The sequence below is a fragment of the Carya illinoinensis genome, chromosome 6, assembly GCF_018687715.1.
Source record: "Carya illinoinensis cultivar Pawnee chromosome 6, C.illinoinensisPawnee_v1, whole genome shotgun sequence".
Lineage (NCBI taxonomy): Eukaryota > Viridiplantae > Streptophyta > Magnoliopsida > Fagales > Juglandaceae > Carya > Carya illinoinensis.
Window position 1 is genome coordinate 30,061,178 of NC_056757.1, and position 69,797 is coordinate 30,130,974.

At 35.6% G+C, this 69,797-nt stretch overlaps 7 protein-coding genes across 14 annotated transcripts; 5 read left to right on the forward strand and 2 right to left on the reverse strand.

The window, feature by feature from the left end:
- Positions 1 to 2,347: 2,347 nt before the first annotated feature.
- On the reverse strand, positions 2,348 to 3,887 carry LOC122312935. Of its 4 annotated transcripts, none has more exons than XM_043127609.1 (3): positions 3,775 to 3,887; positions 2,914 to 3,593; positions 2,348 to 2,827 (listed from the first exon to the last, which is right to left on the reverse strand). In XM_043127609.1, exons 2-3 carry the CDS (start codon positions 3,544 to 3,546, stop codon positions 2,615 to 2,617), a joined length of 846 nt encoding a protein of 281 aa, XP_042983543.1. In that variant the 5' UTR covers positions 3,547 to 3,593; positions 3,775 to 3,887; the 3' UTR covers positions 2,348 to 2,614. The 4 variants fall into 4 exon arrangements, with proteins under 4 accessions (XP_042983543.1, XP_042983544.1, XP_042983545.1 ...); XM_043127610.1 differs by having other exon boundaries at positions 2,914 to 3,616; positions 3,775 to 3,841; XM_043127611.1 differs by having other exon boundaries at positions 2,914 to 3,613; positions 3,775 to 3,832.
- Positions 3,888 to 4,596: 709 nt separating this feature from the next.
- Positions 4,597 to 10,341, forward strand: LOC122312748. The gene is made up of 7 exons (XM_043127408.1): positions 4,597 to 4,704; positions 4,884 to 4,965; positions 5,084 to 5,272; positions 8,220 to 8,398; positions 8,534 to 8,621; positions 8,701 to 8,850; positions 10,256 to 10,341. The coding sequence occupies exons 1-7, from the start codon at positions 4,597 to 4,599 to the stop codon at positions 10,339 to 10,341; spliced, it is 882 nt and encodes a 293-aa protein (XP_042983342.1).
- A 40-nt stretch (positions 10,342 to 10,381) lies between these two features.
- On the forward strand, positions 10,382 to 14,047 carry LOC122313920. 3 transcript variants are annotated; one of them, XM_043129224.1, is made up of 4 exons: positions 10,384 to 11,163; positions 11,466 to 11,706; positions 12,976 to 13,093; positions 13,567 to 14,047. In XM_043129224.1, exons 1-4 carry the CDS (start codon positions 10,562 to 10,564, stop codon positions 13,656 to 13,658), a joined length of 1,053 nt encoding a protein of 350 aa, XP_042985158.1. In that variant the 5' UTR covers positions 10,384 to 10,561; the 3' UTR covers positions 13,659 to 14,047. The 3 variants fall into 3 exon arrangements, with proteins under 3 accessions (XP_042985159.1, XP_042985160.1, XP_042985158.1); XM_043129225.1 differs by lacking the exons at positions 12,976 to 13,093; positions 13,567 to 14,047 and adding an exon at positions 12,540 to 12,896 and having other exon boundaries at positions 10,382 to 11,163; XM_043129226.1 differs by lacking the exon at positions 12,976 to 13,093 and having other exon boundaries at positions 10,383 to 11,163.
- An 8,004-nt stretch (positions 14,048 to 22,051) lies between these two features.
- Positions 22,052 to 27,542, forward strand: LOC122313648 (glucose-6-phosphate 1-dehydrogenase, chloroplastic-like). Of its 3 annotated transcripts, XM_043128823.1 has the most exons (11): positions 22,052 to 22,207; positions 22,336 to 22,559; positions 22,995 to 23,227; positions 23,354 to 23,448; positions 23,622 to 23,736; positions 25,360 to 25,565; positions 25,650 to 25,799; positions 25,898 to 26,018; positions 26,127 to 26,356; positions 26,441 to 26,641; positions 26,949 to 27,542. In XM_043128823.1, the coding sequence occupies exons 2-11, from the start codon at positions 22,361 to 22,363 to the stop codon at positions 27,193 to 27,195; spliced, it is 1,797 nt and encodes a 598-aa protein (XP_042984757.1). In that variant the 5' UTR covers positions 22,052 to 22,207; positions 22,336 to 22,360; the 3' UTR covers positions 27,196 to 27,542. The 3 variants fall into 3 exon arrangements, with proteins under 3 accessions (XP_042984757.1, XP_042984756.1, XP_042984759.1); XM_043128822.1 differs by lacking the exon at positions 22,052 to 22,207 and having other exon boundaries at positions 22,214 to 22,559; XM_043128825.1 differs by lacking the exon at positions 22,052 to 22,207 and having other exon boundaries at positions 22,214 to 22,559; positions 23,070 to 23,227.
- Positions 27,543 to 31,880: 4,338 nt separating this feature from the next.
- Positions 31,881 to 33,161, forward strand: LOC122312421 (transcription factor TCP20-like). Its single transcript, XM_043127019.1, has one exon. It carries the CDS (start codon positions 32,121 to 32,123, stop codon positions 32,919 to 32,921), a length of 801 nt encoding a protein of 266 aa, XP_042982953.1. The 5' UTR covers positions 31,881 to 32,120; the 3' UTR covers positions 32,922 to 33,161.
- Positions 33,162 to 46,956: 13,795 nt separating this feature from the next.
- Positions 46,957 to 50,094, forward strand: LOC122314173 (ACT domain-containing protein ACR4-like). Its single transcript, XM_043129587.1, has 7 exons — positions 46,957 to 47,335; positions 47,549 to 47,594; positions 47,685 to 47,799; positions 47,885 to 47,952; positions 48,569 to 49,168; positions 49,272 to 49,376; positions 49,503 to 50,094. The coding sequence occupies exons 1-7, from the start codon at positions 47,262 to 47,264 to the stop codon at positions 49,848 to 49,850; spliced, it is 1,356 nt and encodes a 451-aa protein (XP_042985521.1). The 5' UTR covers positions 46,957 to 47,261; the 3' UTR covers positions 49,851 to 50,094.
- Positions 50,095 to 54,423: 4,329 nt separating this feature from the next.
- On the reverse strand, positions 54,424 to 58,199 carry LOC122314387 (photosynthetic NDH subunit of lumenal location 5, chloroplastic-like). The gene is made up of 7 exons (XM_043129927.1): positions 58,048 to 58,199; positions 57,714 to 57,926; positions 57,166 to 57,316; positions 56,944 to 57,032; positions 55,698 to 55,752; positions 55,437 to 55,522; positions 54,424 to 54,825 (listed from the first exon to the last, which is right to left on the reverse strand). Exons 1-7 carry the CDS (start codon positions 58,060 to 58,062, stop codon positions 54,673 to 54,675), a joined length of 762 nt encoding a protein of 253 aa, XP_042985861.1. The 5' UTR covers positions 58,063 to 58,199; the 3' UTR covers positions 54,424 to 54,672.
- Positions 58,200 to 69,797: the final 11,598 nt, after the last annotated feature.

Genomic DNA, 69,797 nt, shown 5'->3' on the forward strand with positions numbered 1-69,797 from the left:
ATGCTTTTTGTTGTAGGGATAAATTAATCATTTTACTAAGGTGTGCACCAGATGCTGCGGAATAAATGGCTGCCCCTCAGATTTTTCTTCTCTTTGGATCTACTCTGCTCCACCACCAACACTATATTCTCATCTACTTGTGCTACCCACGTGCTAATGTGTTTTAAATTTAGCTAATGCAATATACAGTTATGGAGTGTGTGTGCCATCACACTCTCTTTTAAAAAATACAAGACAATATTAAAAATTAATTTTTTTAAAATGAGTTTTATATTTATCCATTTTTTTAAAGAGATTAAGGCTCAGTTTGGGTTGAGAGGGGCTTTCAACCCATCTCATCTCATCTCATTTTATTATTATAATTTTTACATAAAATACAACAAAAAAATTGAACTTTTTCAAATCTCAAAATAATAATAATATTATAAAATAATATTTTATTTAATTTTCAATTTTTATCTCAACTCACTATCCAAATCTTAATATAAAGAAAATATACGAAAAGTATACATTTGGCGATTGTAAATATATAATTATTTAAAAAATCTTGCACTTTTCAATCAAAAACATGGAAGAAGAATCCCTACAATTTAAATATTTAAATTATAAATTATGAGATCGATAGCACTTAGGTAACTCCCCTCCATTTTACGTTTTTGTTTTCTTTTTATTAGTTATTATGTACCATTCTAATTCGTTTGAGATGATTGTAAAGGCTCTCAACTCCATCGTTTTTTTTTTTCTCCAAAATAACAATAAGAAAAACTAGACAACAACCAAGCTTTAGGGGTGTACAGGAATCGATGGGATCGACTGTTGCTGATAGGAACCGGTCGAAATAGATAGGGAACCGGTTGGTTGGTGGTAGGAAATACAAAAAACTGACATCAGCCAATTCAGTCCTGGTCTAAACTTAGTCTGAACCAAATTCAAATCGCCAATCTAGCCGATATAATATTATATATATTATATCTTAGGTAAAACGACAATGTTTCACTTAAGTGATTTAAACGGCTTCTTTTTACATGAAATGTATGGAAAAAGAAAAAAGATATAAGTGACAAGACACCGTTTGGTATAATACACCAAACAAAGTTACTTAGATATAGGGTTTAATATCCCCTACACTCCCCCTTCTTCATCCTGATCCTTTTTCTCTCTTCACTCTCCTCTCTTATCTCGTAGCGCAACCCTCCCATCCTCTCTTTTTTCATGCCGCTCAACCCTCAACCTGTCCCTCATCTCTCCAAGGTCTCTCATCATCGGCTTGTCCCTCACCTCTCCGAACTCTCTCCTCTCTAAAACATTTCTTCGAGCTCTATGTTGGCCAAGCTCTCTCAAACGTCTCTCGCCTGTCTTATTCTCTCTCATCTCTCCCGTTCACCACTCCTTTTGAAATTTTGTTATTAATTTGTGATTTTGTTGTGAATTTCAAGTTGATTTGTTATGAAATTTTGAATTTATTGTGAATTTTGGTTGATTTATGTAAATTTAGGGATGAGTTAGGAATCGAATGACCGTTGAACCGATCAGTACCAACTATAAGGTTTCGGCTGGTTCTCTCTCTCTCTCTGCTGACCAATCTCGGTCGACACCACCCTCTTAAAATACTATCGATGCGGTTTTGGTTTTGGATCGAAACTTCTCAATAGGATCAATTTTCGGCCCTACCAAGCTCTTAAGACTTAGGAAAGGTTGATAGGCGATCAAAGAGACATATATGAGAAGCCCACGTGAAAGAAGTTTAGGATGATTGAAACTAAATAAAACACGCCGTTTGGCGAAACCTCGTGATGACACTTAGGAAGTTCACGCAGATTGGAATTGTTTGGTGAGAAATTCACGCTGATTGAAAAGGTCTGGCAGAGACACCGTCCCCAACGGAACACCCCGTTATGATTCCTCTATATGTATGTTGTGCACCTCAAACAGGCATTGTAATATCTATCTAGGTTTATATAGACTCTTAACTTCTCTTTCTGATTTAACTATTGGAAGCATTCTCATTGGAATCATATGCATTGCCGGCACTCTTTTCTAATTATCTCAAACAATTGGCATGCATACTTCATTTTGAAGAGAGAGCACGTACATCGTCGGCTCAAGCAATCTTTTGGGTATACCTTGCCATTTGGAATTGGCAAAGATTGAGTGTCCTTGTATATCGTTGTAATTTGTTGCTAAAGTTTGCCGTTTTCTAGCTAGTTGTAAATTTGTAATCATGGTCAAGAAATTGATGACTGTGCTAATAAGCTCTGTAATCATCACGAGTCTTTACTGTCGTAGTCGACGTACAAAACTCGTGACCAGAACATAATCATCCAAATTTGGAAAATAAGTGGAAAGATTCCTATAAAAGCTAGGAGACGGAAATCTCGATCTTATTTTTGAAACTTCAACGCTGTTACAGAAAAGATGGCCCGGATTTTTTGCATTGTCTAGATGATTAAGAGATCGAAGATATTAAAAGAAACTACATATGGCAAGCAGATCGATCGAATGCTTAGATGCACTGGAAAAGGAATTAGCTGGCTAGCGTCTCTTGATCTTTCCCTTTCCAAAACAAAATTATGGTACCAAAACTATGGCACCAATTAACTAAGTACGTACAGAACTAATCAGACTTCTTATCTGTTGTTTGGGATTTGTTGATGGCTGCAGATCGCTTCTCCTCCACAGTCTTTGCATGAACCTCGTCTCTCTCCCTGAAATACTTCTCGAAAGCACCCGGAAGGAATTTAGGAATCAAGAATCCGAACATATTGGTGGAGAAATACACCAGATTTGCAACTGCAAGGCTCCTCCCAAACCAAAACCAAGCAATGTCCTATGCCACGGACACAACAAAATCAATCAGATTATCAACACAAACAACATGAAGCTATGAAAACTACTCCGGTTGAGAGAATTTACCTTAACTTGTGCATTTAGAGGCAGTGTTTGGTTGGTCCAGACGTCCTTTACCCAATCAGTGATCACAAAGATCCTCCGGGCTGTATAGAGAAAAGGAACTAATGCCCTCACCGGTGGGGAGAATAAAGATAATCCACAAACAATGTTCTCAGTCAGTATCTGAAAAGAGAGCAAGAACAGGTGCGGCGTGGCTGATCGGACTGCACGGTCATCTCCCCTCGCAAACCCACCCAAGACGTACGCCAGTGGCAAGAACAGCCCTATTGTGGTTCCCAAAACCTCGTAGAACCTAAACAATTTGCTTCCCATGAAAATCTCAGGCGACCCGGAGCTGGTACTGCCACGGGAAGGGAAGACCCAGCGTGAGAGTAGTAGAAGATAGGCTGAGGTGAATGCGGGGAAGACGAGATCGAGGAGTGGGACAAGACCACTAACTGAGAAAACAATGATGAATGCTACGAGTTGGAGTTCTATTACACGCAGTGATCCCAATATACCTCCCACCAACGACTGGTTCTGCTTCTTCTGGTTGTAGGGGAAGGGCTGTTTTTGGGGTGGTTTTGTGGCTGCAGGACTTATGCTGGTTCCGTCAGCGTCTGTCCGAGGAGTCACTGCTAGAGATACACCCGACATTTCCTCCTTTGCTAATTGTGTTAGTGTTTCTTGCTTGATTGGGTTGGCTGTTTTTTGAGATTCAGATCTTCTTCGTGTTAGTGAAACCAGAAAAGGAAAAAAGTAGCTAGCTTCAATAGTGATTAGTGACTCGTGATTTTTCAACTCACTCATTCAGAATAACACACAATAAAACCAAATGAAGAGTAAATAGAAAGAAAAAGAAATTAAAAGACAAACAGATCTTACTGATAATAGGAGCGAGAGCACAAGTGATTCACTCAAAAACCGAGTCCTCCGAACCAAAAGACGAGAAGAAAGGGTCATGGAGGATTTGTGTAACCAAGAAGAGCGGGTGTCTACAACGCCGTGAAGACACGTGGGTGAGAATTCCACGTACGTGGAGAAATCCCTGTCCAACATGTGCCAACGCTGTGGCACGTGCATGTTGCTAGTAATTTTGGGTTTATCACACTCTCTTAATTCCAATAATGAAACGAATCACGCATGCAGCAGCTTGGAGTGGATTTGATCTGAAAATCATATTCAACCCCTATCATTTTTTCCTTCTTTGACATGGATTAACGACTGTAACTCCTGGATAAGATTATTTGCGCATGCTTCACTAATAAATTGAATTTATGGGCCATGCTTTAACAATACATATATAAGCGTGATATTAATTGATTCTTCTCAGCCCAAATTGAGTTATTGCTCTGCAGTAAATGCCGTAAATAGAGGTATTAACTTTGGCTCAACAGATCATGATCAATGCGCGCGCATGATCTTGCCATCATATCGATCGCATGCATGCACTTGCATGTTTCTCAATTTTAATGCTATATCAAGGGTACGTACTTAGTTGTACCTTGTAATTTTCCTTTTCTTTTGATCTCTCCCTTATTTTTCCGAGAGAATTAAACTACATATATATATATATATATGTATGTATGTATGTATGCATATATATTCCCCAACCAGAAATAGAAAGGACGAAAGATCCAAGTGAAATACGCACAAAAGTAGGTCTTGTAGATTACGCCAAGTGATCAAGTGAAGGTCAATTGAAGTATGGAATCCCTAAAGAAGCTTGGAACAAAATGTAGTGGCGCATTTGTATCCGGCCTGGAGTTCTCCAAGAAAGCCAAGCGCCCCTCGCAAGAAGCATTAGAACAAAATGTATGTTGAATGACAAGGTTAAAGTACTGCATGCTGCATTGCTACCGTGCGCATGCAGGCAGGAGATTTTATGATATATTTTCAACTTGCATGCAAACATTTGGTGTTTGCTTTTGGTACATTCATCGCTTTAGAATTAATTTTCAACATCAGCGCACTTCATGATCATCTTGTTTCAGGGAATCAGAGTGGAGATATTGTTCAATGTTCATTGCAGCAAGTGCGAGAAAGAATTCAGGAAATGCTGCGAGTCTATGCCAGGTATATTGAGTTTCGATCCTAAAAACCAACCTTTTTTTATTTGATCTATATAAAATCCATTCCGAGAGAATATAGAGATTTCGATGTTTCTCATAATTTGCTTGCCATGAATTCCTAGGAGTTTCTGAAGTAAATATTGATGATCATTACGTGCATGGAAGCACAAAATTAGCAACTGTGACTGGTGTGTTTGACTCGGAAAAACTCGTCCGCCGGATATGGAAAAAATGTTCAAAAAAGGTTGAAATTTTTAAGCAAGCAAAGATTGGAGCAGGAGGAGGTAATGGATCAGGTGCAGATGGAGAAGGTAATGAACAAGAAGAAGAGGAGGGGCAGGAGCTGGAGATCAAGGAGGATCATGATCACTAGCTAGTAAGTGGTTGGATAGAGAGTCGAGCAAGCAATAAAAAATGTGAATAATCAATGTGCCTTGTGATTTCTATTTTTCGTCGCAATTGTGCAATATTATAACCTGTTGTAATCAACTTTTTCAGTTGTATATATAATTATGTATTTTTCTACCATAAGTATTGTATATATTACATATTTTTCTATCATAAAATAATAAATAGTATTGAAGTGTTTTCACTAAACGGAGCCTTAATTAACAATAATTATTATAAGCTATATGAATATACATCATTTCAATAAAAGGATAATATTAATTTAGTATAAAATATAGGATATTTGAATTATTTCGCTTTTCAATCTAATCTAGCTTTATTAGAAATGCAATGGCTAAAGTATCATGTGATCCGGACTAAATGAATAATCTATATATTTTAAGCGAGATGCACACAATATCGTTTTGCATAATTCAATTCAAATTTGTATTCGTTCAAGGAGAAATTCAAAAGCTCGTCTGAGTAGTTAAATGAGATAAGATAATCTATAAATAGTAATAAAATGGTTTATGAATAATAGTGAAATAGTTTGAATTAAAATGTTTTATAAAGTTTTGAGATCAAATGAAAGAGAAAAAATTGAATAAAAATATTATAGAGTTAAAATATCGTTATAATATAATTTTTTAATATTAATTTTGTTTTAAAATTGAAAATGTTAAATTATTTTTTGTGTTTTGTTTGAAAGTTTGGGAAAGTAATGATTAAATGAAAATGTCAAAAATTTAAAATTGAAAAGTGTTTGTATTTGTGGTATTTGGATGTTGACATACAATAAGGTGAGATGATGTTGCATCCAAACATGGCCTAAAATATCTGAATCATTTAATTCAATTTTGATGATCAAGTCAATTGAATCCATTAATCAGGTTCAATGAGCCAATTGGATTTTCATCTATTTTCAACTAAAAAAATATTTGATTTATAAAAAGATCTCATAAAAATGAAATTCATAAATTAATATGACTTGTTGTGGTACATCAGATTATAAATATTAGTTTACTGTAAAAAAGATCTAACATGTCGCATCTAAGAAACATAATTAGTTTATAAAGTAGTACTTTGTCTTGTGAGATATATTTGTAAACCTATCATTTCTCTTTTCAAATAGCTATTTACTTCTTTTCTCATCCCTATAAAGTGGATTAACAGTAACTCCCATATAAACTGATAAATATTAATAATAGAAATCCATTTGAAATTTGGGAAATCATTTGTGACATTCACTCAATGCAAATTAAACTGTCAAAATTCACATATATTTAGTCAACATTAATTTACAATGTGTACCCCTAGCTGTCCAATCCTACTAACTCATTAATATTTATGATCTCTAAATAAGGAAATTTATTTATCATAAAAATTTTGTAATTTAAGAGGGTTATAAATATATACCGATAATTAACCCAACCATTAAATATTAATTAGTAGTATTCAGGAGAGGACTAACAAGATGGAAACCGCCATGCATGGTTGATAAAGACATAATGAAAAAAAAAATGGGAGTTTGACCCTTAATTAAATTTGGTATCTCATTTACAAGCGCATGCAATTACTAAATGGTAGCATTAATATAAGAGAAATAAGGATTATACAAAAATAATCTAACAAGCTGATCATGTGGCTTAATGCGATTTGTCAATTTATAAAGTATATCTAACAGATTAAATAAAATCATATATATATTGCCAAACATGTATGTGACTGTAACCAAACATACATGCTATTTCTTTTTCCAGTAAATTTATAGACAACGTTTTGTAAATAGCAATGCTTTAAATTCCTTCTAAAGTCTTTGATCTCAAGATCAAGAAATAATAGAGACAGACTGATCATTGGCTTCAAGGACATGAGTTTTGGGATGTTATAAATTAATTAATGTCCCATGAACTAGTTTGGGATTTAGCTGCATGATTGGGAATACGTTGATTTATAAAAGATAAAGAATTTATACCTTTAGCATATGGTTAGCTATATAATAATACAGATAGGCTAGGTCAAGATGTCGGCCAACTTAATCACACAATCCATGCGTTATGAGAGATAAGACATATAAAGTAATATGTATGGATGGATTTATAATATCATATATATACAAGTATGTATGGATTTAGATTCCCAATTAAAATATGAGAGATAGATGTACGTATGTATAAAGTAATTTCCCTAAATTTATTAAGCATTTAATGTTATCTAAATATAACTATAAATATTGTTACGAAGTTTATCTTTTGTGCCTCTATTTCTTCCGCTTTGGGTCCTAGAAATGAACTCCTGGGGATAAGCTAATTGAGTACTATATCTGATAATATATAAACACCATTGATTGAGCCCTATTTATGCATGATTTCATTCCTCTTCCACATAGATTGGGAATCTGTCATCAGTTAGAGAGAGAGAGAGAGAGAGAGAGAGAGAGAGAGAGTCTTATTTAAATGTCGTTTTGAGGTCCTCCCGGTAAACTTGGCTATTGTCATCAGCCCAACCTGACCTAGAAGACAAGCAATGGACAACGTAGTACTACTGAATTCACCACAAACAATTGTTTCCGTTCTGGTCAATTTATGTCGTCCTTGCAACAGATACTCTTAACCCGATATTATTGTATGGTGTTTGAATCTTTGTTTCTTTTTGGCTAGGGTACTCACTGCGACAATATTGTATTGAAAGCATACATGCATTGCGACGGATGCTGTAGAAAAGTCTTCAAGTGCTTGAAATGTCTTGAAGGTAACGAAGTATCTATAGTTTGTCATTTTTCCGGCCTATATATATATATATATAGATATATCTTGGTTGATTTATATTGTTGAGAGCAAAAGGATGCAGTACATGTGATTGATTAATTAGGTGTAGAGGATGTGGTGATCGATAGTGCAAATCACCGGGTGATAGTGAAAGGCAAGAAAGCCGATCCTTTGAAAGCTTTAAAAAGACTTCAGAAGAACTATAGCAGAAATGCCGAGCTGATTTCTCCAGAACCAATGTTTCATACTGAAGTTGGAAAAGAACCGGAAAGGAAAAAACAGGTGGGTCGATTACAATTATATATGGCACCAAATTAAGGCGGGCAGCTTTCTCTTGTACGTACGTTAATCAGGATCAGTACTTTATATATAATTACTAAGTAATTAGTGTCCTTTTTCTTGCTTTTCTTTCTGCAGGTTGAAGTTAAGATTGTGGTGCTCAAAATTTTCATGCATTGCGAAGGTTGTGTCAATGATGTCAAGAAGAATATAGAGAGAATGACAGGCACGTAAAAATCTATCTATTTTATTTCACAAAGAGAAGTTTTTATGGATGGGATTTTAATTTACACGTTAATAATTAGGGATTCTAACTGTGGAACCCAATATGGAAGCCTCACAAGTAACAGTGAGGGGAGCATTCGAAGTACCAAAACTTGTTGAAGACATCAGGAAGCGACTAGGGAAGCATGTAGAGATAGTGGAGCAAGGAGAAGATCAAGCGCAAGCCGAGGGTTGCCACCAAGAGGGCATAGTAGAAGGGGAATATATTTTCCAATATCCTCCCCAATGCTCAATGCATTGTGCTCATCTGACTCAAATGTTTAATGATGAAAATGTTTTTTCATGCTCGATAATGTAAGATCGATGTGGCCAAGAGTACTACAGGTTTGAGTCAATCGAAAAAAATGATAAACTTACTCCACCATTTTGTTATTATGACTAGTTTTGGGCAAAATTAAAGAGAAGGAATGTGTTTTTATGCTTTGTTTTATATTACTTTACTGTTAATCATTATTTTAATTATTATTATTTATCTATATTTTATTACTATTCATTATTATTTAATATTTTATCATTATTTTTTTATTATTATTCATAGAATATCTTAAATCGCCTCATTATGAAAACTCAATATTGATCATATATATGTTGAAAAAGGAAAAACTAGGAAAGAATTATATTACTTTTGTAATAACAAATTATAATTTTGTTATATCCCAAAAATAAATCATAATTAAGGAAGAAAAATAAATGAAAATTAAAACGTCTAAATTAATTACCGTAACCTCCGATCCATGGGTTTGTAATCTTTACAATTATTACAGACTGAAATTTTTGAGGCAGTACGACGTCGTGTCTATGATGAGACCAGCGCCAGCCGTTTTTCGGAGGTAAATTACCCGTGCCGCAAGGTGGGGGTCTTGGGCCTGATATGTCTTGATAAGCTGACATTTCATAATTGGTTATGTTGAGACTGGTCAACCCGTAACGTTTAACAACACATAAATATTAGTATTTATTGATTTATAAACTGAAGTTTAGATATAAAGTTTAAAATACTAAAATTAAAAATAATAATAAAAAAAATTAAAAAAGAAAATTAATTGACTTTATACTAATTGAAATTATATTTTGAATAGTTATATCGTTTTATTACTGGTTTAATAAATAAATTCATCTAAAGTTAAATTTAATCAAATCAATTTCAAACGAATTTGCAGAATAATTTTGTAGAGATATTATATATATATATGGAAATTTTATATATAATATTTTCATTTATCATATTATAATAATGTGTAATTGTCCATCCATTTTTAAATTCTTTAAATAAAAAAATAATTCAATGAAATAAAAGTGACATACTTTATACATAAAAATGAAGATATAATATATAAAATTAACTTAGGTTACATCTTTAATTTTATTGAATTTTGTTATATATAAATACAGTCGTGTATTAATCTGTATATTAATATTGATTTATTTATACTTAAAATTTAAATTAATATTATTTTCAATAAAATCTACTTTTTAATCATTCACATCTTATTAATTTATAAATTAATACATAATTATACTTATAATTATATTTTTTCAATTTTATTTTTATTGAATTTGGTTGTTCTGGCTCAGATTTGCTGCTAAAGCTCCACAGGCTCCACAGGGTCAGAGTAGACCCTCCTAGTCCTAGAGAAGCTAAACGCTCCACGGGATATTGACACGTGTCTATAGTCTCCCTCTTCGCACATCTATCCGTTAACCCTTTTTCTCTCTCTCTCTTCTGTAACTTCTCCTCTCTCTCTCTTCCCGTAGTTTCTCTCTCCCTGTCGAACAAGAGAGTAGAAACAAGAAATTAAAAAAAAAAAGAGAGAGAAAAGATTTAGAGAAAGAAAAAGAAAAAAGGGATTAAAAAAAAAAAAAAGACGGAAGAAGTGAGCAATGGGGGGAAAACTGCTGTGTGATTCGACGACCGTTGCGGAGACATTTCAAACCTCTTCACCGACCGTTCCTTGGAGGGACCCTCAGTCAGCGGCAGCTGCTCGAGATGCAATTGAGGCCGTAGATCTCGTTGACCAAACCACCACCACCGCTTGGGATGACGTTCATGGGCTGGAGGAACAGCAGAGGCGCCACCTACAACGGCTGCACTCGAAGGGGATCCTTTGGAAGCACCCAGCTGATGACTCGGCGTCCTCGGTTTCCGTGGTCTTCCGGCTTTCGCACGGCGGGGAGGTCTCGGCCGACGGTAACTGTCTTTTCACGGCGTCGCAGAAGGCCATGGGCGGGTCAGGAACTGCGCGTGTGTTCGACGCGCGGGAGCTGCGGAGGAGGACGGTTAGGCGTTTCCTGGAGGACTTTGGATCGGTGGGAGCGGAGGAGAGAGAGGCCATCGAAGAGGCGATCAAGCACATGTACGCGCCCGATCTGAAGAACGGGTGGGGGATCCACGTGGTGCAGGAGCTTAAGTTATTGGCCAAGAAATCGGATCGCCTGGCTTTGGATTCGGCCATCGACGAGCTCCTTCAGCTCGGCGTGCAAAGGTGTTTTTTCCTCCTTAGATCTAATTGGTTCCGTAATACATTGTTAGATCTGATCGTTTCTGCCGAGGTAGATGTTGGTTCAGAACGTTTTAGCCATTTAATGGTTCTTAGGCTTAGATCTCTTTCTTTCTTTCTTTTTTGAGATCTAATTGGTCTCTTTTTCAATGCAATTAAAAGAACGATATTTGTGGTGTAGTTTTTAGTATATCAGTTGAAGTGAGGATGTTCCTGCGGATTTTTATGGCGTGTATGTTACTTAGTTTTATTTTTTTGTGAATGGGTTTTACTTTTTCTTATTGAAGAGAAATGGCGGCGGAGTCTATTTACAAAGAGAGATGTATTCCGGTGAATGATGGTCCGAGTTGGGCCAAATACATGTCGATCTCTGGTTCATCTGATGATGAATATGATATCATCACATTGCAGTATACTGAGGAGGGTTTATTATCTGTAGATGAGAATAGGGAAGGTCATGCTGCAGCTTTTGGAGATGATGTAGCGATAGGGTGCCTTGCAACGGAGTTCAAGCGGGAGATATATGTGGTAAGGAAGAAACATTTGGTTCTTACATTGATTCTGTCTTGCTTTGTTGTATTTCATTGCAATTTGAGCGTTTGATTGTTATTTAGACATACATACTCAAATTTGATTATTGCTGTGCTTAATAATACTATGATTTCATATGATATCTCACAGTTGTAAATGTTGTAAATGTTTCTTTTGTAGGAATAAATAATATATATGATTGGAACTCTGGTTCTTGTAATGAATGTGTAAATTCTGGTAGTTATGAATACCCGATTGCCTTTAGAAGTTGATAGTCTTGTGATATGTTCCGTTATGGTTTTTTCTTGAAATAATTAGATGTTTAGGTAGCAGTTTTCATAATCTCATTGGGTTGAAAATTTGAGTGCTTGATGTGAAAAAAAGTGCAATGTGTACTTGCCTTCAGATGGACAGACAGCCTTTGTCAATAAGAATCTCACTATCCAAACAACCTCTTAGCGTTATGTTTGGATGAGGGATTTTTAGGTAGGACTTACTATCTGTGACTTGGGGGGCCATTATCTGGGTAAAAAAGAAATTACTTCGAAAATTTCAAGGAATTTTGAACTTAGGATTGAAAATTAAAATTTCAAATTCTGTATAGAACGTATAATTGTACAGATAGTACTAACATTACCTTTCTCAGAGTATATGCAATTACGCCACACTACCTCCACTACCGTTATAGCAATCCCCGCGACCACCTTTGCCACAATTATCATATCACTAGCAAGTCATTGCCAGTAGCTAGTATAATTTAATTTGTTAATCTAGCGTGGTCATCTCTGAGAAGTTATCAAAATTTTTAAAGTGGGGTGTGTTTTGTTCAGCTTGTCTTATTGAAGTCTCTTTTGAAGTGCCTTACGGAAGGAATGAAATGATCGGAATTTTGAAGATAGGGAGCACTCACTGGAGAAGATTAGATTGTTCTTTGTTAGTACTTTATTCCTATGGGCTAAAGCTGTTGATTTCAGTGGCCCGATTTTTATGATTTTCTTGTTTCTATTTCTTCCTCTTAAATAGGTGTTACCTCTTGTATACTCCCTCTGTACTTGGGCATAGCCCATTCTTATTAATATAACCCTTTTACTTGTAAAAAAATGTCTGGTACTGGTCATATTATTTTTATATGGGTACAATTAATTCTCAATTAATAAAGGTGATCAAGCAAAATGTATCTTCTTTTACTGTGTACGCGAATAATATTAGATGTACCATAAGAATCATCAATCATTAAGTTTCCTTGTATTAATTCATTTCTTACAGGTGCAAGCACATGGATCTGACGCAATGGTTGAGGAGGAAAATTGTGTTTTCTTCCTCCCACATCGTCCAAGGGGTCAGATTTGTGAACCTCCCTTATTCCTTTTCATGAAAGGAACAGGTAAGGGAGCTATCATTGTGATATATTCCCTTGCTGTTTGTATAAATGCATTTGGATGGTGATTGTAAATGCATTTGGATGGTGATTGGTTTTCATTCAGTCATGAATCCTAGAAAATCCTAATTGCTATAAACCCTTTGGGAACGGATTTAGATCCCCCTAGGATTCCTATCCAAACTCTAGGGTTTAAGAGTGGAAGAAAGATAGACATATAAAGTGGGCCCTACAACATTTATTGAGCATATAGTGCTGCCCAAATAATGCAAGCTATAAATACTTTAGGGTCCCCTTCATGAATCTGTCTCTCTCCAGCTCTCAATCGGGATCCAAATTCAACCAACACGATATAAAGTTATTATTCTGTTATGAGTGTACCATTTCTTTTTTTCTTTTGGTTTCGCTATTTCTTCCACAGCATCTGTTTAATCCCAAGTTAGCCATTTAGTTGCACTTCTAAGCATTTTGATTTACAGGTTGGTGTGGTGCTGGAGCTGATCACTATGAGCCCCTGATTGCCCATCCTTCTACATATGCTTCCCAGGAGAAGGTTGCACTGGTACTTTGAGGATATTAGTTCTACAATTTTGTGGCCTAGAGGTTGAATAGAACTAGGAGTTCCATTGATTTTTTCAGTTAATGTTTTACATGCAATCTGGTTCCCCCGATCCCTTTCTGGGTGGCAAGGAGAAAATCATTGCATAGAATTCATTCTTTTGTTGGCAGTTGCTAGAATCAGCTGTCTTTGACTCTAACTAGCAGGTCTTATGGCTGCAATTGAGCAAACCAAAGTAATGTTTTTTCGCCGGCTTTTTTGTAGTTGTGGTCAAGTTGTCTGATTGCTTGTATGGTCTAGGTTCTATTTTGTCCAAGATGGAATGGTGCCTTTGTGTTGTATCTTATGGCTTATGCTGGGTTTTATCGTTTCAATGATAGAAGTGACTTCTGTTCTTGTCATCTCTTCAATTGCATTGATTGACCGACGAAGAACCGATCCATTTATAGCAAATTCTGACTGGTTGAATCACTTTGCAGTTAGAACGCCGGCTTATATTTTTTATTTTGCAGGCCTGGAAACCGATAGGCACGATGCATTAACCTTAAAAATTGAATGCGAAGTCCTATTTTAGCTGTTGATGAGAATTTTAGGATTAACCAAGTCATATAAGGTTGAACAACTGCCTCATTTGTAGTTGAAATGGAATGCAGCCCCAATATCGCATCACATGATTCCTGACCTACCCAGCAACTTTCCCTCATCTTGGCCAGATTCACTTACTTTGAATCTGACTCATATTAATAAACCCTAACTTAGGGTTGTTCTGTGTATGGGAGTTTCCATTGCTTGTATTTTGTGCTTTTTTTTAATAATTTAAGTCTTCATATTGCCAAGAAAAGGAAGACAAAAGGACTACTGAGAGTCAAAAGCCAATCGATCTGATGACCAAAACCCCATGAATAAGTAGAAAGATATCAAACATGAACCATATGGAAAACTAAATATATAATTTAAATTGCCGTGCATCTCTTTTTAGTAGCACGCAGAAAGAAGGCGCATGCCACCTTACCCACCACCACCACACTCTCTCCCCAAAATGCCTAAAATGTGTTCTTTCTTCTCGGATAAGCAAATAAAGGAACCATACAACGAAACATACACTTGGCGAAGAAACTATCGCTTTCTCATGTCAGTTTCAGTCATATTCATCAACACACGTCTATATTGTGGGATCACTCTTTTGGAGAGGAATCTAAATAAACCGCCAATCTACCTTAAGCATATTCCGATTCTTTAAACCTTTGTGTTTTATCCAATGAGAATCCATTTTTGGTACACATTTGGCATGTTGTGATTGGACAATGCTAAAGTTGAAAATCGGAGGATCCTTAACATGCTTTTAGTTTCAAGTCTGCTTCCATCGTTATTAACATTAACTTTTATTTTTTGGGTAATGAATGCAATATCATATTATAACGGTAAAATAGGACTAGAATGAGAGCTATCATATAGTATTTTTCAAAACAAAACCCATCACACTAACTGAAAATCTCGTTTTTTCACTATTGAAGATTTAAATATCCGATTTTTTGGTTGGTTTCAACAATATTGGGTTATTTTTTATTCCTTAAATACTTTTTCTTGTTTTATATATGAGTACTGCTATGTATAAGTAGGTCTGGCTCTTCCATTAGACGACTTAGGCAATTGCCTAAGGCACCCTAAAAATATTTCAAGTAGAATTTCCTTGGAGAAAAAAAGTCAGAATTAGAAACAATTAAATTTATCAATGACAAAGTATCAAAAGTATCAAATAGATCTTATGTAATTGGTTCTCTCTGGATTATCATATTTTTCTTTTCTTTTAAAAACTCAATTTTTATTGAATTTTTCTTAGTTAATAGTTTTCTTTTTTAGAATCTTTCAACTAACTAGCGAAATTTTTATTTTTATATTAAGTAATTAATAAAGATGTTAGTAATGCTCATAATTACCAAAAATATACTCGTTGGCTTGAGTTTTTTTTCTTGATTATTCTGTAATTTTTATAATTATATTTCTAAATATATATGTTAATATTGTAATTCTTTTTTTAGAGTTTTATTATGTTTGAGTTCACTTCATGATGACAAAACTTTTTCTCTTATTCATCTTCTTTTCAATTCTAGTATTGGTATTAAGATATACAGTGATCTAAATTCTCATCTTATCTCCACATAGAAAAAATCTATTTATCATCTATTTTCTCATCATTCTCTCATAATTTCATGATGTTGTATTAGATGATAGGTTCACAAGTGAAATATAATAAACAGTTTCCAATCATCTAATGACAAATCATAGGATGATGAGACTTGGGATGATAAGTAGCATTACTCATTCACACAATCTCATTTTAGGAATACACTTTCCTTTTGTCATTATTAGTTTAATATATAGTATGGAAATTATAAAGAGTAAAATCTACTTTTTAGTGTTGATAAAAAGTTTTAGTATAATCATTTGAAGAGATAAAAGCTCATTTTTTTTTCTCCAAATGTGTGGATTTATAGAATTTTATTTACAATAATAGATATAATTGATTTTGACAATCTAAAGCATGAGTTATAAAACTAATTTTGATAAAATTCTTTCTAAACCGATAATCTTTTAATAAAGATTAAGTTGATTATGAAGATGGTATAAAATCTTAAATAAAAATAAATATGAGTGATTTTTAAATAAAAATGTAACACAAAAATAAAAATAAAAATAAAAATAAATTGATTTTGCCTTTGTAATGAAAAACGCCTCACTTAAGATCTCGCCTTAGATACTACAACTTATTCAACTGAGCCTGTGAACTTGTTTCAAATAGATAAGTTTCATCCAACTTTTTTGTAAAAAAAAAAGTCCAACTAATAAATAGCAGTTCTACTATATACAATCATTTTTATATACTTTTTGTGTATTTTAGTGATATGATTAGTTAAAATAGTTATTTTATATTAAAAAAAGTGACGCAGTCAATCACATTAATAGAGTGCGTAAGGAATACGTAAAAATGATTGCATAAAAGTGTTTTGAAAAGATGATAAATTTTTTTACATTTTTTAAAGTAGGGTCTACTTTTTTATAGAATGTGTTAAATGGAGGGGGCGCCCTCACGGGCAGACCCCCCTTTTTATTGCATGCGTTACACAACCGGTAAACGCATGGCTTTAAGCCATGCGTTTCCAGCGTATTGAAGACTGGCCTTTAAAGGCCAGCCGTGTAGGGGGGCTATATATAGCCCCCCTCCTTTTGATTCTGGTGCATCAATCACAATAGTAAAAATCTCTCTCACTTGTTCTCTCTTGAAATAGTTTATAGGCTGTGGATTTGTTAAGTGTTACTCTAGTTTTATAACTACGTAGTACACTTTACCACTAAGAGAAAACGCTTGATTTTGTCGCGTTGAAAAAACTTGTGGAGCATTTCTTTAAGTTAAGCCTGAGATATTTTTCGCTGTACATTCTTACATAATGATTATGCGAAGTTTATTTATTTAAGACTTATAAAAATCATAATTATTTATATATATACACCAAGCCAATTATTAATTCATGTTGGACAATGGCGTCATGTCATTTCTAAACTAACTAATAGAAAATGATTTTGATGTATTTGTTCTCGTTGTTTCCATCTTTTTTTAACTGAACGGGCAATTGGGCATCTCCTTTACTGGATGCCCACGTCTCTCTTCAATTATTTTGACGAAAAAAAGTAAAACAAATCAGAGGAAAAAAAAAAAAATCATGGACATTTGGTCTATATTTAATTACTACGATCCCTTTTCTCTTCCAATGCGGGCCCACCAAATTAAAGTAGGAAGCGTAGTAGTTTATAGTCCTAATCAACTCATATCATATTATCTTATCTAATTATTATAATTTTTTTAAATCTACACACAAAATAAAATTAACAATTCAATTTTTTCAAATATCAAAATAAAAATAATATTAAAAATAAATATTCTAACAATATTTCATTCAACTTTCAACTTTAATATCAACTCAACTTAACTCATCTCATCTCATTTATGAAAATAAGCGATAATTCTATATATCACACTACCATCTCACTTTCGTTCTATTAGGTAAGAAGTGATACATTTATTACAATTGAATGATAATTTATTGTATACTTCTTTATCATTCAATGGTGATGAATGTGTCACGTCTTACTTAGTAGAATAAAAGTAAGATAAAAGTGTGATGTATAATATTACTTTTTATACAAATTTTAAATAGGAGAAATGATATTTGCAGTCGTAGTTATGCAAGCATCGCACAGTCTCTTTAAAAAAGTGAATTAATACGGGACCCAAATGAAAAAAAAAAACTAACTTTTTAATCGTGGACTTCACTTTTTTTCAAAGCGATTATGTGACATTTACATACTTTACGACTGTATGTAACATTACTCTTTTAAATAAATAAGTTACAAGTAATTTTTTTGTAAAAATGTAGACCCTATTATAAAAACGTGTAAAAAAAATCTCATTTTTGTACACAAGGTCTGCATAGAACTTGTCTATATGTGACTTATACTACTTATAAGCATTACTCTTTTGCTTACTAAACTAATACTTTGGAGTCACAAACGGGATATTGTATCGTCCGACTCGAACCATATATATATCAAGATGACTTTTATATATGAAAAATGTTGTTCTTCGTTCTGAAATTTGTTATATATCTACATCAAACAAATCGATTTATAATGTTTTAATTAGTTTATTATTATTTATATTTGAGATGATCAGTCGATGCACAAATCATTTCTCTTATTATATATTGCTGACCCAAATGAATGTTTCCTTGATACATATAATATATTTTAAGGTGGAAGGATTCAAAACCATCAACAGTACCAGAAGCACTTAACCTACCTTCGGCTTTCCGAAAAGCAGCCTTCTCGTGCATGCATTACAATAATGTTGTAAAGTAGCCTGCCTAGCCGACAAAATATCTTCCCCTAATTTCCCTCCGGCCTCTATATAATTCATTGTTTCCACTGCTCTATTTTCAGCCAGATGTGAACCCAATTCATCAACTTTAGGTATTCACAAGTGTTCCATCTCTAGATCCCTAGCTAGTTCCTTGAATATCCATTCTAAACTCTTACTGACAGAGTCCTTGTAAACCTACTATCTTACAACCTCTCTACTGTATTGGTAGTCATATTTCTCCTTTCATCGATGGATTCAACTAAGGGAGAAAAGCTTAGAGCCATGAACAATTACGAAAAGAGTCAGTTTCTTTACAGTTTCATTCTTCATGCTCTTATAGTACTAACATGCAGTTTACTATTTCCTTACTGTTACTGGTTTCCTTCTCTATGCTGTGCAATGAAACATTTTCTGTTCACCACTCTCCCAAATATTTCTGCTTTCTTCGTTAAACCCAAGTGTTTGTTCATCGTCGTCAATGTCATAGTTGTCTTTCTTGTGGGGGAATCGAAGCTTTTCGACGCGAACTCGTCGCCGGCGAGTGACCTTTACGATGAATATGTGGAGAGGAGTCACAGTCTCAGGGGACAGTACTCCACTTCTCCAGAGAGGAAAGTGGAGAGTAGTTCTGAAACTCACGATGGGTATATTAAGCACAGTCTCAGTACTCATGATCAAGACTACTACTCCAATCTTCCAGAGGAAAAAGAAGAGAGGAAATTGGAGATGATCTTGATCGAGAACAGTATGAATATGATTGAAGGAAAAGTAGTGATAAAGGATCAAGAGGAAGGAGAAGATCAAAAAGATCAAGTAAAAGCAGAAGTTGAGGGCGACGATGAAGAAGAGATGGGATTGCCCGCTGAAGAGCTTAATAAAAGAGCTGACGAGTTTATTGCCCGATTCAATAAACAAATGCGGCTTGAAGCCAACTCAATGGTTTGTGCAAAAGCCTGAGTAATTAGTATATTGATCAGGGACTCTACCAAAAAGAAAGAGAGAGTTTGGGAAAATAAACCATGGAATTATAATTCTCTCCTGTAACTAGCTAACTAGGGATCATACTGCATGCATAGGAATTAATCTTGATTAATTAGTACAGATGATCATGTTCAACTTCTTGTGTACTTTGAACAGCTTGTTCATGATGTACGACATAACATTTTCAAACTATCGTGGAAAATAAATATTTACATCCTTGTAAAAATAGACAAAATACAAAGAAAGAGAGCATGTACATTATATCTATACTTTAAATTGCATGCATTGGATTGGATTGCACCATTAATTAATGACCGACCATCTGTTGATCATGAATATGTTACGTGGACGTCATGTTTTTTCCTCCACTAATATACATGCTACTTAAAGGTTATCTTTTTATGCAAAATAATATACTTATAATTCCTTTTATAATCTTTATACAATCATGTATTAAATGAGAGATATTTTTTTAAAACAACTTATAAAATAACATCACTTTATATAAATACTTTTAATTTATTACATGATTCTATAGAAATTATAGGAAAAAAAAAAAAGTTGTAAGTGAATCATTACTGTTGGAAAAGTTTGGGACCAACAGCTAGCTTAGGCATTGAGGTGAGATGAGGTGAGATAAGTTCTTTATGAATAGTAGTGAGATGAGTAGGTGGAGTGAGTTATGTGGTGCTTATCTAAAATAACTTTAGATGTGTTTGGATGTTAATATGAGTTTAGTACTAATATGAAAAATTAAAAAAAATTCTAAGTTCCACGTATTAAAATGTGTTGAGTTGCAAAAGTTGTGGGTCTCATGTGTAAGGAGATTTTGAGTTGAGATAAATTTAATAATTTAATAATTGAGTGTTTAGATGTTATATTTAACTTAAAATTAAACTGAATTAATTTGATCTTAAATGATTCTTATAATCAAATAGGGCCTTAATATCTGTTAAAAATAAGTCCCATTACAAAAAGATGGCTTTTCTTCGAAAAGTTTGGATCCATCAGTTGCTATGATTAGGAATTCGAGGAAGGAGTTATTTATTCTTTCATTTTATGTATTGGAAAATGATATACACGTAATATTTTTCATAACAATTTTATACAATTATATTTTAAATGAATATTATTTTTGTAAAACACTTTATAAAAATAAAATAAAATAAAATAAAATAAAATAAAATAAATGCATTTTATGAAAATACCCTCAACTTATAATATTGTTGTGAGTTATATTGAAAAAATGTGTTGTGGATGTATTATTACTCGAATGTATTTTGTATGGAAGATTTTACATCTTATGTTTATTAATTATGTACATTTATATGGTATCCATTAAAGAAAAGTAATATTATCTTAATGTATGGGGCCCTTTGCGTGGTGGGTGGGTAGGCTAGCCTGAATATTATTATTCCCTCAGATTCGGAAGCATGAACTCAGATGGGCCGTGTGTATATTGATGATCTTGACATCAATCATTATTGAAATTCCTTACTTAGCTCCGAAGAGATGAGAAAAATAATAATAACATAACAAAAATATAAAGTTACTACTGTTACACACAATTATTACATGCTTTTATAATAAAATAATATTTTTCTGAATTAAGAATTATAAAACATTAATATAATTTGATATAATATGATTGAGTAATACTAATTACAATTTTAAGATGTATAAATTTTACATATTTTATTTAAAAAGTAAAGTCTATCATTAAAAAAATAATTTTTTAATTATAAATTTCATATTTATTTAATGGGTTGGCGACAGAATGCTGTTCTTTTGGAGCTTTTCATTAGCCCATCAAAACGACGTAGGTGTAGGAACACCACAGACCATGAGAGTCCTCTCCAGTTTCCAGATCCACAAAGCCCAAATGCCTGTGTATATGCTTGTCGACTCTGGTAATATCTTAACCCTAGCCCATCTGTAATTGGACGTCCCATTAAAAACCACTGCCAATTTTAAGCAAAAACTAGATTTAAGATGATACCTCATTGAATTTACTATTATTATGGTTAGATAGAAAAATCTAGATTTAGATTTATTTTTATTTTTGAAAATTTAAATCAATAATGATTATTCAAAATCTTATTTGACTTTTATGTAAATAAAAATCTAAACTTTAATATAGATCAAAAGTAGGGATTTAGATTTTAAAGACCTAAACTCAAACACTCATCTTCAGATGCATCCACCCAAATTCCAAACACACTAAAATGCATATTGTCCCACCCATTTATCAAGTTTCTCCAGCAAAGAAAGGCAATTAAGTATACAAAAACTCTATATACAATTAATTTTACGTACTTTTTATATATTTTAGTAATATGATTAGTTGAGTACTTTTTTTTAAATATACAATAATTATTTTGACTAATTATTTCAATAAAATGTGCAAAAAACATGGCACAAGTGACTGAACTCGTATATTAATCAGTGTATTCATCACCTTCACTGAAAAATACAGAGTCATGTTAATTATTAGAATAAAGAAGGCCTGGCCTAACGTAAAGAAGCCAATCATCATCGACTAACAAGTAAACACTATTGTTCTTTTACATAATTGACTTGATAATAGAAGGAATCTATATTCCAATTTTCTCTCCATACTTGTTCGCAGGACAATACTCCCTTTCGGAGATCTCAAGGGCCCCTTGTAAGTTGTGACCCTTCGATGTTTTCTAAGTTGTCATTACCCTCTCTTCCTTTTTGCACCCTCTGAAACGGCATCGGACTCGACTCTCCCGATCCCATTCTTATTGAAAGTCTCTTTCTTTCTTTCAGTAGCAAGCATTGGAGAGAGAGAGAGATGGCGACCCTTTCCTCAACCCATTGCCGTTCGTATTCACCATTACCATCATCGTCTTATGCGCCGTCTTCTTCTTCTTATTTATGCTTTAAGCTCGGTCATCGTCAGAGGGTATCGGTCTCTTCGGGTTCTAAACGTTTTCTCCAGGCTAAGGTCTCCATACAATCCCATACAAATTCTGGGGGCCGCACGCATGATGGTTGGTTTCTTCCGTTCTTCTTCTTCTTTTTCCCTAATTAGATTATTTCCGTTCATGAATATATCTCAGTATTTCAGTTTCCGGTATTATTTTTTATTCCTGAAATCATCAATGCTCTGCCCAAATACGTAATGAGAATTGGAGGAGGACATTGGAAAGTGGAAGTTTGAATTTAGGTCTGTTTTCTTAATCACTCGATCCTGATTGATATGGCATGTTTAACCCAGTAAGCCAGAGTCATCAAATTCATTTCTTTATAATCTATATCTTAGTTTTTTGATTAATAAGAATGGAAATTGTTAAATTTATTTGGTTGATTTTGATACATGATTAAGCATGTTCCCAGTAATTGTCTATTTCGATGATGAAATCTCGCTCCTCTTATTTATTTGGTTTTCTGATTTAATTTGTCACTTGGATGACAACTGGGTGTAGGAGCGGTGACAACTACAGTTGCACCGATTGAAAATGACATTCCTTTTAAGAAACTGAAGGATGGGTTGTTGTCAGTTTCATCTTCAGACGAATGTAAAGATGCAATGACATTCGATATCAATGAAAATGAGCCTACTGTCAGTATTACTGTGGTTGGGGCCTCTGGGGATCTTGCCAAGAAGAAGATATTCCCTGCACTTTTTGCACTCTATTATGAGGATTGTCTCCCTCAGGTTTCTACCTTTTTTGTTTTTCAATTCCTCTTGGGATATTCTCTTTTTTTGTGGGTCGGCATACTATGAGTGTATTAATCGTTGCGGTATTGTTTATTTTTAAAGTATCAATTCATTTCATCGCAGCAATTTACTATTTATGGTTATGCTCGGAGTAAGATGACTGATGCTGACCTTAGAAACATGGTTAGCAAGACCCTTACTTGCAGAATTGATAAGAGGTAAACAGATCTTCCTTGACTTGAAGCTTAATAGGTATACATTTAATTTACCTTCAGGAATTTGGCTGTAAGGTATTGCATATTACTCCTGGTGTGGTCATTGGGCTTTTTGTTGCTTATTAAATATTTTGAGGTGTTTGGGTTGTCATATATTCTTTCTGCTGAATTATCAGGGAGAACTGCACTGAAAAGATGGAGCAATTTCTTAAAAAATGTTTCTACCATTCTGGGCAGTATGATTCGCCAGAAAATTTTGCAGAGCTAGACCAGAAGCTGAAGGAACATGAGGTAATTTGTGTGTGGCTGCACGTGATAAGAAAGTAGAAAGTTGCATATTCATCTAACTTGGAAGTGGCTCATAACTGCCACGTGATAAGATAGTAGAAAGTTACAGGGTCATCTTAGGGCTTGTTTGGACACTGGGAGTATCTCAGAATCCTGTCCATAGTAGTGAAATAATCCCTAGGGGTTGGCTTAAGTGGTAAAGGCCTTGGCCTTGGGGGTATGCTCCCCCCAGGTCTAAGGTTCAAATCTCCTTAAGTGCAAACAATCTCTAGGAGCCATTAGACTGGGAGATTTTCTCCTTGAATTACCCGAAGTGCACTTGTGGGAAACTCATTGCCGAGGGCTTGTGCATCCATGGGATTAGTTGGGATGCTGTTTTTGAACACTTGGTGGCAATAAAAAATAGTAGTGAAATGGTTTGAGTTAAGATTTTTATTAGGTTTTGGAAAATGAGATAGAAATATTGACTAAAAATATTATAAAGTTAAAAAGTTGTTTGAATATTATTTTTGTGAAATTTGTAAAAGTTGTATTATTTTTTTGTTTTGTTTTGAAGTTCGTAAAAGTTGTATAATTTTTGTCTTTGGATAATGATTAGGTACTGATTAGACTGATCAGATCAAAAAGTTGAAGATTTGAAATTGAGAAGTAGTTTGTATTTGAGTGATGTTTGAGAATGAAATTATGAGAAGTTTTGAGAGTTTTGAGAATTCTGTCTCATCTCTATGCCCAAACGTCCCCTTACGTTGGGAGCAGCTCTTACAGTGGTGATGTTTATTGGCTTAACTTTAATCAATTGGGGTGTCTTTCTTGGTTACCCCATTCTAGCAAAAGCTGCCAACACTCTTTGCACATCTATACGTATCTATTTCTTTTGTCATGTTTGTCTACTCTAACTTCAATGAATTTTGGTATTTATATTGATTTGAAAACGGTTAATGCACACTATATTGTACTGTAAGAAAATGGCATTGCATCTGTCAAGTACTTATTCTAGGCCTTTTGAAAATGCACACTAAAAGCTTGTAATAAAAAAGGCAAAATTTCGTACAATTTGGAGTTGTTGAATGATGCCTTTCTGGAGCCACTGTCTTGCTGATTGCAGTACTTTTTGCTCTTTAAATCCATTTATCAAGTGCCTCTTGGAGCACAAGCTCAGTTATAGGAAGAAGCAGGACTTTGGCACACTTGAGTTGGTGTTACACAATTAGTTGGTTGATTGCTGGGGCATACAATCTGTGAATATGATTTACGACATGGTAGATCTTGGCATTATTTGTGATATGAATTTCCTAGAATTGGCATTCGGGTGGATAGGAAATGATTCATAACTTCACATGTTATATAATCTCACAAGGTGTTATGTTGAAATGCCATTGTTATATCCCCAGATGCACCTGTAAATTTTTCTTCTTTTTCTTTGTTTAAAGATTTGATGATCTAGTAATGGAACTGCAAACTATTTCTTCTTCAAGGTCAAGATATGATGAGGGAGCTTTTTTCTTCTTCTTTTCCTTTTTTTTTTTTTTCCCCCTCTGTTCCAATGAAATTCAATTATCTGATCTTCCCACAACCTGCATATGAATTTATGCACAATTATTTGACAATGAGGAGGTGGTTCTGTAGGGTGGAAGGGTTTCTAATCGCCTCTTCTATCTATCAATACCTCCAAACATATTCATAGATTCTGTTAGATGTGCAAGCTTGTCAGCTTCATCTGGTAATGGCTGGACTAGGGTCATTGTCGAGAAGCCCTTTGGTCGAGATTCAGAATCCTCGGCTGCTTTGACGAAAGCTCTCAAACAGTATCTTGAGGAGGATCAAATATTCAGGTGGGTTTTTTGTAATTAAGGTTGGTTTTTATTATGAATAGAATACTGACTAAAATCTGATTGTATGGTCGGTTTCTTTTACAGGATAGACCACTATCTGGGGAAGGAGCTTGTGGAAAACCTATCTGTTCTCCGATTCTCTAACCTCATTTTTGAGCCACTATGGTCAAGGCAGTATATAAGGAATGTGCAGTTGATATTCTCTGAGGATTTTGGCACTGAAGGACGTGGAGGGTACTTTTCTATCTCAGTAGACATTCGTCTATTCTTGTTTGTGAGAACTTATTGTCTTTTTTTTTTTTCTTTTTCTTTTTTCGCTGGATTGAATCTAGGTACTTTGACAATTATGGAATTATAAGAGACATAATGCAGAATCATCTGCTTCAGATACTAGCCCTTTTCGCTATGGAAACACCAGTTAGTTTGGATGCAGAAGATATCAGAAATGAAAAGGTTCCCCCAAACCCCCGCTCAAGAAAGAACCTGAAATCTGCTTATTTCTGATATGCTTTTCTTTGTTGTTTTTTGTTATGAAAATCTAAATATTTCCCTGGTTGGTAGGTCAAGGTTTTACGTTCGATGAGGCCATTACAACTAGAAAATATGGTGGTAGGGCAATACAAGAGTCACACGAAAGGAGGTGTTACTTACCCAGCTTACACTGATGACAAGACTGTACCCGATGACAGCTTAACTCCAACATTTGCAGCAGCTGCCCTCTTCATAGATAATGCAAGATGGGATGGGGTGCCTTTTCTAATGAAAGCTGGGAAAGCATTACATAATAAGAGGTGTGTTGTTAGGCAGGAGCTTCTGCGTCATATTTGTTTGTCTTGGACTGGATCATTTTATTTTATGTATTTCTTTCTACCCAGGGCTGAGATAAGGGTACAGTTTAGGCATGTGCCTGGCAATTTATATAACCAGAACTTTGGGACAGATCTAGATCGCGCTACAAATGAGCTTGTTATCCGAGTGCAGCCTGATGAAGCTATTTATTTAAAGATCAATAACAAGGTCCCTGGTTTGGGGATGAGATTGGACCGAAGTAACCTGAATCTTCATTATGCAGCAAGGTAATTCCTATTTTTATTTTAATTATTATCTTATACATGCCAAAACTGCTGTATTAAAGTCTCAACCTGAAGTGCCTAACCTTTGTGTTAAGGTATCACTTCTGTTTTGAATGTTTTGCTTTGTTGATATTGAGCAGACGCATTAATTGAAACCTTGAAACATAATATAATTATCTTCGACTTTTATGTTATTTGTTGTTGATTTGACAAAAGTCTTGAAAAGTTAGCTGCTTATAGCGTTGGATTATGGTGCCATCATAAGTGATCTTTAAAAGTCCAACCAAACTCCTTGGCATTTTATTTGTAGATATTCAAAGGAGATTCCAGATGCTTATGAGAGGCTTCTCCTGGATGCTGTTGAAGGGGAAAGAAGGCTGTTTATCAGGAGCGATGAACTGGATGCTGCTTGGGCACTCTTCACACCTCTGTTAAAGGAGCTCGAAGAGAAGAAGATTATACCAGAATACTATCCTTACGGTAGTCGGGGACCTGTTGGGGCCCACTATCTTGCCGCAAAATACAATGTACGGTGGGGTGATGGCGTAGATCAATGACTTTCAGAATGATGCCATTGTGATCAAGCATAAAAGCTTCAAGGTTCTTATTTGTTCATGAGGGTGCACCAAATTGAAATTACCCGGGTGATCATATGGAGAAAGCTTGATTTACATGGTCCAAGGGACGTGGGCAGTGTGAAATTAGCGACATGAGCAAATATGATCCAGCTACTGAAGCGAAGCCTGAAATCCTCTTGTTTGTCACGGAATCAGCATTTCATGAACGTGTAAATCGCCATGAACGTATTTTCCCCATTTTTCTTAACTTATTATTAGGCACTCATTGAAGTTACTTGTCAAGGCCCAAAAAATAAAATAAAATAAAAGCTTACAACTTTTTGAAATGGATAGTTCTGCGATCTTCCATTGCCAAAAATAAATATATGAAATAAATATTTGGTTGCACATGTTGCTTCTATATGGCTCCTACTACCTTTTTTTTTTTTTGAAAATGTGCTTCATAGCATTCATTAATAGACGAAGTTACAACTGTGACTTATCAATGACCCTAAGTCAACTAACGCAACTGCTCAGGAGCTTCCCCGTCAACAAATTTCTTTATGACGGACATTGTCTAAACTTCTACACCTTCTCTCCTGACAGCAGTCAAGAGAGAAAGCGCTCTGTCAAAACCAGAGTTGAAACAACCTTCCTTCCGAAGAAGAGAGGTACACATACGCTCCATCCTCCCAAGGAGGAGGAGTACAACCACACTCTCTCCTCCCAAGGAGGAAGAGTACTCACACCTACTCTCCTCCACAAGAGGAGTAGGACTACCACCCACATTCCTCCAAAAGAGGAATGGGACACTAACCTATTTTTATTATTATATAAAAACTAAAACCAAATTAACTACAAAACAAAATAAAGGGCTCAAAACACAAAACACAAATGGGCCCCGCCTGATCTAAAAGGCCCTGCCCAAGCCAGAGGTCCAGCCCGTAGGAACATGGGGGCCCAACCCGATTAGGGTTTCATCGCGTCCCCAAGCCGCCGCCGCCTGTCTTCACCTCTACATCCTTCCCCCGTTCGGCTCCTACTCTGCCCTTCATCCCTACAGGTTTGTGACAACAGAAAGTTCTTAGGCCGCGGCGTGAAGGACTCATCCCCGTCACCATCGCCAGCCCACAAACACCAAACCATACTCCACTTCAGCCAGACTAAACGGAAACAGAGACAAAACCACCACCAAAACAGAGACGAAACCGATGCTTATTCCAGACGCCCAACCAAAAAACCAGATCTAAACAACCAAAACAAAAACAAAGAAAAAACTAAAACACCATCTAAAAATTGCAACTCCCGATTTCCGGCCACCAACCATGGAATGTCCACCGTAAGTTGTGACCAGACTCCTTTCCAGAAACCGCTTCAACCCCTCCATGCAGCTCAGCATACCACCCGAATCAAAACCTCTGTTTTCCATAGATAAAACAGAGCTCCTTTACCTCGCGGGAAGCACCCCAAACCATCATGCAAAACCATCATCTCTGGAGCAGGATACCCTACCCACACTCACATCGGAATCCTCTTAGATGTCCCCCCAGGAGACTATACCAAAGTAGTCAGGAGCATCGGCCAAAACGAATAACCGAGAACCTCCACCCCTACAAGAAATGCAACTCCGCCCAGTTGGGTGAAATAAACAGGTAGAGGCCTCGGGACGAAACAGGCAAACCGAGAACCTCTGGTGGTGGCCTTTCAACCACCAAATCGCAGCCAAAACGGATCTTATTGACTCTAACCCAAACAGAAGAGAAACAGCCACATAATAGACCAAGACGAAAATGAAAATGAAAGCTGTAAAAAGTTGGGGGAGGGAGGGAGGAGCCAAAGCTCCACCTCCCTCGGACGCTTCTGTATTTTTTTAACCTAGAGAGAAGGGAGAGCTTCCATCTTATTTTAACTCACTATCCAAATCTCACCTAATAGTTATGGCTCCTACTACCTTAAGTTCACATTATCACCCCCTAATAGTGATCCGTTCAATGCACTGCGATGTCTGTCTGTGTTGAGTAATATAAATGTATACTTTGTTGCCTACACATCATTAAGCGCATCAAATTGTTTACTTCAGCGTAGATACTTGGGAGGGAGGGCGTCTTTTGGCTGAGAGTGTTTTGAGAATGGAGAGAGTAAAAAGAAAATCAAGCCATTGCCATTTTTGTTAGGGCTTGAGACATCAAAGGGTACAGCGATTGAAGGTTCTGCACCTTTGTGTCACATTCATTTCATGATTATAAGCACAATTTAAGGCTCTCTTTCTTTGTTTTTGGTCCTCATCATTGAAGTGTCCATAGATCATCCTCAACTACTAGATATCTGCAGCCAAAAGCAGCACGAAAGTATATATACTTTAAATACGTGTAGACGCCTTCCAAACTTTGTTTTTCTGCTGCCAATAGAAGATTTCAAATGATGAGCCTTTTCACTTGGGATTCCGCAATCAAACACTTTCACTATTTTTTTTTCTCTTCCCCTAATTCAAATCCATGGTTAACTGTCACGTGTGAAAATTGATCAATTAACTCGCGCTGCATGCATGTAAACTCCCATCACAAAAGCGTAAGGAAAGTCAAAAAAAAAAACAAGGAAAAAGCTGCTACAATTACAAATGAAGCAAAACTTGAAAGTCTTCAAAGGGACCACAGATTTCTAAGAGAAAGCAATGTGAAAGTACTAATATATTCAAACATGTCTCGTGGATGAATATGCTACCCAAGAAAATTCAGACACTGAATATGAACGCAGACTTTGATTTGACTTTTGGGTGTATTAATTATTAACTCTCTGACTGTCGAAGACACACAGAGATCTGGAATATCCCCCACGGTTTTGGTTTCTGCAGGTAACTTAAGAATTTCATCAAGCAATCTCATTTTCTAGTCAATTAGGGTGAATAAATAGGCTTTTGGAAAGGCAGATCATATTGGAGTTCTTTCTTTCTTTCTTTCTTTCTTTTTGTCAAATAATACTCCAGAAACCTATTGAAGTAAGATTCTTTAAAAAAGAATCAAGAAAGCTATATATGTGTTTAAGAGAAGTTGGGTAATATGTCAAATTTTCAATGGTAAACTTTTGAAGGGACCTCTTTTGTCACCTTGGTGGGCAACACACGTGAGAAACAATTCGAGAAAATAATACAACTTGGGTAATAAATCTAACCTACCTACTATTATCAGCACGATTAATTCTCTGATCTCCTCCAAAAAAAGCAGTGAGAAAGGAAGAAAAGTCATCCCCATGCTCTTATGAAGCTTGTATCTGCAGCTTCCGATATATTTTCTCTGCAAAATAATGCACCTTTTATAATAGAAGGATCCTTTAAAGAATTCACTATTAAATTGTCTTATCGTTTGTTTGAATAATTTGGGTCAATGTTTAAAAAGAAAAAAAAAATTCTAGTTTGTTGGATCATATTTTTTTCTCAGTCAATTGGTCGTAAGAATGTGAAAGCATTTTCAGCTTTTATTGAACGTAGTTGCTTATTATATGCTGAAAAAGTGGACTACGGCTCTCATTCTAGCCTTAGAAATGTCAGTCCTTGTAACGTGATACCATCGCAAGATTACATTCTTCTGTATTGATTCACCCATCAAGAAACAGTGACTCTCTGTCCCTATCTCTTATCTGCATCGATTTTTAAGTTAAAATTGTCAATCATATTTGCTTATCAAAATCTGGCTCATGTCTTTTCAAAAAAAAAAAAAAAAAAAATCTGGCTCATGTTTCAGTATTGGCCCCACAATTCCAATAAAATAAAAATAAAACTTATCTGCAAGACTGCATGGCCCATGGCGTTGAACTATAATAGACTACCTACTAACTCTCGGCTAATATGATTTGCATGTTTGATACAGAGTTGTTATCCGATTATCAGATGCAAAGGTGAGAGAGAGATAGACTGTGAACCCCACAATATATATTAAGCATAATTGTTTGAGAAAATTTCTCTTAACATTATTAAATCATAGCTCATTGTCATATTAAGAAAGTCTAATTATTATATGCCTAAAGGCCAAAATCCTTTAGCCATCACATCATTTTATGTCCATAGAACCTGTTGTTTTCATATTTATACGGGACAGTTGGAACCCCAATGCCTTGCTCATGCAGACCGGACATAAATCAAATCTATTAGCCAATCACGTAACCATTTGTGGCACAATGGGCGCATGATTGCTTTGGTTTTCAGTGACATTGTAATAGCGCTCATAAGGAAAACAGAGAGAGGCAACCAGTTTTTGGATCGAAGGAAATAGTGTTTATTGCTGTCCAAGACTAGGAGATGGAGAAATTGACAATTGAGTGGGACTGCTTTCTTTCCTGTTTTCCTTTTTGGTGGGTCTTTAAGACATAAGAGTTGGATCCATGATGGCCGGAAATTTTTCACCTTATACCTATTGTTCTATTGCCACTGGACATTGAAATCGGAAACTATTTTGTTTATGCATCTAATCATATGATGTTTTGGCGTGGTTTATTGGGTACGTCATGTTTGTGTGAAGACAATAGAAAGAGAACATAAGCATATTGTTTTCATTGAGCTGCATATCAAGTAGCACTACCCTCATATAAATCTTGTCTTAAAAAATAAGGATTTGGTAAATTACACCCACTGTGGTCTAATTCTTTAGTTGATCTTAGCCGTTGAGGCAGGCAGATGGTTAAAAAAGTACTATCTTATCAATTAAAATTATTATGGTTTGAATTTTTGAACACGAAAGCCAAATCCCATTGATAAATGACATTGAAAGGTCATCCAAGCCTTCTGAGGTCACCTTCCTCAATCATAGAGGACCCATCTCAGCCCTGCTCTGTTGGAACACCCAAGGCCTGCAATCAACATCGACAAGAGGAGCCACGGAGCCACCCCCCTCCTCCTCCTTTCCCTTTCTCTCGATTTATCCCATTAAGCAGACATGGCGGAGAACAAGCCTGCAGAGATCACAGACTTACAAATCATGATCTCAAACAAGGATGATAGCAAGAAGCAGTTAGCTCCCAAGAGAAGCTCCACCAAGGACAGACATAAAAAAGTGGATGGTCGAGGGAGAAGAATAAGGATGCCAGCTCTATGCGCAGCAAGGGTTTTCCAGTTGACCAGAGAGTTGGGTCACAAGTCTGATGGTGAAACAATTCAGTGGCTTTTACAGCAAGCAGAGCCATCGATCATGGCTGCAACTGGTAGTGGGACTATTCCAGCTTCGGCTCTTGCAGCTGCAGGGGCCTCTTTTTCTGAAGAGGGGAACCCCGTTTCAGCAGGTTTGGATAGAGTGGTGGAAATGCTAGGGCCAGCTATGGGGTCAGGAGGTCGGGCCAATTGGACAATGATGAGTGGGAGTTTGGGTAGGGCACATGTCTCAAGTGGGATGTGGCCCTCCGTTAGTGGAATTGGGTCAGGGTTTGTTCATAACTCTGGTCAGCCATCGTTGAACTTTGGCAGTGAAAACTGGAATTTCTATCCTAAATTTGGGTTCCCTGGGTTTGAAATTCCTGATATGAATTTGGGTCCAATGAGCTTTTCCAAAATTGTCAGTGGAACAAACCGGCAAGTACCTGGTTTGGAGCTTGGTCTTTCACAGGATGGTCATATTGGGATGTTGAATTCTCAAGCTTTGAGCCAGTTTTACCAACAGATGGGGCAGAGCCGAGGTGATGCAGGTTCTTTGAAACAGCAACCGGAACCTTCAGATAAGGATGATTCTGAAGGGTCAAGGTAGTAGAAGAACTAGGGTTCTAAGAGAGAGTGATCATGACAAGTAGCATAAGACTAAGAAGCTGAGTAGACTGTTATGGTTTCTCACCATTCAGGATAAGTTCAGTTTAGAGCTGGGAGAGTTTGGAATTTACTTAACTTTTCTTAATATGTTTGGTGGTTAAAAACCTCATTTGATTTGCAGGCTTATTCTTCTTTATAAATGCAAAAGCTTTCAACCTGGTCTAACATCAGGTTTTCACCATATCTGTCTTAAGCTCTTCCAATGAGATTTCTTACTTTTGAGCAGCTATCTGAAGTACCTTCCTCTTCATTCTGGCTTTTCAAGGCAGGATGACTACGAATAGAACAACAATGCATTTAACTGTTTTGAGGTATATAACTTCTTTTCAAGATCTTGAGCTGCTAGGAACTCTCTGTCATTTCTCTTACATATATAAATTCAGACATGATCTGCTTTTAAAAATAAAACCTGACCATACTTGAGGTCTAGAACAGTGCGATCTAGATGTTTTTGCAAATTTGCACTGAGGCAGCAATTTCCCATATAACTGTTCAACTAAAAAGTAGATCTGCAATTCGATATCATTATTTTTTGGTTCTCAAAAAGGCATATTTTCTTGGATACCTTTTTTTTTTTTTTTTTACTTCTAATGGGAACAACATAAATCACTTCTATTCCCAACCCCCACGGTTTCCTATTTCATTTCTGGACGATTACCTCCTAAGTAGCTTTAACCGAAACGTTGCCACCAGTGGCCACACGGACTTCAGGGGGCGAGATCTCGGTTTAAATCGAATCCAATAAAATGTACTTCAACCACGGGAACTTGACCCTTTAGGTTATTCTTTACTAAAATTGTACTTCTTTTCATCTACTTCTCACCTTGCGTAAATAGTCGGGACACTGAGGAATATCTACGTTAACCCAAATCTACGTTAGTGAAAAGGGCTTCTTTTTTTCACGAGCAAGACGATTTTAACAGCCGGTAAATATGTGGAAGAGTTGACATTGAATTCTGGTAGCTTTTCATTGTGATACTATTATAAAAGCATCTCCATCAGCATCTACATACCAATACTTTCCCTATAATTTAAAAAAAATTATAGGATTTTCCATAATTTGGCTCCTTCATCCCATTCCCTAAAAGCATCCCCATCAGCATCTGCACACCGATATTTTTCCTATAATTTGAAAAAAATTATAGGATTTTCCATGATTTGGCTCCTCCATCCCATTCCCTAAAATGGAGTTTGGGTTTCCGGTTTGTACAGTAAATCTCCATATTTGTTATTCGACTCTACATCTCCAAATTTTTTTTTCTCTCTTGTCCCGCGGATCTTGCTCTGGACAGTTGGGTGCCCTTGCGAAATCATCTCCTCCCTCGCCATCGGACCAGTCCACAATGATTGTAAGTCATTTTATTTCCTTTCGGTTTCCTCCATGGCAGGATTCTCATATTCTCTCTTGCATATTTTGAGTTTCGGCATTTGAAAATGGTTGGACTCTGTGAGAATCGGGATCCTCCATGGTTGGCCACCGAGCTTCTGCATTCTCATTTCATATCCCTCACTCGGTTTCCTCCATGGTTGCATGTATTTGGAGATTGATTCTTGCGAAAAATATCTAGCTTTTTGTATGTATTACATTCTGAAAACCCTAGCTATTCTTGCTCAAAATCGTTGATAAATCGATTGAGTTTCAATTTAGGTTACTCTGAATTTGTTGTTTCGATTTGGGTTGCTCTAAATTTGTTATTTCGATTATGGGTTGCTCTGAATTTGTTGTTTCGATTACCATTGCTATGAGATTACATATTCCGTTAAGATCTGTTGAAGGACCGAAATGGTTGTTGATTGGGTCTGAAACTTTGTGGTTATAGCAATGTCTCATCGTAGCTCAAAAACACTGCCATGGAGTCTGAAACTTGTGAATTAATCTGGGAATCCTCTCAGTTGCTATTCTTGCTCAAAATTGTAGCTCAAAATGGTTGTTGAGATTTCAATTGCTCTGAATTTTGTTGTAAATATTTGGGTTGCTTTCACCTTGTTGAGAAGATTACCATTGCTCAGTTTTATCATGCAGATTTTATATTGGAATTTGGATGCAACCCATGTTTCTGTAGTTGTATATAGTTGTTCTGGGTTTGGCAAGTTGATAAATCTTCAACTTGTATTGGCATTGTACTGAGTTTTGTGGTGGAACTACACTGAGATCTGTTATGATGTATGTTATGACTTGATGCCGTGCAATATTAGCTCCTTTTTTGCTTGGTATCTCATTTAGGTGTGAAGATGTAGGGTGAGATTGAACTCTTATAGTATCTATCTATTGGGGGCTAGATATCTAAACCTTATTTTTGCACTTGGATACACATTGAATTTCTTTTCTTTCAGGACTATTCAGTCCATATGATATGGCTGGTGGATATTCATTTACCTTTCATTAACTGCAGTTGGACCAAGTCATTGATATTTTATAAGTGATATTTTATAAACTCAGTCCATATACATATACCTTTCATTTACCTTTCATTAACTCAGTCCATATAAAATATAAGTGATATTTTATTATACTTATAAAATATAATTGAGGATGTATTATATGGCTTAATTTCAAGTGGATGGTGCGGATGCCAAAAATACCTATTGTTTTGGTTGATTGGATATTGTATTAAGTGCAGTTGGACCAAGCTTACTATTCTATATATACTTGTAAATCTGTTGGTTTTGAATGCTATTTTAATGGGTTGGTCTGTGCAGACCCATTGTAGTTGTGACAATATGGGTCTTTATCATTTTGAACTTAGTTATAATGGATGGTTGAAATGAGACTTGGTTGTTGATTGTTGTTTAGCTATAGTTATGCTAGACTCTCACAAATAAATTCAGTTTTTAGAAGTAATACATATATCAATGTTTCACCCTTATATTCATGCTCTGTCATTGTTATTTATATTGCTAGGGAAGTGTTTCGACATCTCAGTAATAACCTTTCAAATTATGTAGAATTACTTTCTACTCTCTTAATGCTAATGTTAAACTCTCTCTTGTCCAAAGTGTCACATTTCTAGAAAATAAATTGCAACTTTCAGAGTACTAAATTTAGTTGAATCTTTATTGTGCTAAACTATTAGACCCTGAGTTATTTTTCCCCTTTGCTGCAACCTTCGTTTCCTCTATTATGTCATAACTTGGACTATTTAATTGGATGCATGGTATACTCTTGTAGTTAGTTTAAGCATTAATATGCTGGATGCACATGCAGTTATATTCATGGATGCATATCAACATACTAGATGCGGATTCATGGCCTCTTTGTTGCGAGAAAACTCAATTTTATTGTGGGGTCCATTGGCATCTAGCATATATAATCTTTTTATTGCCAATCTAATGAATCTTTAGGCTTTTTTTTATCGTTGGGTCCTTGCTTAATGGAAAATATACCTAAAAGAAAACTATTATATCATATTAGACATTATTAAAAGTAATGTTTTTTCTGAGTAGCATGCAAGTGTTAATTAGGCTGTGATTAACATCATATTGGGTCCTTTGCAGTGTTTCGGATCTGTTGGGGAGGGGGGACTATTATTAGGCAATGATGATGGTGTTTAGTAGCCATTAATTCACAAGTGTTAATGGGGTCCCATCAATATGGCGGGATAATCCTTATCCGGATGGTCATATTGCAGTTTGTGGTACTTTTCACAAAAGGCAATCGAGGTTTGGGTGGGGTTTTGCAGCCATTTAATGTTTGGCAACTTTATTACGTATGCTGTCAATATTTACACCATTCTGAGCCACATTTATTAATATATTTGATATTATTTAGACCGGATGGGGATGCTCTTATTTATTGAATTCTTATGATTTGCATGTTGTTTGGTTGTTGTTTTCTTGTTATGTTGTAATACAATTATAATGTGGAAACTAATCGAACTCGGTTGTGATGATGTTTTGGACTTGGCACGCATACAGGAAATTTGTTTCATTCCCTCAATGGCTAAGTAACCCGGACGACCAACAAATAGTGGTAATCGGACGTTGCAGCCATGAGTGGGTGGCCAAATTTCCATGATGTCACAATTCGGTTTCTGAGCCGATGACCCCGACGGGTGGCCAAACTTCAGTTTCTAACGTTTAAATATTTTTTTAGAGATGGATTCACAAGACTCTGGACATATGTACTTCACCAACCTCCTTAGTCAAGATCCTCAACTCGACGCCACTTACGGTGGGCAAAGTGGATCCTCCCCTATGACTCTTGGTGACTCTCTACCCCTACCCCCTAACGAGCCTATCGGTGTTAGGAAATCAGTTAGGGGTGCAAACTTCATCCCTAAAGAAGATAAGTTACTTGTCTCTGCATGGCTAAATTGTAACATTGATGCCGTCCAAGGAACAGATCAAAAACACTCTCAACTTTAGAAAAAAAATATTTGAGTACTTTCAGCAATATAAGGAAACCACAAATGAGCGGACAATAAAGTATTTAACATATCGGTGGTCAGTTATTCAAAAGGCCACAAATAAATTTTATACGAAACTAGCTCAAATTGAAGGATTAAATCAAAGTGGCATGACCGACCAAGACAAGGTAGAATTTTGTTACTCTTAGTATTTTACGTTCGCATTATTTTTTGTGCAAGTTGGTTTAACATAGATTTTATTTGTTTACATGCAAGTTTGACAAGGCGGAAGTTATCTACCAATCGTTAGAAAAATGCACCTTTCAGTTCTAGCATTGTTGGCACCTGTTGAATGACCAACCTAAATGGATTTAGCGCGCCACAAATGAGGATCCAAAGCGAAGGAAGACAATGTCCCCATCCCCGACTCCTACCCCGACTTGATATTCTGTCACTACGGAGGATTCAGTTTTTGATCTCAAGAAGGAGAATGTGATAGAGAATGAGGTTATCGAATTGGACCGGTCAATGGGAAGGAAAGATGAAAAATGAAAACGAAAGGCCCAAGGCAAGCAAGCAGAGGAAAATTTCTAACTCAGAAAGATGAAGTATATTCTGTTAGAGGAGTCACGCACTCAGGAGAAAGAGTTTTATCGCCTAAAGGCCGAGAAGATGGAGTATGACAATGAGAAAGAGGAAAAAAAATTACGTCTTGAAGATGAAAGACTGAGGTTGGAGGCAGAGAAGATTAAAATTGAAACTGCAAAAGAGCAAAGTAAAATCCGTCAAGAGGACGAAAGACTGAGGTTAGAGGCTGAGAAAGTGAAGCTTGCGAAGAAGGAATCAGATCAGCGCATTATGATGATGGATGTGAGTGTCATGCCAGAAATGCAGAGGCTATATTTCGAGCAACTCCAGAGGGAAATCATCATGAGACGCAGTCATGCCCGAGGACCGGATTGATTTTATATGGTTGTATTTGATATTTTATGTTTCGGACAATGATATATGTGTAAAAAGTAATAGTTATAATTTTTTTGTACTTTTGATGATAGTATAAATTGATATTTTTGTGCAAGTAAATTCGATGTAACAAATTCAGACATGTTGATAAATTACCTCAAATATAGTCCATTATTATACTCAAAGAAATACGACAACAAACTTGATTACAATTAATATAGTCACTACTAACATTAAGGAATTACAAATGCAAAGCATATTAGCTCAAACATAGTTTAAAATAACGTTGGTGGAAATAATAGAATATAACACAACCGCGACTAATGTTGGGAATATAATAGCCATTGGTGTTCAATTAGATCTTCTTGAAGCTGATGATGTGCCGAGCTGTCTCTAATATGATGATGACGCTGGATGAAGTCCGTAAGCTCAGCTGTATGATTAGCGATAATTCCGGGAGATCATCATCAAGTTGATCATACTCAATGTTCAGACTCTCACTATCATTACGCTCGTCTTCAATGATCATATTATGTAGAATAACACATACTTTCATTATATTTATTAGTTCCTTCACTTTGAACATTCAGGAAGGTCCACGAATGATAGCAAATCGTTGTTGAAGTACCCCGAATGCACGCTTGACATCTTTTCTTGCAAATTCTTGTGTTTTCACAAAAATTTTCTTCTTATTTCCTCTTGGTGATAGAATCGTCTTCACAAAAGTTCGTCACTTGGGATAAATACCGTCAGCAAGGTAATACCCTATAGTGTAGTCATTGTCATTAATTATGTAATTGACTGAAGGAGCACGCCCTTGGGCAAACTCCGTGAAAATAAAATATCTCTCTAAAACATTAATGTCGTTATGTGAACCGGGCATACCAAAAAATGCATGTCATATCTAGAGATCATATGAAGCAACTGCTTCTAAAATAATAATGGGTTCACGAATGTGGTCAGAGTACATACATTTCCAAGCTGCTGGACAATTTTTTCACTTCCAATGCATGCAGTCAATGCTTCCCAGCATTCCTGGGACTCCTCGTTGTTCAGCTACAGCAAGCAATTAGGTAATATCGTTGGCATTTGGAGACCGCAGATATTCATCTGAAAAAACACTTACTATTGTCTCAGGGGATTTTTTGAGGCTCTCCATTGCGGTGCTTTCACCAATACGTATGTATTCATCCATAAAATCTCCAGTAACCCCATACACCATCATTCTAAGTACTGCAGTTATCTTTTGCATAGAAGATAAATCGAGTCTTTCGACATTATCTCTTCTCTGGACGAAGTACGACTCGTAAGACTCTACCTCATTTAGAATATGAAGAAATAGGGGACGGTTCATTTGAAATCTCATTCGAAATAGATTCGAAGGATATACTGGATTTTCTACAAAATAATCGCGAAATAGCCGCTCGTGCCCCTGAATATGATCACGCCGAATAAACTTACGACGTTGGCGATTGTTACGATGCCTCGATGACTGTCTATCGGCTTCCTCATTAAGAACAACATCACTATCATCTTCAGATGATACGTATGTCAATATTTTGCAAAAAAAAGTACGAGCCATTTGATGAAAGAAGTGAGAGATCAAGGAAGACTATTGAATTTCAGTTCTATAGATCAAATAAAAGAAGAGTTTGTGAGAGTGTGAATGTTAGCAATATGCGTATTTATGGAGGAAAAAGTTACCATTACATATAGAACGAAAAATATTACCACAAAAAAAGTTACCGTTGGAGAAAAGATAAAAAGTATTACCGTTGGAAAAAAAGACAAAAAATGTTACCGTTAAAAAAATGAGTGGAAATTTTATATTCAATACGTGACTAGGTATTATCATTAAAAAAAGGATAAAGAATACTAAATAATAAAATATGGTCATCACGTTAGAAAATGCACTAATTAAATAAAAAAAATTACTATTTTCATAATACGAATTTTGGTTAAAAAATACTGTATTTGATAGTCAAAACTGTAAAAAAATTTAATAGAAATTGATATTTGAAAAAAAAGGTAATAAGACAAAAGAGTTAGTAGTTAAGATTGTAAATGGAAGAGAGAGAAAAAAGTAATAAAAAAAATAGATAAATATTATTTAATAGAATAGAGATAGGGATAGAGAATGGGATGTGAGAGGTATTTAAAATATGAATAAAATTTAAGAAAAAATTTAAAAAAATGTGATTTTAAGTTTAATTATTGAGATGAGAATGAAGATACGGATGGAAATGCTCTAAGTAACCATTGGATGGTACTTACCATGGAAAAAGATTTGCCACTCAGTGGAGCAACTCACTGTTTAGTGGCTGAAAGATCTGCTTCCTATACAAACACATAAATGTTTGAAAACCTTCTATTGGCCGAAAAAGAAAACCTTTGATGAGTTCCAAATTTGGTAATTTGCAGGACTCTCCATAGCCATGTTGAAAATGAGCCGCTGCAAACTCACCCAGTGAGTTTCCCCCAACACAAATACCCATAAAGGGTGTCAAAAGTAATGGGCTCCCCTACAAATCAAACCCATCATAAACCAAGGCCAACACAATAAAGGGTTGAAACTAGTCTTTAGTCTTGGTGTGCCATTTGCATTTTCTAGACACCAATCGTGGCTGGAAAGCCCCATTCCATTAGACCTGGCCCTTTGGTAATGACACTGCTGCTATCATCGTTCTGCAGTAACCCTACTGCTTTTATGGTGGTTGTTCTTCGTTTTAAAGTTTATCATTCTCATCATTTATTGACGTGGTACGTTTTAAGTTATCATTGATTTAAATGATTTTCATATGAAGTTACTTGAGATGAAAAATAACCTTTTATTCTTTTTGTTGCCATATCATGTCGCATCGAGAGTCTAAAAATCAACGACATGATCGAAACGTTCTCTTGACAGATATTTACTCTTTGAACACCGATCTTAGGTGTGTAGTCATGATCCCAACCCATGAGAGATGATATCTAAAAAGATAATGAAAAAAAAAAAAAAACTAGTCCCAGGTTGAGGTTCATTCGTTCTCAACAGAATCTTATGCAATCTTGGCTTGGAGTGCCATCATTCTCAAAGCTATATAGCTTTTGAATAAAACCAGCAAAGTGGTGATGAATAGTGCAATGCAGCAAGTGGCCAAATTGCTGGTTCAAAACCAAAATGAATTGAATAGGGTGGGTGGTCCAGGTGACCGGCGGGGGTGAAAAATCCTGGACCACGTCCACAAGACTAGAATTTGAAGTTGCTAACAAAACTCGAACCAAGTTTGATCGCTTGCTGCAGACTGTTGGTATCCACATTCACAACCTCTACGGACTGCAAATCACAGCCATTCATTTTTCCCGATTTATAACTGAAGCAAAATCCTAATAATTAAACATGATTTTAATATATATATATATGTATATAATATGTGATTCATGGTAAAGCTTATGTATGTATGGTCATTGGGCAGTGATGTGATGGCAAAGTGTCGTATTGGTCCATGTTTTATGGTGTACACTTAAAGAGCTACGAGGAATCGTACTCATGTTGGCCTTTGTTTTCCAGCAAGGTTCGATTCCTTTTCCTTGAATATCTTTTTCTCTCTCTCTTTTTTTTTTTAGAATAATTGTATGATATTTTTGTGAGTAAAATGTTATATACTATCCTCTTATTATTATTTCATTACAGTTTATATTTATAACACGTTTTTTTACTATTGAATCGTGTCATTCATCAAAATTCTTATAATTTTTTAATCCTTTTCGATCGATGCTCTTATCTGTTAATTTTATTCTCTCCTCCACTTTTAACCCTAGTCACCTTAATCTTGGCCAAGTAATGGTAATAATTCAAATAGAAAAAGAAAACTGTTACAGATAAAAAAAAGTATACAAAATAAATTCACAAACTGATATAGGTTCATGGAATTCATAGATCTACTTTATAATAAAAATAACTTTACAATCTAACGTATCAAAAGACACATCAATTTATAAGTTTATCTTTATATAATTTTTTTTTTTACCTAAAATAAATATTTTCCATAAAAAAATGGATTCCACGTTATTCTCAGCCCCTTTAAGATTGTTTCCCCTTTATTCCAACAGACTAAACAACAGAAATTATAGATTAAGATCATCCACAAAAATGTGTCGGAAACGAATGAAAAAATTAAAACATAATAAAGCATTAATAACGTCACTTAGTCATTAAGGTACTGTACTTGATAAATGATCATGTCTTATCTCTGGTTGTACTCATGTTTGACAGTTAATACTGTTATTACTGAGACAGAAAGCACCAAGCAGACATTTCCGCCCAAATTTATCAAGACATTTCACATGCTTTATACATCAATATCATGGTACGTACGGAAATGTTGTCCCCTACGGATCCTTTCCCTTTTTTTATTGTTTAGATTCATTTTGTTTTTTAATCAAAATGGCGCAGTTTCATGGATTGGCCGGGCATCAAAATTGCAAAGTATTAAATAGTAATTGTAAATAGCGTTTTAAAGACAAAAGGGTCGAGACATTGTTTACTTTAGTCAGAACCTAATCTCAAAAGTGTGCGTGTGCATGTGCATGTGTGATCCTCCTCATCAACAATCCAATCCCAAACTAAATTCATTACAACCGCTCATTCTCCTTCCATTTCTATTCGGGCTCTGCATATTAAAATCTTAAGAATCAATAATATCTGTTTGGTTTTCATGAAGTTTGATGAAAATTTAGATTAGGGCATGATCATCTCGATTCTTTCTTCATCTAAAGCACTTTAATAGAGCAAATCTTCATTTCTCATAGCAGCCTTCAGATCTTCTTAGCTTATCTCGTTGTCATTTGGTCTCATGTTGTTTGTGGAACTTTGTTATTCTTATGGCAAGCAGCTCAATTTAATGATCCAATCTAACAATGATTTGTAATATTTTTTTAATAGATTTTCACTTAGACATGGCCAAGAATTTATTTATTTATTTATTTTTAACTTTGTTTGTGACTTAAGAAACGCTAAATAGAAAGTTCACTTAACGTTCACACTACAAGTCTCTCAAGAAAAATTTAGATAGAGAGTTTGTAAATTTGCATGACATATTGCTCAAGCAAAACTTCAAAGAGATAATTCAATCGTTCACTTCGCTCAAGTGAATGACTCATTAATTATTAAATTATGATTTTTGCCATACAACCACATATATATATTATAAACAGTATAATTGTTTTGAACAATGTATTTTCATCCCTAAAGTATAATTTTTCATTTCTCAAGATAATAAAATAATTTACAGTTATGTAGACATAGACACGTTTTCAAACCACGTAAATATATCTTGTGGTTGATTTCTTGTTTTACTTTATTTTCTTGCATCTTTTTTCACAACAACTAACTCTGCACTCTTGCAATCCCTTTGTCTACAATTATTCCATCCACAGGACTATCTTTCTCAATCGATTGTAAAGTTTTGCTAAAATAAATGAATCACCAATGATTGTGGTTTGCAAATAGCTCGCATTGATCAGACGACTCACTGAGAAATTTGTATACTGATACAGAAAAAAGATGTCCTTCTTTCGACCAACCCTGTTTTTCATGCAACTTACCTTGGTACGTTCATCAACATTGTTAAATCCATGTGACATTCCCCGAAATGCCCAGACAATGAGACAAGTAAAACAAAGAGATCCACCTCTGTTATGTGTCTCCTTATTGTGGCTACGATATGTCTGCAGAGCCATGCAGGACAGGGCGGACTTAAGATGTTGCAAGGCCTAAGGAAGAAATTTTGAGCGATGTTTTTTTATTTATTTAAAAAGAAATAATAATATTTTTAAATTGAATTTTTAGATTGTCTTTTTATTTAAAAATAATTCTTATCCTTTTGTAAAGTAAATTACTGATTAGAATTTTATATCATATTTTCAACTTATAACCGACTTAATCTTTATTAGAAAATTATCAATTTAGACAAGTTTTAATCTAATTTAATTTTACAAGACATGCTTTAAACTCTTAGAAGCAACTATAATCATTATTTTCAATAAAGTTTTACAAACAATCTATGCATTTGGAAAAATTTTGGCTCTTACCTCTTTAAAGGATAATAGAAAAACTTTTTATAAACACTCAAAAATTAAAATTTTCTATTTGTAATTTTTATATTATATATTAAATTAACAATAACAAAAGAGAAATGTTTTTTTATAAAAAGAGTACATGAGATAATTATTACGTAAAAATATTTTTAAAACTAGTAATAATATAATATCTTTTTTATATTTTTAATGGTTTCTCATTGAATTAATTTATTTTTTTAATTAAGTTTTTTTTTCTTTTTAATTAATTTTATTTAAAATTTTTTTTAGACCTTCTTCCAGTTGGTGCCTTAGAGCACTAGTAGTAGGTTTACTAGTAGTAGGTTTAACAAACTTTAACTAAAGTTTTCACTTTTACAAATTTTAGTTAGTCACTTTTTATAACACCAAATAATAGACTCAACAAATCTTTCACTATTCTATTAAAATATTGATTTTAAACTTTTTATTGAATTTTAATTCTAATTATAATTTTATCAAATCAATATACTAAAATCAAATTCCAGAAATTCAATCAACCATTGAGAATTCTCAAAAAAAAAAAAAAAAGTCCAAACATCAAAGAAGAAAAATCTCATTCGGTCCGTTCATAGATTCCAGAAAAAGCATTTAAAAAAAAAATAGAGGAGCACGATGGCCTGGGATTTACCGGTGCTCAGAGAATTGTTCGGTGCTGCAGTTCCAAATCGTCCGGTGCTTGAATCTTGTCCGGTACCAAAACCAGAAGCTCTGTTCGGTGCTGCCCTTCACCAGAAATCGCATAAAAAAATTAAAAAAACAAAGGAGACCCAACAATGGAGGCATGGGATTCGGCGGCTTACCGGCGGTCCTTTTATTTTCACGGGGTTGCGTCCGTTCGGTGTTGCAGCTAGAAGACGATGGAGTACGTTCGGTGCTGCGGTTGCTCCCGTTTGGTGCTGCGGTTGCTCTCGTTTGGTGCTGCGGTTGCTCTTCCTTCGGTGCTGCAGACGCTGGAGCTGGGAGGCAATTCGGGAGAGAGTTCCGACCACTGAAAACCAAAAATCTGGGAGAGAGCTGTGAGGTTTTTCTGTTACTCTAGTAAGTTTTGGTGAAGGAGATGAAAATGGCTCTAGTGGGTTTTGGTTAAGGAGATGAAAGGGGAGAACAACAAAAATTTGGCTATGCGGAATTGTTCGGTATAGTGGGGGAATAATATTTTACTCTAAAAATATTATTTAGTTAGTAATTTTAGCTCAATAAATTTAGTTAGCCAAAAGATTGATGGCTAAATTTATTATATACTTATTGAGTCTATTGTAAAATTTTTTTCATATTTTAACTATAATTTAATTTTATTGAGCCGCTATAAATGGTCTTAAGCACCTCTGATGCAGGACAAGCAGTCATCGTGTCATTCTCATCGTGGCGCTCTTGATCCGTTTCCCCATCTGTTGTTTCGGCCTTTATCATTTGGTTTTGTTGTTGGAGTAACACCAGAAAGGCGAAATATCCTGCACTTGATGACGCAAACAACAGGGATTTGTGGGTGGCTAAGATCTCCCAAATAAGCCTTTTTTCCTTTTCAAGAGGCACTTTATTTTCCAAGCACGGATGCTTGATCAAACGGTGCAGATCGCAAGTGGAACAATAAGATTGCAATTATTGGAGTAGTACTTTTTATGGTCTGCAGAACTCGAAAGTTCTTGGCTTTATCTCTCCCGATTTATATATATTATACAGAACAAGATTCCTCCCAGAGTTCCACCCCCTGTTTGGTATAATATAGTAGTACTACTGTTCAGTCTTTCACACCTGTGAGGATCTTTATATGGGTAACCATACCTCCAAGTAGATGGCAACAATAATAAATAATAATAAGAAGTTGGTAAAAAAAAAACTGATTTCTAAGTACATGATCATTATCTTTAAGATCCACCACAAGAGGAATTTTTTTTTTCTTTTACCTTTATTTTCCCCCTTTGAGTACGCGGGACTAGGAGTGTGATTCTAGCAGCAAGCAGGGCAAACAATTCATTTAGATCTGGACTTGGAGGCAATGGTTGCTTAAGCGTAGAGATTGCTCTATGCCAAGGTGGGGTGCCTGGCCTCAAGCCTTAACAGAAATCCTACTAATCAGCTGAGGAGAGTTTGAAATCCTACTGGATTTCAAATGATAAATGCGACACATGCTTACTAAACCAAAGGGTCCCCAAAAAGCAAAGCAATCTTACTAGATTTTATTTGATATGGAATGACAGTTCAGGGGGGGCGCCTTTGATAAAGACCATAATACAAAAAGTCACTGGAAACCAATAGGGCCAAACAGACCCACTTGATCAGGGCAGAATAAACCTAATAGACTCTAAAAACAGCCACCAAGAGGCTGAAGTAGACACTCGAGGTTCTTAACCAAAGGCAAGAAAGAGTGTGTAGAACCGCCCTGTGAAAGAACGCAAACCCTAGACAAAGACAATAGACTTGAGGGGATGACTGGCCAGATGTTTACAGGGGAAGTGGTGTGGGGCCCATGTTAGCAGGGACAGGCCGGCATGAACAGTCCCATGCCCTCCTCCCTTTTTTTTTTTTTTTTTTTTTTTTTTGATTTTTGATGTTATATGTGCTCTCTCCTTAAAATTGTTAATTTGTTGTATGTCCCTCCAAAACATCTTCGTCCAGCCGAAGAGCGGCCACCACCACCCAACCAACTACCCATTACAACAAACCACAACCCCGATTCAGAAATCAGAATCCACAGGCACAAACAAAGAAAGTGCCAGAAAAATCAGACACAGGAGAAAACAAATATAATAAATAAAAGAAAGGAAACCAGCCGAGCAGAGATTCCAGAGCAGAAAGATACTCTCTTTATCCCCTCACTCATTACTCTCTCTATTTCAAGCTCTCTGCTTTGTGGTTCTGAATTTCATTTCCAAATGGATTGTTGGTCTTCCCCTCTCGCTATGGATGATGAGTTTGAGAAGCTTGTGATTCGAATGAACCCTCCCAGGTACTTTCTTTCATCTCTGGATGTTTTTTCATTCCTTTTATCTGTACTGGGATTCCATTTTACGTTCCAATTCGATCTTGGCTCTCGTGGAATTGGACCGCTTTTCTTTCATTTCTCGAAATTTCCACCGTAATGAGCTGAAAGCGTCGATCTTGATTGTTTTAGCCACATGGGTTTGTGATTTAGTTCCCTGCTTGATTACGGAATTTGCAGGGTTACAGTTGATAATGCCTCCAGCAGGAAAGCCACTTTGATTAAGGTATTTGATTGAATTCTCTAAATTCTTTTGGGTTATCTTGTATGCAATTCGAGAGACCCTCTGTTGCAATGAATTTTGTGGAATTGTTAGGTCGATAGTGCAAATAAGCGCGGGAGTTTGTTGGAGTTGGTTCAAGTTCTCATTGACTTGAATCTTATAATTCGTCGAGCTTACATTTCTTCAGATGGGGAATGGTTCATGGATGGTTAGTTTCTGATTTTCATAAATACGTAAGACCCTGAATGTGTGGTTTGTGATTGAGTTTTCTTGTTTCCATTTGTTCTTTGCAGTATTTCATGTCACAGATCAGAATGGCAACAAGCTATTTGATGACGATCTTGCTGAACGTATTCAAGTGGTAGATATGCGAACCAACATTCTTTTTACGTTTTATTATACCAATTATGAAGTGCCTAAGAAATTATTACCTTGGAGCTGGAGATATTGATGTTAAGAGTGCGAAATCTGAAGGATGTTTAAGCTGATATACTTCTAGGAAGAACTTGGTAGCTGATTTCTGTTGTTTTCCCCGGTACTTTGCTAAACGCTCATATTGGTTTTGTGTAGTCCGGCAAATTTGTCAAAATAGTTTTATCAATACCCTAGCTTTATTTATTCCTATTCGGATCAATATAGCTTCTTCTATTCTGCTAATGAATCTCTGTTCATATTAATTTCTTATTTAATTACATGATGATCATGAAAGGAACCTAGTTGATCAAACTGTACATAGGTACAAAAATATCAAACAGAAAATAGTGTTGTGTTCTATGAAGCCTCCAATGGGCCGGGAGCTCGCTACAAGGACTTCAACTTTAATCACCATCCTCGATTACATAGATCAACAATTAAAAACTAGTACGACCAGACAAAGAAGGAGGGGCTGTGCTTGCTGTTTGGTCCGTACTAGAATTATTTAGATGGAGCCATGTGAATTGCAAGCCATATTTATAGTTTAATTTTACATGTCACAGTCGCTAGGACCTAAGGCACATAGCTTTCGATCCTTGAGAAGGTCCGTGGGTGTCCAAGCTGCCACAGAACACACAACAATTGAATTGACTGGAAGAGACAGGCCAGGCCTACTCTCAGAGGCTTTCGCTGTTCTGGCTAACCTCAAATGTAATGTGGTAGCAGCAGAAGTCTGGACCCACAATTCAAGAATGGCGTCAGTTGTCCTCATTACTGATGAGGCAACTGGATTGCCAATTGACAATCCTGATCAGCTTGCTAAGATCAAACAACTTCTTCTTTATGTGCTAAAGGGGGACAGAGATAAACGGGGTGCAAACACTGCTGTTTCGGCAGGTTCCACTCATAAGGAACGGAGGCTGCATCAAATGATGTATGCTGATCGCGATTATGATATGGATGACACAGATTGCAAGTCAACAAGTGACAGGAGCAAACTTCTTGTAACTGTAGAGAAATGTGCAGATAAGGGATATACTGTTGTGAACTTGAGGTGCCCTGACCGTCCTAAGCTATTGTTTGATACTGTATGCACGTTGACAGATATGCAATATGTGGTATACCATGGAACTGTCATTGCTGAAGGACCAGAGGCTTATCAGGTCGTCTTTTGTTACTTTGAATTGCTTTGATCGCTCTTCTTCAAGATCTTGATTATGCTTTGCATTGACTAACGTTGAAAACATTGGCTTTCTATGTGTATAGGAATATTATATCAGGCATATGGATGGCTACCCTGTTAGTTCTGAAGCAGAGAGGCAAAGGGTAATTCATTGCCTGGAGGCTGCTATCAAGAGGCGAACTTCTGAGGTAAAGAAGTGGACGCCGCCCGCGGGGGGGAGAGGGGGGGTGTGGTTGGGGGAATTCAAATACATACATGATTTTCAGTACTTGTCCAACTCTTATGTGATGCTAATGCACATTCTCATAATACAGGGCATAAGACTAGAACTCTGTGGTGAAGACAGAATTGGCCTTCTATCTGATGTTACTCGAATATTCAGAGAAAATGGTTTATCAGTAAGCCGAGCAGAGGTCACCACCAGGGGTTCCCAAGCTGTAAATGCTTTTTATGTGACTGATGCATCAGGAAATCCAGTAAAGAGTGAAACAATTGAGGCAGTTCGGAAAGAGATTGGCCTGATCACAATGCTACATGTGAAGGATGATGCCTACTCAAAATCTCCAACCCAGGAGAGTGGGAAATTCTCTTTGGGTAATCTCTTTCGAACCAGATCGGAGAAGTTCCTATACAACTTGGGTTTGATGAAGTCATGTTCTTAAGCATTAATAAGTTTTTTCCCCTAACAAAGGAAAGGTGCTGTCCATTAATGCCTGTAGATATCAAGAAATGTCTGCTTGGTTGTAGATTTTGCCTGTAGATAGATTTTGCAGGTGAATCCCTTGTTGATCTTGGTCAGGCTTTGAACTTTCAATATTTCAACAATTGCTAAGCTTCATGTGTACAGTTCCTTATGCTGTCTCTTTTTGTTCCATGTTTGGTGTACATAAATCCTCTTGTTTCATACTTTGGTCTTCAGACTCTTTTGTAGACTATATATAAATGGACAATTTAAAAAACAATTCTTTTGCTGCGGCATCAAACATAATGCCGAAAATGACATGGAAAATTGTAGAGACTTGGCTCAAAACGGCTTTGTCGTTTTTTAAATAAAGCCTCGATATTCATCGAAAAAAAGACTCAAATAGAAGAGAGGAGATGGATAGGCATGGCCCTTGACCTGAGAAAGCCGCCAAGGTTGACATGTCACATGTTGCTATTCTGAGGAGACAATTACGTACATTTATGACACTGCAGTATAGTAAATTCCACAACACATCGAAAGTCATGAGTAGTTTTCACTTTTCATTCCAGGCATTTATTATTAATTTTATTATTTTCTCCTCTCTTGGAAGTGGCTACGTAGTGGTTTGGTAGGTAAGGTCACTAGCGAACAGTAACCTCACTGCTCTCTGTACTCGCTACTCCATGTGGCATCATCTGTATTCAGTGGTGCGAGAACTTAAGGACGGACTGGTTTGCTACCTTTTACACCCCTTTCCAACTTCTATTATTATTTTTGGAATCTTTTGCCTATTAAAATTTGTTTTGTTCTCCCTCACTGTACCCGAGATAAACCTCCAGTTTTCCATTCCCGTTGATGACATGCTTTCTTTCTATGGCTGTAATCGAGTTCTGTCGAGCCAAATTTTGATTTATTGAACTCGGCTCGATTTAAAATATTTGAATTTGAATTCGAGTTCGAGTTCGAATTCGAATTCGAATTCGAAATCAAAATTTTTTTCAATTCTTTGTTTGAACTCGATTCACAACTCGAGTTTGAGCTCGTCCCACAAACGAGTTCGAGTCGAGCCGAGCTCGAACTTGAGCTCGAATTTAAATTTTTTTTAATAAGATTTAATAATTAATAAATTAATTAAATAAATAAAAAAGAACTAATATTAAATTTATACAACTAATAAGTAGAACCTTTATTAAATTATAAAATTTTAAAAAATTTATAAATAATTAATATAACTAGTTGATATTTATCCAAAATAACAATATATTATATGCCTACATATATTATTAATATATACACTTAATATAATAGAATATATCTATTTCATATATGGTTCTCACATACTAGTATATGAAATTATTAAATTTTATTAACTAATTATTGTACAAATTATAAAATATACCTATGAAATATATTTACTATATAAACATAAGTAATTAGAATACATATTATATATTTAATTATAAAAGTGGTATGCTTATATTATTAGCCAATACATATATACATGCATAGGTGTATGTATATATTTGTCAATATATGAATGAGTTTTAATCGAGTCGACTCGAGTATAAACGAGCGAGCCTAAACGAGTCTTAGTTGAGTCGAGTTGAGTTTTGTTGAGTATGTATCATTTACAAATCGAGCGAGTATCTATTTTAACAAACGAGCTTTTTTTTCACGAGTCGAGTTCGATTCGAGTTTAACCGAGCGAGTACCGAGCGAACTATCAAACAGACTGATTTATTTACAGCCCTATTTCTCCCCTTCGTTTTCTACTTTTGAAGTGCTTTTCTTTTAGTTTGATCAAAGTCCCCACCCCCTCCCCCACTTTTGTTTTTATCACAATTGCTGTAAACCATGGTTCAAGCACTACAAAGAGTGTACAGATTGATAGTACGATGCATACAAAGGGCACATAGGGTAGATTGATTTTACACAACGATAAATAATTTATACAAATTTTAAATAAACAAGTCTTTATAAATAAATAAAAAATGAATCACACTTAAAAAATAAAAAATAAAAAATAAAAAACTATTATTTATTTGTGGAGCTCATTTTTTTATAAAAGATTTATGTAAAACTTGTTTATTTAAAATTTGTACCCAGTATTATTCTTAGAGCATTCACATTGATCTATGCATATACATATATAAAGTTATTTTTGCATAATATAAGCATAAATTTAGCTATATTAGATTATCCATTTTCAAATATTTAGCTAATTATAAACAATAACTTTACACTTTTACATATTTACTATTTACTCTTCAAATATATTTTACTTATTCTTTATCTCTCTTCCCACACTTTTCCACACACACTCTATTATTTCTCGTTCCTCCAAAATAATAAAATATCATATTTTATTATCATTTTGTTTCAAATATGCATAAACCAATATGAAAGTTTTATTTGAATGACAAAATAAATATGCAAAAGAGATGATTTTACATATGCATAAATATAGACCAATATAAATGCTCTCAGGGAGTTGACATGTATAAACAATAAAATGATGTCCACATTTATTTGCTCATCATAATAATATAAAAAAACATGATGGTCAACTTAAAATTTAGAAAATGAAAATTTATTTATTTATTTTTGGGTAGGCAAACAAAAAGATAACATAAATAATTGCCGACGAAAAACTAATTTGAATTGGGCAATGCTAGGGATTCCTGATCCTGTTGTCCAATCTCGTCTTTATTTTTTTTTACATCATTTTTTTAATATTTAAAAAAAATTATATCTTATTAAACAACACTATTTTAATTATTAAGTAAAAAAACATAAAAAATAAATAAATAAATGAGAGCGGAGCTGGCAACCCAGCGGAATCCTTATCTTTTTCATTTGAATTTAATAGAACGATGATGTCTGAAATTATTTATATAATCAATCAATCAATCAATGAAATAGGCGTTTATAAAGAGTCCAGACAGAACCTTAAACAATGGAGGGACGTTTGCGTCACGCATCTTTACAACCGCATGTGACGTCGTTTTCACCTTGTTCGTATTAGGCCGAGATTGATCGCTACCGTCCGTTCCATGTCACCCAATCCCAATTGCCGATACGTGTGGGGTCCACAACTCTGCTTTTTGTAAGTCGTCCTTTTGCATTTACTCTTATATTTATTTCTATTTAGATTTAAAATGTAGTATAGAATTAATAATTTAATGGATAAAAAAAAGTATTTATTGGAATCTTATTCGATGCATGAAAAAGCATTACCTTCTCTTTTATTTATTGTTTCAAAACCAATGATAACGTGACATTGGATCCCAACAATAATTAGTGACTCTCTTTTGCAATTTGATCCAAAATATCATTGATATATATTTTTTTTAAAAAAAGAAAAATGGAATACTTTATTAAGATTCTTTATAATTTTTAATTTTTTGCCAAACATTTTTTAGATGATTATATTAAACCTCACAATATTAAATAAATAAGTAATGTCCATATGATATGTATCTGGGTCGTTTTTCTTTAATATTATATGGAACCTGCTACAGCTATAGAGGGCACGAGCAGGTAATTTTTTTTAAATATTTTTTTATAAATCCTTTAAATATTTAATAAAATATAATATATATTAATTAAAAATATTTTCTTAACTATTAAATAAAAATAAATAAATCGGTGAGGATCCTCGATGACATCCTCGATTGCCCCAACTATTGTTCTTATTACATAGGATAAAATAAGCATAATTATTAAATTCAATGCATATTCCAAAAAGGATTATGATGGTTACAAATAAGGCTCTGTGAGAAGAATCAGCTGGCAGTAAAGATTAAATAAATAAAAGATAAAATGAATTTATGAGCCTTCAATTAATGGCCTAAATTAAGAGTCTTGATTGGTATACGGCATGGACGTAACACGGCTCTTTCTGTTCCTCTTCTAGCCTACTCCCGTCATTAATAAATATTTATTTTTTATTATATTTATGCTTTAATATGTCACTTCACAATCATCTATGAGTCACCTCTGTCCCAACCCCTTTTGGATTTTTAAATTCTTTTTTAAGTATTTGAATATCCACACAACAAAACGTGCGTGCCAACCTCAACATATATGAATGAATTCATCGTCACAATACAAGTATTTCCAAAAAAAAGCGAGAACCTGTACGGATGAGGGTTGCAGACACACTATCCGTACAAAAAACCAGACATATAACGAATAAAATATTCCTAATATTATGAATTGAGATAAGAGAGGAGACTGTGGGTCCCACCGCTCACTGACACGGACTGCGTTCTCTCTCAAAACCACCATCAAGAAAACCCAATCTTCCAATAATAACGGTTACAGTTTTTCAACAGTTAAGTCAGTAAATAATAATAATACGAATAAAGTTAGTGGAAGTATCATTTTAATTTGACAAACTTTAGTTAACAGGTGGTGTAGTGTGCAGATAAAGATCAATAAGTCTTAATGGAGTCCGCTACCCCAAGCCCAACAAAAGCTGTGGTTATGAGATTGCTAAAGTAGGCCGACTGGGTTCACGGGCCCATTTACACTTTTTGCAAAATCACTAAGGAATAATAATAATAATAATAATAATAATAATATCACTTTATAATCTGATTTACCACGTCAACGTATTCAAGAACCCTAAACCTTTGGTTCCCTAATCACTTTAATAAAACTCCCAGTGTTATAAATCTCTTTCTTCAGGAACAAAAATAAACAAAATCCTTAGGTGCAGAATTCATCCAAAGAAAAGCCCACACCGAAGCAGAGTAAAAGATTAAAAAAGAGAAAAACAACTAGGAACATCCACGTTAGACAACTGGAAGCTCACCGGAGTCCGCAATGACCACCTTCTTTCTAGGACGGTCTCCTCGGTCAGTTTCTTGGGATTCAATCAGCCTAACAACATCCATGCCCTCCAGAACTTGTCCAAAGACAACGTGCCTTTGATCCAGCCATGAAGTCTGCCAATTACCAGATAAGGAAATATTTATACGTTAAGTGTAGTAGCAACATGACATCTTCTGTAAACTCTCACTAACCACAAATGAAAACCATTAAAAACTCTAGCCCGCCAGAAATATAGATGGTTTTCAATTACGCATACAACCAAAAGTTCACATCAGCAGTCCAACATGGATTCAACAGCCAACATCTCATAAGGATTCCAGTATTGGGAGTAGCCAATGCAGAAAGGAAGAAACAAGATATAGCTTGCCAAGGACAGTTCATCTCAACAATGCCTCTTACAAACTATCGACCAAGAAATTTTGGAATTCTAGATTCATGAGTTGGATTCGGCAACAAACAAATGGAACATAATTACCCAGTTTGAGGGACATGTTTGCCATTTGAACCCACAAACTAAAAACTGGTGCCCAACCTTTTTAAGGATCATTTTCCTAGCAAACTTGACTTAGTTAAAAAAAAAAAAAAAAGGTTCCCATGAGTATTCTTTAACTCTCAAGTAGAACTCTGAAACAAAGGAACTGGGGAACAATCAAAAGTAAAGCATTTAAAGTTTCTCAAGCAATTAGTAAGAGTAACATAGAAACTTTTTACTACATTTAGGTACCTTGACAGTGCATATGAAAAACTGACTCCCATTGGTGTTGGGGCCTGCATTTGCCATGCTAACAACTCCCGGTCCAACATGAGCCACTGCAAAACACCATTAAGTTGCGCATTGGTACTCACAATCACACAAACGATATAATGGAATTGAAGAAGTAACCACAAGCAAACACGAAATCACGTAAGGATCTAAGGTGGGCTTTCATTCACAGAGAGCTCCAGCCAGTTGCAACTGTCTAATGAGAAGTGAAAATGAACTTACACTTGAAATTCTCATCTTTGAATGTACGACCATATATACTTTTACCTCCCGTTCCCTGCACAAATTTGAAGTTGTCTGCAATAAGTAGATGGATATGCTAACAAGTTCAAGCTCAACAGCCCACATAAAGTATCACCCAAGATTACAAAATAGAATATTCTTTTTCTTTTTTGAGAAACAAACACAATATGGCCACCTGGAATTTGTTCAAGTTACAGTGGCCAATATTTTGATAAAGAGACTCATTGTTAGAAAGAGCTCTAAGGCTAAAAAGAAACCCATGCATCCGGTCCAAGAAATTGGAACAACAATTTGTCCAGTCAACCATATGAACTCATGATGATAGATTTTTATGTTTCTGTATCACAAGGTTATCGGTCTCAGACGTAAGCGTAGACATGCAGCAAAGCAGATTTGAATATTTGGTGGGGTGGACCTCTGAACTTTCTAACAGGGGTAAAGTTCCATTTCAAATTAACGAGGTTGATACCATATGAGATTCATATTATGCAGTTTAAAAGAAATCAAGGTGGCAGGAACAAGCATATCTGGGGCAAGTCTTTCCTGTAATAGACAACATTTACCATCTAAAGGTAGAAAGCTTCAATCATCTCGATGGAATTAGAGCTCCAAAATTACACTAATTTCTTCCTAGCTCATGACATTAATGACAGCCTACTACTTTAGTACTTTATGATGACGACAGGTGGTTTCTCCACCCTAGAGGGAAATATATAGATTATCAAAGTGGCAAATGAGTAGAATTTCTCATCCACAAATTTTTGTCAATTGTAGAACAGTTTTAATAGTAGACTTGCTAAAAAAGGACCTTATCGCTCAGGAAAGTAATTATATCAGAACCCGGTATAAATTATTTATGAAGGTTAAGTCAAATGGGTGCAAGAAAGCAAAATTTCACAACAGAAAGATGAGAAGGCACCTTTAACTACCAGCTGAGTTGAACTTTTTTCTCCTATAAACCTTGGCTTCTTACCAATTTATATTAACCACGACATCATGCTTTATCACAGTGACCAACTACTAGAATGCTGCAAATCTGTTGATAATTTTTTTTTACCTTAATCTTAGTGTGCTTTGTGTCGATTCAAAACCCAATAGAAAAGACTTTTATAAGTAAATCTGATTGAAAAGATTGGCAACAAAAATCAATGATATTGATGATGCAGTGCAAACGATATCAGCCATAGACGAACTATGGACATATAAGCATGAGAAAAGCACCCACGTTTCCTTTATCAAAGTCCCCTCCTTGAATCATGAAATCCTTGATTACGCGATGAAATGCGGAACCTTTGTACCCAAAGCCCTTCTCTCCTAATAAAGATACACAATTGAGAATTGAGAGTGAATAGAAATCCATCCAAAAAGGTCACCCAAATAAGATAACTAAAAGAAACCAAGAAACTCAATAAGTGAAAAGCATGCAGCCAAAAAACTAACAGACAACCTGTGCAAAGGGCACGGAAGTTCTCTGCCGTCTGGGGCACATCATCACCATACAACCCAATAACAATCCTTCCGGCAAGCTTCCCTACAGGATTCCCGATACTTACATCAAAATAAACTCTGTTGGTAACTTTTGATTGTAAGGTTGCTTCCTACAAGCGAATGAAAGAAAGGCACACCCGCTGAGTCACTACACATAATTATACAACATTAAGCTCTTCGCACCACAAATCTCTCACTCAAATACAAAAGGGGGCGTGTGTGTATGTGTGTCTCCACGTATAAACATTCAAGAATCCTCGATTTGGAAAAGCCATTGAAAATGCAGCAATTAAACGAGCTCACCCGTTCGGAACAGAACTAATCTTGTAAACAATCAAAACTAGATTAGGATGCGGTTCAGTAGAATATTAGTAGGGCAAACCAAACAGATGCATAAGATATAAAATTTCTCTTTTTATTTCTTTTCTACCAAAATCTTTAATTTCTTCATATTCGCAGTAACCAAAAGGAGAGTAGGAAAAATTGCGCTAGAAAGGAAACCCTAACCTCGGCACTGGCCCTGACCGAGCCAAGAAGACCAGCTCTCCTATAAGAAGGATTCGACGACGAATATGTGAGAGGGCTTACACACAAAGGGCTGGAGAAGAAGCTCAATGAAGACGGCGATGGAGATATCCGAAGTTTGACCGAACTGCACGTGGGACTCGGAACCCCGATCCGGTACACGCTTCGTGTACCCGATAACGACCCGACATTTGGCTGCAAATCCAAGCAAACAGTCAGAAAAATCAAAAAGATTTTCAAACTAAATTCCTGACTGGCTGCCAAGAAAGTTCGGAAAGCTAAATAGAAAATTCGCGAAGAGTAAGAGTATTTTTACAAGGGAGGCCGCCATTGACGGATACAGAGATATTTGGGTGTGTGTTTGGGAGAGAGGAGTTGGTGAGCAATCGAGTGATAAGGCCAATGTTCGACGACGATTTCAGGGTGACGAATGGAAGATAGAAATGGATTAATGATAGACGCACAGCACCTTTTTCTTATGTATTTACAGGTTACTTACATTTTTATTTACAAAATTTATTTTGTTAGTTTTTTTTTTAATTTAAATTTTTAATTTTAAATTTCATAATTTTTAACTTATAAATAACTGATATATAAAAAAATAAATTTTTTTTAAAATTTTTTTAAAATAAGTTTAACATTTTTCTTTTGGAATGTTTTTCATGATACATGATATAAAATAAGAGTACTTTTATAAAATAGTGTCATTTTATATGATATTTTATAATAATATTCTTTATTTTAAAATATAATTGTAAAATATGTTGCAAAAAATATTATGTATTTATCATTTTTCATTGAAGAATGTCCTCAAGGGTAGAGGGATAAGATGGGGGTTTTATTGTGTTTTATCTCGACCTTTGTGCTTTTACAATTGGACGAAAAGTAAATAAAAACACTTTTAAGTTTTAACACCCGATAATTTAAAAATTAATGAAAATTAAGTCATTCCTTTGCTAAAACTAAATATTAAAAATAAAAGCTAACCTTAAAATATTTTTTATACAAGATGAAAAGTAAAACTGAAAAAAAAAAAAAAGAATATGTGCATTCCACAACTAAAACAAGACACTGTATTCTAATTTTATTACAAGATATCTTAATATTTTCTGTTTGGATAGTAAAAATATTTTTATCTCATCTTATTTTATTTTATCTCGTCATTATAATTTTTTTTTAAATTTTACACAAAATATATTAAATAATTTAATTATTTTAAATCTCAAAATAATAATAATATTAAAAAATAATATTTTATTTAACTTTCAATTTTCATCGCAACTAACTATCCAATCCAAATAGTACCTAAAAAATTACTTGTGGAGCATGCTAATAGTTTTGCTAGTTAGAAGTGTTCATTGAACCTATTTAAAGTGTTGTTTGGATAGTGAGATGGAATGAAATAGTTTTAACTGAAAATTAAATAAAATATTATTAGAATATTATTTTTTAATATTATTAATATTTTAAAATTAAAAAAAAATTAAATTATTTATTATATTTTATATAAAAATTAATAATAAAATGAAATAAAATAAGATAAAATAAATTGAAATGGTTTTGATATCAGAACTAAGCCTAATTCTGCCATAAACCATTCATATAAGTTGAGGCTAGGTTCCTGCCCCATGTCTCATCACACCTCGGCAAGTGCCCTCGCCTATATGATGGGCTACCAGATTCGCGCCTAGGCTGTCCGCTTACCATCACAGTTTGGTGCACAGGGAGACAGAGATACGAGCTTCGATGGTGTGACTATGAGAGACTAGCGACAGTCAGAGAGGTTGAGATCATTAGAGGAAAGACAGAACTGAAGTAAGTTATATTCTAACCTAAAACAAAACGACATGATTTCATTAAAAAATTTATTTGTTAAAATATGTTTAATATATATCTACTCGATTATAATAAGTGTCTATCTAATTATAAACAGTAATTTTTTCTTGTTTTATCGTTAGTTTCCTTGTTTCTTGTTAAGTCCCGATTAAGCCTCCATTTGTGGCCATTTATATTGTTTGTGTTTGTTTGTATTCTATTATAATAACCTAAAATCTACAAGAAAAATATTGCCAAATTATAATACGTTCAGGCTAGGCATAGATACAATTGTTTTTTCCTATACATTATAATAGCAAAAATATTATAATAAGTTACAATTTGAAAAAAATACAGTCCCATTTGCCCTCATTTTTTCCCTTTTGTCTTTCAATTCCATGTGCTCTTCCTTTTCTCCTTTTGTCCATCTGCTAGCAACTGAATTTGTGAATATTGTCCATGCATTAGAATGGAAGCTACAAACAGAAAGAGAAAATATATTAGAAATTAGATAATATATTATATTGCATGCAATATAAAATTTGTAGAGGCAGATTTCAATCATATGTAATAGAAATTTATAATAAGTTATAAATTTATAATATGCAGTATAACATATAATTTATAATAAGTTACATTTTATGTCCATGTGTCTAGGCAAGGAGAAATTAGAAATTTATAATCACATGATGAGGTAGCCGAATGGCCAAGCAGTATAGTAGTCAGGTTCAAAGTTTAAACACCAAGAGACATCTTTCATAGGAACCCAAAAGGCATTGAACTGTGTTTAAGAAAACCTTTCTATTACTTTCAGTGCAATGGTGCTAAGGTTTGAAAAGTGACTGAAACCTTCTATTACAAATAACCATTCTATTACAAGCCGTGAACTGGTGCTACAATTTCAAAAAAAATTAAAAAGTGAGTCTAACTATTTTTTGTGTGTTTATAATATAAGTATATCTATACATTACATATGTTTGTTCATATTTCTAAGAAATAAAGTAACTGATACCATAAAATCTAGAAATTCATAAAACTTATTAAAAAACATATCAGAAAACTCAATTCAGAAAACTTATTCGTGTAACTGCATATTCAATTTATCTTCTATTCCTTTCAGTTTCTTCTACACCATGTCTTTCTCAAATTAGGTGTGGCGAAGTAGTGCAGTGGTGCTAAGGTTTAAAGGAACATTGAAAAGGTCAGTCTAACTGTTTTTTTTTTTTTTTTGTGTTTATGGTATATATAGTCTATCTATACATTACACACGTTTGTTCATATTTCTAAGAAATAAAGCAATTAATACCATAAAACATAGAAATCCAAGTTGTTAAAAAACTTATAAATAAAAAAACTCAAAAACAAATAAAACCTAATCCCTATAGTCAAACAACAAGAAGAAGAAGAAAAATATAGCAAAAATAATTAGAAAATCAAGCCCAAAAACTGAGGAAATAAAAAATCAGAAAGTACCTGGAGAAGGGGGTCATTCTATAGTGATAGATTGTATCCAAACAAAGCAACAAGTCTAAAAAAGAAAAAGAAAAAGAAGAGGAACCCAAAAATTTGAGCAAATCGATTTTTACATTTTTTGTTTAGAAACCATATATAAATAAATGAAAAAATGAAACCATTGTTGAAAATCCCCGCAAAAGGAAAAAACCACCAAATCAGATCAATTTATTCAAAAAATGAAAAAGAGAAGTCAAAAGCATGAAAATGATTGGAGAGAAGTAATAATCACATAAAAGTATGCACAAAAAGCAAACCACAATCCAAAATCCTTGAAAGACAAATCCCAAATCAGGTCAATTAAACTGTTAGAACGTGCACAAAATCTATATTGTCCATGCATTGGAATGGAAGCTACAAACAGAAAGAGAAAATATATTAGAAATTAGATAATATATTATATTGCATGCTAGAGTAAAGACAATATATCATATTAGAAATTCTATTATATATCATAAACTGAATATTTGAATATTTATAAAAGTCTAACCATTAATTACAAAAATGGTGCAACCAAAACAAAAACATGAAGAGGCAATCAAATGGCCAAGTGGTGCTATCGTCAGCTTTAAAGTTTGAACACCAAGAGACATCTTTCATAGAAATCCAAGAGCCATTCAATTGTGTTTAAGAAAACCATTCTCTTACCTTAAGTTTCTACTACACTCTATGTCTCTCAAAATTAATTAGAAAACTTATCAGAAAAACTCAAATTAGAAAACTTATTCGTGCAACCGCATATTCAATTTATCTTCTATTTTTTTCAATTTCTTCTACACTTCGTCTCTCTCAAATCAAGAGTGGCCAAGCAGTGTAGTGGTGCTAAGGTTTGAAGGAACATTGAAAAGTTGAGTATAACTGTCTTTTATGTGTTTATAAAATGTATAGTTTATCAATGCATTACACATGTGTCTATTCATATTTCAAAAAAATCAAGCAACTAATACAATAAAACTTAGAGATTCATAAATGTTAATAAAAAACTTCTAAAAAAACTCCAAAACAAATATAACCTAATCACTATAGTCAAACAATAATAAGAAGAAGAAAAATATAACACAAATAAATAGAAAATCAATGCCAAAAACTGAGGAAAAAAATGCAGAAAGTACCTGGAGAAGATGGTCATTCTATAGTGATGGACTGTATCCAAACAAAGCAACAAGTTTCCAAAAAAAAAGAGGAACACAGAAATTTAAGTAAATCAAATTGTACAGATTTTGTTTAGAAACCATATATAAATAAATGAATATAAATAAATTTATGTATCGAATAATTTCATCACTCTAATACAATTTTTTTTTATAAGAAAAGAACTATAGAGATGAATAAATCTATCCAACCCCCAGTTCGTAATCGCACACCAGACTCCTGTCGTGGCGACCCGGTCCGGTCAACACGATACGGTTTAGTGAAACGCACGCGAAGACTCCCTTCTTTCCCGCTTCTCCTCAGATCTCTGCTCTTCCCCTTAGACTCTTCTCTTCTTAATCAACATTATATATGATTAAGAACGTTGAATCTGTCAAAGGTACTTTTTTTTTTTTCCAGTTCTGTGCATTTGTGAGAGATTATGTGTCTCTATTTCTCCGATTTTACAATTTGTTTTTTGCTCTCTCACCCTTGCAATCTCTCTCTCAACCCTTCTCCGTTTCATCCCCGAGCTGCTGGACCAATTCGGAGTCAAAGGTACCTTTTATTCCCAGTTCTGTGTCTCTATCTCTCTGATTCTGCATTTTTTTTTTGCTCTCTTACCCCTGCGCTCTCTCTCTCTCTCAGCCGAGCCGCTGGACCAATAGGTGTCAAAGGCACATTTTTTGTTTTCCAGTTCTGGGTATCTATGAGAGATTCTGTATCTCTATCTCTCCGATTCTGAATTTTTTTTTTTTGCTCTCTCACCCCTGTGCTCTCTCTCTCAGCCCTTCTCCGTTTCATCCTTGAGCCGTGCTGAAATGGTGCTTTCATCCGAAGCCATACGAAAATGATGAACCCAGAGGAGAAAATATTCACGATGCCGAAGTAATGAACTCACAATGTTCTGGAGTGATGGAGCCACACGGGGAGGCCAGGGTGAGGCCGACAAAAGGACACGAGCTGGGAGAGTGGGTGGAGGACAGAAAGCGGGGAAGGAAGAACTAAAGAAGAACTCATTACAAATTGAAATGAAACTTCTTGGACAAAGACACACGTTTTTAATTTTTTTTTTTTTTAAAGCCACATAGGCAAGGAGTGCGGAGGTTGAGTGAACAGTGGGTGGTTGTGTAGTATAACTTCTATAGAGATATGTCAATTAGAATAACCCTTAAATTTTTCATATAATATGATTTCAATCTAAACATTTAAAACTTAAAAATAAAAGAAGTCAGAACCATGAAAACAATTGTAAAGTAACAATCACCTCATTTAAAACTTTTACCTTCTATTTTAGCAAAAAAAAAATAAGACACCATATCAAATCAATTAAACTGTTAAAATATGCACAAAAATGCAACCATTGTCCAAACTCGCCGCAAGAGTAAAAAATCACCAAATCAGATCATTGATTCAAAAATACAAAAATAGAAGTCAAAACCATGAAAATGACTGTATAGAGAAGTAACAATCACATTAAAATATGCACAAAAACCAATCCAGAATCCAAAGTACTTGAAAAAAAAAACCACCAAATCAGATCATTTAAATTGTTAGGACATGCAAAAAAATCAAACCATAGTTAAAAGTCCATGCAAAAAACACACCACCAAATCAGATCAATTAAACAAAAATTGAAAAAGAGAATAAAACAATGACATACAAACCAAAAAAAAACCCATAAATTTTTAACGATGATAGGTGATGAAAAGCATTACAAATAGCTTATGATCTATTGATCACATTAATATTAATCAACTAAATTATACATCCATGCATACAGACTATATTTCTGCTCTTACTAAAAATAAATAAATAAACTTCTTACTAAAAATAAATAAATAAACTTCATTCCAAGGTGCTTAAATCATTCTCACAAAACTCAGGCACAAAATTTAAAAGAAATTTGCATTTCAAATTTACTTGGCCTAAAAATCATCATTTCAAGGTATTCGCTTAAACAATAGGGCATTGCAATGTCATTATGAGACTTTAGTAGCTCTAACTGGTATTAAAAAATTGTACAAGAATGTAAAGGCGAGTAAGGAAAAAAATAGAAACAGTTGGATTTTATCAGGCTTTTAGCTCTTCTCCTTGGTAGAGAACTTCACGAAGATATTCAAAAGAGCCCTAAATGAGCAAAAACCAAAAATCAAAAATAAACCGTAAAGCACAAAAAAACTAAAATAAAAATTAACAAAAATCATGGCTTCCGAAGGTCACACGCAAGAAATTAAGTGCGGAAGCAAACTCCTACATCAACCTTATGGTCCGAAGAACAGATCTAAAAAATAAAGTAAAAACTAAAAGATCTAAATGAATATATATAGATTTGTCGGTACAAAAAAAAAAAAGTGTTGGAATTTCTCAGCTCTAGACTGTTAACGTTTGTGAAAAACCACCACACTTTCGGTGGAGTCCGAATATCATATATATACAAATATGGTTTACAATTGATAAGGAAAGCTTTACAAAGAAAGGAAAGAATTACAGAGGATTGCAAGCCTATAATCAAGGGTCAACAAAATAATAAGGATAGCTAAGAATCTGGAGAAGATTCTGAGGAATCCTTAACACCCCCCCGCAAGCGAAGCGTGGGATTAGAGCACACACGTAGCTTGGATCGAAAGAATGTAAAGAGGGGCCGTGAGACACTCTTGGTAAAAACATCAGCAACTTGCAGTGTAGTAGAAATATGCTGAGTACGAATTCGACCAGCGACCACAAGTTCACGAAGAAAATGATAGTCCAGATCAATGTGCTTGGAGCGCTTGTGAGAGACGGGGTTAGAGCTTAAAAAGATGGCACTCTTGTTGTCGCATAGAAGAAGAGGTCGAGCTAGAGTGGAAACACGTAGGTCACGAAGAAGATGATCTAACCAGAGGACTTCAGCAGCAGTAGAAGCCAAAGCACGGTATTCAGATTCACAGCTAGAGCGAGAGACCGTGGGTTGCTTTTTAGCGCTCCAAGAGACAAGATTGTCACCTAAATAGATGGAATAGCCGGAGGTAGAGCGACGAGTGTCAGGACAGCCGGCCCAATCAGCATCAGAGTAGGCAGTAATGCTAGCGGAAGAAGAGGCAGTGAATGATAAACCAAAATGAAGGGTACCCTTGACATAACGAAGGATGCGCTTTACTGCCTGAAAATGTTCATCAGTGGGGGCATGCAAATATTGACTAACAGAATTGACCGAGTGCGCAAGATCAGGGCGAGTGATAGTCAAATATTGCAGTGCACCAACAAGAGAGCGATAAAGAGTGACATCCTCAAACGGAGAACCATGAGAGGAGAGACGCTGGGCGACAACCATAGGAGTTGTGATAGGCTTGCAGTCAAGAAGCTGGGCACGCACGAGAATATCACGTGCATACTTGGTCTGGCTGAGAAAAAGGCCCGCCGAGATGGGGGTGACTTCGAGACCAAGGAAATAGCTGAGGGATCCCAAATCTTTGGTGGCAAATTCGGAGTGAAGCTGCTGAATGAAGTGGTTGAGAAATGACACATTATTGCCAGTGAGAATAATGTCATCGACATACAGTAAGAGATAAATAATGTGCTGTTGGCGATGGAGAATGAACAGAGAGGTATCCGCACGACTGCAAGTGAACCCGAGCTTCAAAAGAAATGAGCTGAAACGCTGGAACCAAGCACGCGGAGCTTGCTTGAGACCATAAAGAGCCTTCTTTAGTTTGCAGACATGATGAGGGAAGCGAGGATCAACATAGCCAGGAGGCTGCTCCATATAAACATGTTCCTGTAGAATGCCATTAAGGAAGGCATTTTTAACATCGAGTTGACGAAGAGGCCAACCATAAGTAACAGCCAGAGAAAGCACAACACGAACAGTTGAGGCTTTGACTACGGGACTGAAAGTATCTGTATAATCAAGGCCAGGAAGTTGAGTATAGCCCTTGACAACAAGACGGGCCTTAAGACGATCAATAGAGCCATCAGATAGATACTTCGTACGAAAAACCCATTTAGAGCCGACAATGTTCTTTTTGGAAGGCCGAGGAACAAGATCCCAAGTACAGTTGTCACGAAGAGCTTTGATCTCGTCATCCATAGCAGCGAGCCAGGCAGGATTTTTAGCAGCTGTTTTGAAACCGCGGGGCTCAGATGTAGTAAGAAGAGCATGGAGAAGCCCCGAGACATGATGACTGAGGTAAGTGGGATACCGCGGCCGGAAAATGCCTGCCTTAGCTCGAGTGACCATGGGATGAGAAGGTGGAGGTATGGCCGGAGCACGAGAAACTGGAGCATCAGACTGTGGCGAGGCCGGCACTGGAGAATCATCAGCAAGAGACTCAGTAGAGACCTGCAGAGGCTCAGAGAAAGAGTTAGGATAGAGACGACATGCATGAGACCCATACCGAGAATGTGGACCGGATAAAGGTGTGGGGGGCGATGAGGTAAAGGGTAAGGGTAGGTCATGGGTAGGCAGGGGTTCCAAAAAAGGGGAAAGATCTAAAGAGGTGAGAGGCTGGGCGAGAGAGGTGGGTAGTAAGGGAAAATACTGTTCATCAAATTTGGCATGAGGAGTGACGTAGATTTTGGAGGTGAGGGGGTCGAGACAACGGAAGCCTTTATAGGAAGTGCTGTAGCCTAAAAATAAGCAAGAAATGCTGCGAGGAGAAAACTTGTTAGCAGCATAGTCACGTAAACATGGGTAAACTCTGCAACCAAAAGGATGAAAGTTCGTGTAGAGTGGAGGTTTACCGTGTAAAATTTCAAAGGGAGAAATACCTCCAAGAAGTGAGGCAGGCAACCGGTTAATGATATAAGTCGCAGTACTAAAAGCGTCGACCCAATAGCAAGTGGGTACGCGTGAATGAAATAAGAGCGCAAGACCCATTTCAGTCACATGGCGATGCTTGCGTTCTGCGCGTCCATTTTGAGAAGGAGTGTAGGGACAGGACATTTGGTGATGAATACCAGAGGAACGGAGTTGAGATTGAAAGCGATTGCTGCAAAACTCAGCGCCACCATCACTCTGGAAAATTTTGATTTTGCAAGAATATTGATTTTCCACAAATGACTGAAATTGAAGAAAAATGTCAAGAAAATCAGATTTAAATTTCATGGGATAAAGCCATGTAAAGCGAGAATGATCATCAACAAAAATAACATAATAAGTAAAGCCCAGTTTAGATTTAATCGGGACTGGTCCCCATATGTCACAATGAACAAGACCCAAAATGGAGGTGGAGCGAGAATTATGATTAGAGAAAGGAAGCTTATGGCTTTTTGCAAATTGACACGTAGCGCAAATTGTCGGTTTAGGCAAAATAGAAGTAAGAGATAACTGGCCTTTTTTATTTAATAAAGAAATGATAGAATGATTAGTATGACCAAGACGCGCATGCCATAGATCATACGACGCCGTAAGAGCAGATTTATTAAGGACTGAAACAAAGGCATCATTGCCACGCTCAAGTACGTAGAGACCGCCATCACGTTTTCCGGTTGCCACCACCTTGGTTGTGAGCTTGTTCTGAATGGCAAAAGAGGAGTCAGTAAAGGTAACTTGAAAAGGGAAATCGGAAGTTAACTTACTAATGGAAATAAGACTTTTGGTGAGGTGTGGAACTAATAAAACATCAAGCAATTTTAAGTTGGAAGTGGGATGAGAAATACCCGTGTGGGTGATGGGTAAGGACGCCCCATTCCCCACAACAACTTTATCCTTACCAACATATTTTTCGGAAGTGTCAAGTGCAGTTGAATCCGGCGTCATATGGGCGGAGGCACCCGTGTCAAGATACCAATCTGAACTGGAGGAACCATCAGAGAGGGAGCAGCTATTTTGGAAAGCTTCAGCAAGCTGTGCTGATGGGTCCGCACGATCATATCGGTTTCGGCATCGATCAGCCGTATGACCCTCTGTTTTGCAGATTTGGCAGCGAGGAGTGTAGGGACGACGGGATCGGTTGTTGCTGGAAGAGTGCCCACCAGATGAAGAACCACTCGTGCTGCCAGTTGAGCCACCTTTGGAGCGCCGATTGCCTATGGAACGAGATTGACCGCCACGGCCAGAGAAACGATTTGCTGTAAAAGCTGCAGGTGAAACAGAGTGAGTCTCAAGAGATTTTTGAAATAAATCATAGCTTTCGGCTAGAGGGACCAAGTCATGGAAAGAGGGCAGCGGGGTGAGAGCCATCTGTGTGGAGGAAAAACCAGCGAACTCGGTGCCGAGAGCACGAAGGAACCTGTGAGCTTTGTCCACTTCATCAACGGGACGTCCAATAGCCATTAACTGGTCACAGAGACCTTTGAAAACACGGGCAAATTCAGCAATAGATCGGTTGCCTTTCTTCATCAACTGGAGCTCATCCTTCAACCGTAACTCACGGGTTTTGGAGCCATGACTGAAAGCACGTTCAAGTGCAACCCAAACAGCCCGAGAAGTTGCATGACCAACAGCGGCTGCCATGGCTTCTTCAGAGAGAGACGACAACAGCAAACTAAGAATGCGCTGGTCTTTGAGTTTCCATTCAAGAAACTTGGGGTTGGGTATGGAGGTGCCATCGGTGGGGTGGGGCAGAGTTTCGGAAGGTGGAGTGAAAGAACCATCCACGAAACCGAGAAAATCCTGGCACTGAAACAGGGGCAAGAGCTGGCTTTTCCAGAGCAAATAGTTGGTTGCCGAGAGCTTGATAGTGACCATGTGAACCATGGTATTGAAGGAGAGGGGTTCGGCCATGAGGGAGAAGAAGAAGAGAAAAGAAAAAAATGATCGGAAGTGATTCCTATATGGCTCGTGATACCATGTTAACGTTTGTGAAAAACCACCACACTTTCGGTGGAGTCCGAATATCATATATATACAAATATGGTTTACAATTGATAAGGAAAGCTTTACAAAGAAAGGAAAGAATTACAGAGGATTGCAAGCCTATAATCAAGGGTCAACAAAATAATAAGGATAGCTAAGAATCTGGAGAAGATTCTGAGGAATCCTTAACATAGACTAAAACATCTAGATTTGATGTTGTCTGCAAAGAACAAGAAAAAAAAGAGAGCTTTCAAGCGAGAGAAAAAGAAAGAGACGTAAAATAAGTTATGATTTTTATCTTGCATCTTAGCTCCTCCTCAAAATGAAAAATGGAGGGACGAAAATGGATAAAGAGAAGAGAATCCACTACGCCGTCAAGACCGTTGAAACAGAGGGATAAAGAGAGAGATCGAGACGGTAGATGGAGTTGATTTTCAGAGAGAGATCAAGAGAGAAAGGTCGGGACAGAGAGGAAGGAGAATGAAAGGAGCATCAAAGAGCAGAAAAGGATTTGTGTGGCATAAAACTGATTTGGGGCAAATATTCCTACCACAATATCACCATTACCCAAGTTGTAAAGACTAAATTGGCCTCTTGAAACTGACAAATGAAAGGAAACAAGTCTTTTAACATATGAATTTTTTTAGTTTTAAAAATTTTAAGATAAATTATAAACATTGCATTACAAAATTTATGTTATTTTACAAGCCCATATATATAAAATATTGTAACACAAGCTTCACAAAGAGAATGGATGATTCAACTTTATGTTAACCTTGATCGACTCAACCAACAGCAGCATAAGAATTTTAACGTCGTCTCTATTGATC

Coding starts and splice junctions, on each gene's coding strand:
- LOC122312935 (XM_043127608.1), bottom strand. CDS start 3,699: ATGAGTGAGTTGAAAAATCACGAGTCACTAATCACTATTGAAGCTAGC. Junction 2,828..2,913: donor CTCTAAATGCACAAGTTAAG/GTAAATTCTCTC, acceptor TCCGTGGCATAG/GACATTGCTTGGTTTTGGTT.
- LOC122312748 (XM_043127408.1), top strand. CDS start 4,597: ATGGAATCCCTAAAGAAGCTTGGAACAAAATGTAGTGGCGCATTTGTA. Junction 4,966..5,083: donor ATGCTGCGAGTCTATGCCAG/GTATATTGAGTT, acceptor ATGAATTCCTAG/GAGTTTCTGAAGTAAATATT. Junction 5,273..8,219: donor ATCAGGTGCAGATGGAGAAG/GTAATGAACAAG, acceptor TTGATTAATTAG/GTGTAGAGGATGTGGTGATC.
- LOC122313920 (XM_043129224.1), top strand. CDS start 10,562: ATGGGGGGAAAACTGCTGTGTGATTCGACGACCGTTGCGGAGACATTT. Junction 11,707..12,975: donor TCAAGCGGGAGATATATGTG/GTAAGGAAGAAA, acceptor CATTTCTTACAG/GTGCAAGCACATGGATCTGA. Junction 13,094..13,566: donor CCTTTTCATGAAAGGAACAG/GTAAGGGAGCTA, acceptor TTTGATTTACAG/GTTGGTGTGGTGCTGGAGCT.
- LOC122313648 (XM_043128823.1), top strand. CDS start 22,361: ATGGCGACCCTTTCCTCAACCCATTGCCGTTCGTATTCACCATTACCA. Junction 25,800..25,897: donor GGCACTGAAGGACGTGGAGG/GTACTTTTCTAT, acceptor GATTGAATCTAG/GTACTTTGACAATTATGGAA. Junction 26,019..26,126: donor AAGATATCAGAAATGAAAAG/GTTCCCCCAAAC, acceptor CCTGGTTGGTAG/GTCAAGGTTTTACGTTCGAT.
- LOC122312421 (XM_043127019.1), top strand. CDS start 32,121: ATGGCGGAGAACAAGCCTGCAGAGATCACAGACTTACAAATCATGATC.
- LOC122314173 (XM_043129587.1), top strand. CDS start 47,262: ATGGATTGTTGGTCTTCCCCTCTCGCTATGGATGATGAGTTTGAGAAG. Junction 47,336..47,548: donor ATTCGAATGAACCCTCCCAG/GTACTTTCTTTC, acceptor CGGAATTTGCAG/GGTTACAGTTGATAATGCCT. Junction 49,377..49,502: donor TCAAGAGGCGAACTTCTGAG/GTAAAGAAGTGG, acceptor CTCATAATACAG/GGCATAAGACTAGAACTCTG.
- LOC122314387 (XM_043129927.1), bottom strand. Junction 55,753..56,943: donor GGGACTTTGATAAAGGAAAC/GTGGGTGCTTTT, acceptor AAATTTGTGCAG/GGAACGGGAGGTAAAAGTAT. Junction 55,523..55,697: donor CAAAGATGAGAATTTCAAGT/GTAAGTTCATTT, acceptor GGTGTTTTGCAG/TGGCTCATGTTGGACCGGGA.